At 34.1% G+C, this 72089-nt stretch overlaps 1 non-coding gene across 1 annotated transcript; it reads right to left on the bottom strand.

Annotated features, from left to right (window-relative positions):
- Positions 1–28797: 28797 nt before the first annotated feature.
- On the bottom strand, positions 28798–28899 carry LOC126944824 (U6 spliceosomal RNA). Its single transcript, XR_007722203.1, has one exon. It is a non-coding gene; the product is annotated as a U6 spliceosomal RNA (small nuclear RNA).
- Between the last annotated feature and the right edge of the window lie 43190 nt (positions 28900–72089).

Below are 72089 nucleotides of genomic sequence, written 5' to 3'. Positions count from 1 at the left end.
GTAATACAAAAAATTACATAGTACACATATATCATATAAAGAAGAGAACAAAAAGAAACAGATAATCACATTAATTTAAAATTTACCAAGGAAACAACTGAAAGAAAATACAGTGAAATGTAAACAATGATATTATCTTGGGAATGAGGATTAAAAAAATCCTCATTTGATTGTTATTCTGAATGCTATTATTTTACAAATTTCGAAAATGACTCTTTACCTTTTATAGGAGATATGAGGAAGATAAGTTTTCCTACACAAATTTCCACTTTCGCTTTTCAGATTTCAGCTTCAGAGATCAATGTTCAGATATTTCATTTCTTCTTCAGTCTTCTTCCCCTACACGGAATAAATACAAACTTGAAACCATGAATTCTATACTGAAGCAAAGGTCCTAAATGTCACTAGGGATGTTGATTTCCTAGGACAGTTTTATTATTATTATTATTTTAAACAATGGCAGTTGTATTTTTAAGGGAATTTGCCTGTCACTGGTTGTCGGAGCATGGAGTGAAGAGTCCTGTGATGTATGTTGGGGGTGCACAGCAATTCTAGCTAAGCAGTTTTATTTTACTCAAATGACATGGTGATGTGATGCAAGAGTAGATTCATGCCCATGATATACTCCCCACTTCAATTACAAAACTCGTTTAAAATCACTTTAAAGTGTCAACTGACACTTTGATGGAATCTAACTGAATCTGTAAATGAATAGACAAAATATTCTGGGGAATACTGAAGTCAATTGGTGAAATTTAAGCTTCATTTAAATTAGTCTCAGAGGTGAGAGTCTTCTCATTTTGTCTATTCTGGAGAGTGATAATGTTGATTACTACATATTTTATAAACCTAAGGCTGACATTCCATGGAAATCTTAAAAGGATGCTGTTAAATGCTATTGGACCCTAAGGACTTAAGGTCATTATCAGCATTTCCTTTAAATTATAATATATGCTGTAATTTATACAAATAAGTGTTAGCAAAAGATAAAACTGTAGATATGATTTTTAGCACATAAATCAATATGAATAAAATTATATTTTAATTTTATAAAAGTGTGTACTTATTCCAAAATAGAAAACTGATTATTTAGATCTGAAGACTTTAGTAGTCTTCACTTTAAATATTAAATTTATGATGAAATCATTATTGGCATGGTGATAGTTTCTGAATTCAGTCTTCTAGTGTAAATAACATTTTCTCTAACCATGACTAGGTAATAGTGTCATATATTTCACTAAGACAATCTAATAGACACTTTTAAATGGATTATGAAGAGAAAGGTAAAAATGCAAGTTCCCTCTTGTAGCTTATAAGTAAATGGGTAAAAATATTAAAATCTAAAAGCTCATGTGGTTTATCTATGCTTACAAAATTAAAAATTTTTATCCTTATGATCCATTTAGTTAACTTCATATCTTCAGATTACTTAATTAAGCAAAATTCCTTTTGGGATATTTTTAAAAAATTGTTGTAAGTATAGTAGGTGTATATATTTAGGGGGTATGTGACATGTTTAGATACATGCCTGCAATGTGAAATAAACATATCACAGAGAATGGGGTATCTATGCCCTCAAGCATTTGGGATTAGTTTTTAAGTACATTGAAGATGTACAAGCAGATTACAAAACCAGGGTATTTTGAAACTATCAGAGTGCTAAGGATCCTAAGATCTCATCACAATCCCTTCCTATGAAGAAAGAGATCATGGCTGTTTTCATCCCTGGTAGAATGAAGAAAAAAACGGGCATAAAGAGAAATAAGAAAATATAAGTCGATTTTAATGAACTTTAAATGGTAACATGCATACACAATGTTAAATAAGCCCCTCAGTACTTCCCCACATTTACTGCAGTGATCTTTCTATGCCTGGGGCATGGCCAACTTGTTCAGAGAAATACATCCTTGCAAGACACTCTGGACCTTTACTTAGGTATTTGCAGTAGCTCCCCAAAGGCTAGAGTCAGAGTACCCAGATGAAGGGGTGAGCTCCTGAAGTGTAGAATGGCAGGGGCAGGACTGGAGAAAAAAAGAACACACAGAGGCACCAAAATATGAAAATAAAACTGCAAAATAGAAATAATCACCCAAAGGATTAAAAAGCTGGTGGCTTGGTTGTAAATCATAAAGAGATCTCTCAGAGGTTCACCAGTGTTCAGACGAGAAGCCTTGCTGAAGGAAAAGTTCTCTCACCCTTTGAAAGAGTGAGATCATTGAAACAGATGATGAATTGAATCTGATACTGCAAAAAAGCCTGGAGACTTCTCAGCTACAGACTAGATTCACCAGCTATAGTGACTCAATGTGCAACATTCTGCGCAAAAATGTCGTTTACTTCTATTTCTATGGTTTTTTCACACACAATGTGTGATATGCAATAAAAATAATGTATGAGAAATGCAAAGAAGCAAGGATACCCATGGACAAGAGTGGAAACCATTCATAGAAACATACATAGAGACAACTGAGAATTTGGAATTATTCTAAAGGACTTTAAAGTAAGCATTAAAATTGTTCAGGAGTCAATGGAAAATGTAGACAGCATGCATGAATAAATAGATCATTTTATGACTTGATAGTGTTTGAAAAAACAAATAGAAAGTCTAGCAATACATGGTAACAGAAATAAAGTGTTTAGTGTGCAATCAGGAAACGCCCAGAAGAGGAAAGAATCAGTAAGCTAGAGGACAAAAGTTAATAAAAATTATTCAAAGTGGAACACAGAAAAACAGATACAAAAAAAACCCAGAGCAGAGCATCTGAGATTTGACTATCAAATAGTTTAACACTGAAGAGTCTCCATTGAAGTAGGGTCTCATAATTTATTAAAAAATTGATCATTTCATCTATTTTTGTCATTTTTTATATAATACTGTCAGGTCATCAGATTGATGATTTGGAACTGTAGTTATAATATAATAGGCATTTATAATCTACTAACAATTTGCAATGTCCTTTAAGTGTGGGTTGAGTGCCACAAAATTATCAGACCAAGAATAAAAGGGCAGAGACAGACATATATCAAACCATATTTTTTTCTAATACCTTGAATACAGATTTAAAGAAACATAATCAGATCTATTTCATTTAACAAGGATTTATTGAATCTTTTCTCTCATGCATATTTTTATGTGTATTTGAACAAGATTTACTTTGTGGTTTATCATATTCAATATATAGAATTGCAATCGCTTATTTATTTTAAGTTGGGAGAACATCAGCTTGACCCTGAAATTTTCTGTTTGCTGTTTTCTTCATTTACCTATATTTTATTTACATCAACCTTATTTCAGTGCTCTTAAAATATACTTGTGGCAGCAACTGGATAATTCATCAAGCCTGCTAACTTTGCTATTCTGGTTAAGACGTGCACCAATTCCAGGCCTGACCCCCAAATGCCTGGTACTGCTTCTTCCATTGCTCTCATCTCCCACCTAGTGCCTACACAGTATCAGAGCATCCCCTTCTCTGGGTACAGTGTGTATCAATTTCCTGACCTTATTCTCACTGCAGCACTCACAATCACTACCAAGTAGAATTTATGTGAATGAGAAATAATAATCTCCCAAATAAAACCATTGAACCTCCATGTACATCTATACAGATTGTGCTAATCTAACTGGTATAATGCTTCATATTTTTTGTTGAGTTTTATAATTAAAAAATGGTAATAGATAAGTCAAGAAGAAAAGGTTAAACATGGTGTTCCTTCTTATTGCTAAGCTTTTTGTGGAATTGTGTCATATTTTTATTATTATTCTGAGGTAGCTGTACTTTATGTTTAAAGTTGTATCTCTACTCAACCCACAAAAGTACTCTCCCATTACAGTAGAAATTTTCTTTGTATCTTCTGTGATACTTGATAGTTTCATGTGTATAGCTCTTGGTAAACAAATGCTATTTTTAATGAACAAATGAAATGAGTAAATATTTGAATATACTATTTAGTCAACTGAGTTAATATATTTTATTTTTATAGTAAACTAAGATAACATATTTTTATATATACATTGTTTTAATTTACAGAAAATCGCCAAAATATACATGTAGGTTTAAAGCAAAACAAAAATAAGAAGAAAGGCAGTAGTATTGTTCATTACTTTTTGACTGAGTAATTGAAACCAAACATTTATTAAACACTTTCCTTAGTTAAGGTGTTTGGTTAAGTGGTGATTATATAAATATATAGTCATGTCTTTGCTAATTATACAGTCTAGTTAGAAAATCAGACAAGTAAAAATTACACACAGAGAAAGTGACATTAATAGAAAAGCACTATTACAAAGAAAATTACATATTAATAATGGAGTACTAGGCTCAGAAATTAAACTGTTCATAGGATGAAGACAGTTTAAGAGTTCTCAGAGGGAATGAATTTTAGCTGAATCTGAGAGATGATGGTCAAGAAAAGAGAATACAGGGTTTTCCCAAGCTAAACACCCAGCAGCATGTGAACAGGCAGGAAGCTTTAAGAGAAAGCAGTAGCTCTTTCAGTAAGGACAATATTTCCAGAAGAGTAAGTGGAGAATTGTGGTAGGCATAGTCCAAACTCTGAAGTTCTAAGGATGTCATTCCAAGTATTTAGGGGTGTTAGTGGGAAAACCACTGGATGCTAACAACATACCTTAGTCCGGAATGGGACATGGTCACTTTTACCAACTTCTCACTGTGTTTTCCAACACTGGTGCCAACCATGACAATCTCATCAGAAAAATCAAAAGCTTCCTAGCAGTTGTCTCATTTTTACTTTCATTCTACAGTCTATTTTTTATATTGTAGCCAGAGTGTTTCACTCTAATCTAAGTCTGATAATATTTCTTCCATGCTTAAAAAACTCCAGTAGATCACACTGAAGTTGGAATGAAAAAATAAAATTCAATTTGTTACCGTAACCCACATAAACGGAACACTGTCTATCTCTCTGAAGTCATATCCTACTTCTTTCCCTCATATTTACTATTTCATTGCTAAACTGGCACTTTTTCTTTATTAAAACAAATTGTATCTTACTGATTTTGTTTCCTTAGGCATCAGACACACAAACTGAGACAATTTGTTCATAGCACCTTTTAATCACCAGAGTCTATGCAAGGTCTGTGTTTGATTTTTAATATTTAGTTGATTGATTCATTCATTCATTGATTCCACTCAATTTTGTAGCTGTCTCCCACTATCCTCTCCCCATATAAAAGTAACAAATTTTAAGTATTTAATATGTATTTTATAAGACTATACTCTTACAAAAGGATAATATTTATTGTTGTGCATATTTTTGTTGCTGTTCCGGTAACGTTAGTTTTGTTATATATCTCATACCTCGTTCAGCAAGAATTTTCTTAAGATCTATCCATGTTGCTAATTCTACATCTAATCTATTATTTCAAAGCAATGAATGTTTTCTTTCTTTCTTTAAGGTAAGTATTATTTTTAGTTGCTGTCATACATATTGGCTACTCATTGGTGGTAGTGGATAGATCAACATCAGTGAGGCAAAATTCACTGCTAAGCAAGGACACCTGTTACATAGTACTTGTTGAAAGGATGTAACTGCATTAAAACTGTAGTGGTTTCCTCTATGCCTTTTTTTTCAGACCTGACTCAAGCTCAATAGAAAACATGACCTCCCATAGAGAGACTGAACACCATTGGATATACCGAATCACAAAACAGGAAAAAAATGGTGATACTGCATGTTAAAACATCAAAGTGAACACACACCCTTCCAAGAGACCATGTCTCTGGGTTGAGGAAAGGATAGCAGTTGGCATTATTAAGCATTTTGGAAGTGTGAACAAACTGTTCATGTAACTTTCTTGGATTTTGCACATTCTTACACTAGGTGTACATTGACCAGAACTACTTGATGAGGAAATGATGCCAGGAATATCTTACTTTATAGCTTTGTGGATTAGATTATTCCCAATTCCTAATGAGCCGTTGGGGTTCATTGTCACATGTCTCCTCATGATAGACATATAGTCTCCATCAGTGTCTGGCAGCAAGCCAAGAGTATTTTCCATCATATAAATGCATCTTACTAAGGATAGTTAGCAAATATGTGTCATTCTCTTCTCTGAGAGCTCCATAAGGATAATTCCATTAAGGTGGTGAACCATTGTGATGTCCTCTGGGATGCTGGTGAGATATCAATGTTCCAGCAGACTAAGTTGTAGCCAGAATTGAAGAACCGATATAAATCTCAAGCAATATGGTTATGCTATATTGCAATACCCACTATTTTCCCCACTCACTCGACCTGATTTCTAATGCAATGCACATATCAAAAGTTGCATATAGACTGCCAGAGACTCTATAATATACTCAAGTAAGAACAGCACATTCAAAAAATCAATTTTGTTGTCATAGTTGACATCTGATTATGATAATAATTTATCAACACCCAGTCTCTTTGATAGTGCCTAAAATGGAGACGTTATTCATTCGGTTAATAAATATTTATTGAGACTCTACAGACTCAGGACTGGGAATGGAGGAGTAACCTCCCAAAACTGGGAAACTATGAATAAACAAAGGACATAAATAAGTTTCATTTTCAAGCTTGAATTTCCTAGGCTACCCATTTCATCTATGACTGTCCGCAAACACAGCAAGGTTTTCTGATAGAACTGAAAATAAACTGGCCCCTTCCCCTTTGGACTCAACTCTGGGATGTGAAACGTAGAGTTTTTTGTCTTAGATACCTCAGCATGTCAACTGTGCTTACACACTCCTTAGCACTCAACTTCCCCCTCCCACTGCCACCAACCTCAACTAAAAAATGAGGAAAGGAAAATAAATGTAGTTACGATTACATACTATTGTATTACATTCTAAAAAATTCATAGAACACAAGAAAAGGCAAAAAAAAAAAAATACAACTTTCTTTATCCTCGTGTCCATTTTAGAGTTATTTGGTATCTGCTTAATTTACTTATGAGTTATCTTCATGTCAAATTATATTTGATCGAGGCCTGTGTCCTGGTCCTATGTCCAAACTTTTACTGCTTTCTAAAGTTAGAAGGTGTACAGAAAAAAAACAAGTATGATAATGACATAAGTATTAAGATTATTTGACTTTAATATACTTACGATTTTTGGATAATCACAAAATATGAATTCTGGAGAGGAACACACATGAAGTGACTTGTAGTTTTATGAAATCAGTTTCCAAATAGACAATTTTAAAAAGAAAAGTAATAGATGCATAGTTCATGTAGTTTATAGACTGTTACTTGATAATAAAATCTTAGTAAAAGACTTTTGTTACAATTTTCAATAAAAACAATGTTTGAGATCATCAGAAAATAAACTATAAAATTAAGCTGAATAAATATTTCATAATATTTGAATGGCTTAAAGTCAACGATATTTTAGAATGCCCTTTAGAAGTACAAATTGGATAAAACAGCAATTTCTGTTGGAAAGAAAATCAAATTCTGCCATTCTAATATAAATGAGCAGAGGATTTCTCTGAAAGCTTTTAATCCACTCCAACAGTCAATCTTCTTACAGAGGGAGCTGTTTTATTATTTAGACCTTCTAAGAAAATTTTTACCTGGATTAATAGTGATTGCATTGCAATAAGAAAATAAGAGCTGGCTTATATGTATAAGTTCTGCTCTTTTAATTGTGGAAGGATTACATGCTAAAGTCTGTGACACAACTAAAAAAGTTCATACTGTTGGCAGGTTACTTCTGATCAGAGTATATAAATAGTTTTTTCTGGTTTAAGTTTTCTAGTCCAACCTATTTAGGGTCAATGGGTGAGAATTGAGAGTGATTTCTGTCTTTCCTTCAACTCATGTTAAACAATTTATTGGTGAAGTACACTCTAATGTAGACTATGGGTCCTACATGCCCTTCTACCCTACATGGTCTCACTAAACTTTACTTCTAGAGTGTGCAACAGCCTCTGCCTTCTTGAATATTGTTTCCTTTTCCTCATTATCTTATAGCCCCAATCAAATCACTCTATTTCCCTCACCCAACCTCAGTGCCTGGCATCAGGCAAAATAGTCATTTACTTTCCTGTAATTATGTTGCTTGAAGTATTGAGAGTAGTCTCATATTTTATGGGTGAGGGATAAGAGGGGGGAAAATAGGCCTCTACTCTGGTTCAATTACAGGTGATTTATCCACACCACAAAAATACATATTATGTTTCTAAGTTTAACTTCCTGATATACATTCAGTTGTATGGCTTTATTCTAAACATATCCCTGTTGGGTTTGCCTCCGGCCCCAAGTACATTACCAAAAGTCTTTTATTTTTATCCATTTTTTCAAGAGAAAGAAGTTTGTAAACAGCTGTGTTACCATATGTTTTACATAAACTACATTAAAACAAAACAACACTATGTTTCCAAGTTAGGCTGAATTTCTAATACATCAGAAAATATATTTTCCCCAAAGTTCTTATTTTTATTATGGCTTAAGAATTTGTTATGGCAGCAATAGGAATCTAATATACACATTAACTTTTAAGCAGCTAAGTTATCCGTTTAAGTACGGTTGTTTAAAAAAATTGTGTTTTTTTTTACAATCAATTGAAAGGTAGAAACATGATAAAGGATTATAACTAAAAGCTAAAAACTGTGAAAAATTTATTTTTTCCTGATCATTGCCTAGGGTTACAAAATGTATTCTGTTGTTGAGTATTATCTAAAATTGTGTGTAAGCACTTCTTTAAATTTCTGATAGAGTAACAGATGAAAATTCAGTGATATTAATCAGGAATACAAAGCATTTGAAAGTCACCTACGGGGTGACTAAAGTTTTCATCCTGAGAAATGTCTGTCCTTGAACGCTTCACCATGAGCACTTATAGGGATTTTCTGAACCCAGGAGATCTGCATGTAACATATCTGACAGTGAAAGTAAAATATATGAGATTATAGGAAGATGGTAAGTGCACAGAAAATTGAGGTAGAAAGTCAGTGGTATTAGAATTGAACATCAATGTGTCTGATAAAATATGTTCCTAAAGTTAAATCTGTAGATGTTTATATTGATTAGCATCTAGATAGCCTATTTGTTTTATTGCCCCAGCCCAGAAGAGCCATAACACTTCTTGCCACATTCAGTTCTCCCAACTCTGACCTTATCTCCATTTTCACATTTTAGTCTTCTTTATAAAAAAATGGCCTAAGCAGGAAGATGGTGATTAATGGTGCTGAAGCATTTGGATGAGGCAGCTTGCCTATCTGTGTGTAACCATCTTTAAAATGTTGGGTACAACTTTAGACCCTACTGGCCACAGAAAGAGTTCCACTCAGCATTATAATATAAAAAGTAGTTTAGAAGTCTAGAAGACTGAATAGATTTGAAATTAAAATGTTTGTCTCTGTAGAATTAGAATGGTAAAAAGAATACTTTTTACCATTAATTAAATAACTGTTAAAACTTTTGTGACTATAATATTTCAAAATTCAGTAATAATGGATAAAATACATTTATTTCTAACTTTTAAAAAATATAAATTAAAATTTTGATATTCTACTGTATCATAGTCTCTTCACTTTATGTCTATGTACATATGTATGTACGTATGTATGTGTGTATTATCTATCACCTCTCTTCTATTTACAAATCTCTAGGTAATATCTCAAATTCTGGACAAAAATCACAATGAAATTAAGTGTGGATATATATTCACAAGTTCCATTGAAATAGGAGAATTTCCCCATATAAAATAAGAAGAGAGAAGTGAGCATACAAAGGTGAAGCACAAAGTTAAAATTGTAATATCTTGGGAAGAGCTGGATCCAGATATATACCTCAGTATTTAGGGACGTAAGTTTTGTTGTGTTTTTTTTTTTTTTTTAATTATACTTTAAGTTCAAGGGTACATGTGCACAACGTGCAGGTTTGTTACATATGTATACTTGTGCCATGTTGGTGTGTTGCACCCATCAACTCGTCAGCACCCATCAACTTGTCATTTACATCAGGTGTAACTCCCAATGCAATCCCTCCCCCCTCCGCCCTCCCCATGATAGGCCCCAGTGTGTGATGTTCCCCTTCCCGAGTGCAAGTGATCTCATTGTTCAGTTCCCACCTATGAGTTACAACACGCGGTGTTTCGTTTTCTGTTCTTGCAATAGTTTGCTGAGAATGATGGTTTCTAGCTGCATCCATGTCCCTACAAAGGACACAAACTCATCCTTTTTTATGGCTGCATAGTATTCCATGGTGTATATGTGCCACATTTTCTTAATCCAGTCTGTCACTGATGGACATTTGGGTTGATTCCAAGTCTTTGCTATTGTGAATGGTGCCACAATAAACATACGTGTGCATGTGTCTTTATAGCAGCATGATTTATAATCCTTTGGGTATATACCCAGTAATGGGATGGCTGGGTCATATGGTACATCTAGTTCTAGATCCTTGAGGAATCGCCATAATGTTTTCCATAATGGTTGAACTAGTTTACAATCCCATCAACAGTGTAAAAGTGTTCCTATTTCTCCATATCCTCTCCAGCACCTGTTGTTTCCTGACTTTTTAATGATTGCCATTCTAACAGGTGTGAGATGGTATCTCATTGTGGTTTTGATTTGCATTTCTCTGATGGCCAGTGATGATGAGCATTTTTTCATGTGTCTGATGGCTGTATGAATGTGTCTTTTTGAGAAGTGTCTGTTCATATCCCTTGCCCACTTTTTGATGGGGTTGTTTGTTTTTTTCTTGTAAGTTTGTTTGAGTTCCTTGTAGGTTCTGGATATTAGCCCTTTGTCAGATGAGTAGATTGCAAAAATTTTCTCCCATTCTGTAGGTTGCCTGTTCACTCTGATGGTAGTTTCTTTTGCTGTGCAGAAGCTCTTTAGTTTAATTAGATCCCATTTGTCAATTTTGGCTTTTGTTGCCGTTGCTTTTGGTGTTTTAGACATGAAGTCCTTGCCCATACCTATGTCCTGAATGGTATTACCTAGGTTTTCTTCTAGAGTTTTTATGGTATTAGGTCTAACATTTAAGTCTCTAATCCATCTTGAATTAATTTTCATATAAGGAGTAAGGACAGGATCCAGTTTCAGCTTTCTACTTATGGCTAGCCAATTTTCCCAGCACCATTTATTAAATAAGGAATCCTTTCCCCATTTCTTGTTTTTGTCAGGTTTGTCAAAGATCAGATGGCTGTAGATGTGTGGTATTATTTCTGAGGACTCTGTTCTGTTCCATTGGTCTATATCTCTGTTTTGGTACCAGTACCATGCTGTTTTGGTTACTGTAGCCTTGTAGTATAGTTTGAAGTCAGGTAGCGTGATGCCTCCAGCTTTGTTCTTTTGACTTAGGATTGTCTTGGAGATGCGGGCTCTTTTTTGGTTCCATATGAACTTTAAAGCAGTTTTTTCCAATTCTGTGAAGAAACTCATTGGTAGCTTGATGGGGATGGCATTGAATCTATAAATTACCTTGGGCAGTATGGCCATCTTCACGATATTGACTCCATCAATACCGAATTTATTGAGCATTTTTAGCATGAAAGGCTGTTGAATTTTGTCAAAGGCCTTTTCTGCATCTATTGAGATAATCATGTTATTTTTTTCTTTGGTTCTGTTTATATGCTGGATTATGTTTATTGATTTGCATATGTTGAACCAGCCTTGCATCCCAGGGATGAAGCCCACTTGATCATGGTGGATAAGCTTTTTGATGTGCTGCTGGATTCGGTTTGCCAGTATTTTATTGTGGATTTTTGCATCGATGTTCATCAGGGATATTGGTCTAAAATTCTCTTTTTTTGTTGTGTCTCTGTCAGGCTTTGGTATCAGGATGATGTTGGCCTCATAAAATGAGTTAGGGAGGAATCCCTCTTTTTCTATTGATTGGAATAGTTCCAGAAGGAATGGTACCAGCTCCTCCTTGTACCTCTGGTAGAACTCAGCTGTGAATCCATCTGGTCCTGGACTTTTTTGGTTGGTAGGCTATTAATTATTACCTCAATTTCAGAGCCTGCTATTGGTCTATTCAGGAATTCAGCTTCTTCCTGGTTTACTCTTGGGAGAGTGTAAGTGTCCAGGAAATTATCCATTTCTTCTACATTTTCCAGTTTATTTGCGTAGAGGTGTTTATAGTATTCTCTGATGGTAGTTTGTATTTCTGTGGTGTCGGTGGTGATATCCCCTTTATCATTTTTTATTGCATCTATTTGATTCTTCTCTCTTTTCTTCTTTATTAGTTTTCCTATCGGTCTATCAATTTTGTTGATCTTTTCAAAAAACCAACTCCTGGATTCATTGATTTTTTGGAGGGTTTTTTGTGTCTCTATCTCCTTCAGTTCTGCTCTGATCTTAGTTATTTCTTGCCTTCTGCTAGCTTTTGAATGTGTTTGTTCTTGCTTCTCTAGTTCTTTTAATTGTGATGTTAGCGTGCCAATTTCAGAACTTTCCAGCTTTCTCTTGTGGGCATGTAGTGCTATAAATTTCCCTCTACACACTGCTTTAAATGTGTCCCAGAGATTCTGGTATGTTGTATCTTTGTTCTCATTGGTTTCAAAGAACATCTTTATTTCTGTCTTCATTCCGTTATGTACCCAGTAGTCATTCAGGAGCAGGTTATTCAGTTTCCATGTAGTTGAGTGGTTTTGATTGAGTTTCTTAGTCCTGAGTTCTAGTTTGATTGCACTGTGGTCTGAGAGACAGTTTGTTATAATTTCTGTTCTTGTACATTTGCTGAGGAGTGCTTTACTTCCTATTATGTGATCAATTTTGGAATAAGTGTGATGTGGTGCTGAGAAGAATGTATATTCTGTTGATTTGGGGTGGAGAGTTCTGTAGATGTCTATTAGATCTGCTTGCTGCAGAGATGAGTTCAATTCCTGGATATCCTTGTTAACTTTCTGTCTCGTTGATCTGTCTAATGTTGACAATGGGGTGTTGAAGTCTCCCATTATTATTGTATGGGAGTCTAAGTCTCTTTGTAAGTCTCTAAGGACTTGCTTTATGAATCTGGGTGCTCCTGTATTGGGTGCATATATATTTAGGATAGTTAGCTCTTCCTGTTGAATTGATCCCTTTACCATTATGTAATGGCCTTCTTTGTCTCTTTTGATCTTTGATGGGTTAAAGTCTGTTTTATCAGAGACTAGTATTCCAACCCCTCCTTTTTTTTGTTCTCCATTTGCTTGGTAGATCTTCCTCCATCCCTTTATTTTGAGCCTATATATGTCTGTGCATATGAGATGGGTCTCCTGAATACAGCAAACTGATGGGTCTTGACTCTTTATCCAGTTTGCCAGTCTGTGTCTTTTACTTGGAGCATTTAGTCCATTTACATTTAAGGTTAATATTGTTATGTGTGAACTTGATCCTCCTGCCATTATGATATTAACTGGTTATTTTGCTCGTTAGTTGATACAGTTTCTTTCTAGCCTCGATGGTCTTTACATTTTGGCATGTTTTTGCGATGGCTGGTACCGGTTGTTCCTTTCCATGTTTAGTGCTTCCTTCAGGGTGTCTTGTAAGGCAGGCCTGGTGGTGACAAAATCTCTAAGCATTTGCTTATCTGTAAAGGATTTTATTTCTCCTTCACTTATGAAACTTAGTTTGGCTGGATATGAAATTCTGGGTTTAAAATTCTTTTCTTTAAGAATGTTGAATATTGGCCCCCACTCTCTTCTGGCTTGGAGAGTTTCTGCCGAGAGATCTGCTGTTAGTCTGATGGGCTTCCCTTTGTGGGTAACCCAACCTTTCTCTCTGGCTGCCCTTAAGATTTTTTCCTTCATTTCAACTTTGGTGAATCTGGCAATTATGTGTCTTGGAGTTGTTCTTCTCGAGGAGTATCTTTGTGGCGTTCTCTGTATTTCCTGAATTTGAATGTTGGCCTGCCCTATTAGGTTGGGGAAGTTCTCCTGGATGATATCCTAAAGAGTGTTTTCCAACTTGGTTCCATTTTCCCCCTCACTTTTAGGCACCCCAATCAGATGTAGATTTGGTCTTTTTACATAATCCCATACTTTTTGCAGGCTTTGTTCATTTCTTTTTCTTCTTTTTTCTTTAAATTTCTCTTCTCGGTTCCTTTCATTCATTTGAAACTCAATCGCTGATACTCTTCCAGTTGAACGAGTCAGTTACTGAAGCTTGTGCATTTGTCATGTATTTCTCGTGTCATGGTTTTCATCTCTTTCATTTCGTTTATGACCTTCTCTGCATTAATTATTCTAGTTATCAATTCTTCCACTCTTTTTTCAAGATTTTTAGTTTTTTTGCGCTGGGTACGTAATTCCTCCTTTAGCTCTGAGAAGTTTGATGGACTGAAGCCTTCTTCTCTCATCTCGTCAAAGTCATTCTCTGTCCAGCTTTGATCTGTTGCTGGCGATGAGCTGCATTCCTTTGCAGGGAGAGATGTGCTTTTATTTTTTGAATTTCCAGCTTTTCTGCCCTGTGTTTTCCCCATCTTTGTGGTTTTATCTGCCTCTGGTCTTTGATAATGGTGACATACTGATGGGATTTTGGTGTGGGTGTCTTTCCTGTTTGTTAGTTTTCCTTCTAATAGTCAGGACCCTCAGCTGTAGGTCTGTTGGAGATTGCTTGAGGTCCACTCCAGACCCTGTTTGCCTGGGTATCAACAGCAGAGGCTGCAGAAGATAGAATATTGCTGAACAGTGAGTGCACCTGTCTGATTCTTGCTTTGGAAGCTTCCTCTCAGGGGTGTACTCCACCGTGTGAGGTGTAGGGTGTAGGTCTGTCCCTAGTGGGGGATGTCTCCCAGTTAGGCTACTCAGGGGTCAGGGACCCACTTGAGCAGGCAGTCTGTCCCTTCTCAGATCTCAACCTCTGTGTTGGGAGATCCACTGCTCTCTTCAAAGCTGTCAGACAGAGTCGTTTGCATCTGCAGAGGTTTCAGCTGCTTTTGTTGTTGTTGTTGTTGTTGTTGTTAACTGTGCTCTGTCCCCAGAGGTGGAGTCTACAGAGACAAGCAGGACTCCTTGAGCTGCTGTGAGCTTCACCGAGTTCGAGATTCCCAGTGGCTTTGTTTGCCTACTTAAGCCCCAGCAATGGCGGGTGCCCCACCCCCAGCCTCACTGCTGCCTTGCTGTTAGATTGCAGACTGTTTTGCTAGCAATGAGGGAGGCTCTGTGGGCGTGGGACCCTCCCGGCCAGGTGTGGGATATAATCTCCTGGTGTGCCCATTTGCTAAGATCCTTGGTAAATCATGATATTGGGGTGGGAGTTACCCAATTTCCAGGTGTTGTGTGTCTCAGTTCCCCTGGCTAGGAAAAGGGATTCCTTTCCCCCTTGCACTTCCCAGGTGAGGTGATGCCTCGTCCTGCTTCAGCTCTCACTGGTTGGGCTGCAGCAGCTGACCAGCACCAATTGTCCCGCACTCCCTAGTGAGATGAACCCAGTACCTCAGTTGAAAATGCAGAAATCACCTGTCTTCTGTGTCGCTCACGCTGGGAGTTGGAGACTGGAGCTGTTCCTATTCAGCCATCCTGCTCCACCCCCAGGGACGTAAGTTTTAATTAGCACAGTGGGGATAGAGAGAAGAAAAGGAGAAGGAAAAGAAGTATAGAAAAAAGAAAAAATAATAAGTTGCAGAAGAAAAAGATGTCATGTTAACACTTATTCAAACACAACAAGTCTTTTAATAAAAATAAAATGAGTCAATTTACTGGTTTAAAGAAAATAAAACCAAAAGTTAGACAATAAAAAATAGAAAAGGCATACTGGTGTATGAGTAGCCATCTAAGATAGAATAGACTTAACCAAAAGAGCATTAATGGTTTAATGAAAACATACCTTAACAATTTGACATATAGATAACAATTCTAATTGATTTTAATTCATCAAAGAAGATAGTCATGAATCTCTATGTATCTAATAATGTAGCCTCAAAATATGTATACAAAGAATTTGAAAAATGAGAACATAAACAAACCTACAATCACAGTCAAAGATTAAGCATATAATTCTCAGGATAAAGAGACTAAGCCAACAAAAAATTTAAGTCAGAACTTCCAATGATAACATAACTATAAAAATCATCACTTTCCCTTTTTCCTCCGGAAAGCCACCGGAAAGCAAAAAGGAAAACGAAACATTAAACAGAGAGTCTATTTTGAGTAAGACTAAGAAAAATATATAACCTGACAACTATGAAATAAATCTAAGGATTGACAATAGCAGCTGAGAAAGGGGTAGAGCAGACGGAAGAGAAAGAGTCATCTTTGGAAAGTCCAGCAGCACATTTTGGCAAGTGTTCACGAAATGTATATTTCCTAACAGTGACGGACACATTTTCAGATCAAAAATGGTATATTTTGTTTACAGTAGGCATAGAGCCTCGGGTGACTATACAGGGGGCAAAAGTTCTTTTGTACAGTTTGCTTGTGCAAGATGCATGAGGGCAGGCTACAAGACTCACGCAAATAACCATATTGTAGGACAGCCAGAAGAGAACATTTGGAGTGTGAAAGTCATCTATCCTTGACCTCTCCCTTACCCTTCTAGTCTCGCACACACCTTGTGAAAACTGCTGTTCATTGAAAATCTTTCTCCATGATGAAGAATAAATAAGGACCTACTGAAGCATCATTGCAGAAGTGCTAAAACTGAAAGGAACAAGAGTAGGGGGGAGAAAGCAGCAAAACTTCACATTGTTGCCACAGAAGAGATAACAATTGTGATCATTATTTTTAGATGAATTAAAATTTAACCTAATGAGATTGTTTTCTTTGTGAAAGAAGACTATAAAAGAGAAATGGAAAAAAAAAAAAAAAAAAAAAAAAAAAAAAAAAAAAAAAAAAACTTTAAAAAGCCAGAGTAAAATTAGAAGAATCCCAAGGGAGACTAGACAATATGATAAACATAGTAAGCTGTTAAAGGGACAGATGGAGTATGTGAAGCTGGAGAATCAGGGCTGTTCCTAAAGCTGTACTTTCCAAAGCCTCTATCCCTTCCCCTTCCTTCTCAAACACTCACTGAATATTACATTGGTCATTGCACAGTCTTCCTTTGACACTTAAAACACAAATGCCTCTGGTAACAACCATGCTCCATGTCCATGATGGCTGGAGGATTACTCTGAAGCTTTCCTCCACTCCTTAACCTTGCTCTATACTTGTCGTTTCAGAAAAGTGAATTACTCATGCTCATTGTGCTCAATATCTGTTCTAACTCAAGCAATTTGCCATCAGACCGGATTGCAAACTATCCTCCCAGCAGGGAGCTCTAGATGAAAATGCAGACGATTGGTATAGGGCTTTTGGCAAATCCTCCAGGGCTAAGTAATTGAAGATGTCGACCCTTTGTAATCTGTCACCAAATTATCTTTTGAGATTCCTACTCAGATACTGCAGCCTTAGAATAACACACTTGCCTTACAATCCTGACAGTTGGTATTTCTGGAAAGCATTTTTCTGACCTCTCTTTGTTTATGCTGGAGCCTCTGCCCGAGAAATCTGTTTATCACCTAGTTCAGTTAGAAAAAGGAGAGTCCTCTTTGAAGGCCTAACTTTAATTTTTTTTCCTTTCAGTGACCTGCTCAAAACCTTTAAGTTGAATACATTTCTTATATGTTGTCTTATCACTTTATACTAACTAGAGAGATGAAACTTACAAATTGTTTGATAATGCCACAAAGTAATACATTATCTTGGGTAGGATGAGGGTAGTACATTCAGTGCCGCAAACAGAATTTCCTTAGATTAAGCAAAAACCGAAGCATCTGGAAATATATTTTAAAAATTTGGTGAGTTGGGTTTGAGATGTGCATTACAATCCTTTAAAGAGACAATGAGAACACTTAAATAATCAATATTGATTTGTCTGCCCTTTGCTATCAGTGTCACTTCCACTAGATTCTCTCTCTGGTCAAGACCTCAAAATAATCTTGTAAATTACAAAAATTACAAAAAATTACAAAAAGATTTTGTAACATTCTACCCTGCTTAGTAATCCTTTGAGCATCTTTAGTATGATTTTTATGCTAAAAGTGTCTATAGCTCACCTTAATTTGATTTATGCTTGACCCTAGAGAAGGAGTGTAGTGAATTTTTATAATTTTATATTGCCTTGGACTCTATTTGAAATATCAGTTTAATTTTCTCATACAAGGAATGGACTTAGTCACCCTTAAAATGGTTTTCATGTTTGCAGCACACCCTAATGGCTCAAGTCAGTGGCCAGAGATAAGAATTTAGAAGCACCTTTCCCACTAGCAGACTTGATTTCCTGCTTTCCTAACCCTTCCTTTAAATGGACATTTTAAGTGTTTGCTCTTGCCATTTAAAGTGTCCAACACTATATATATATATATGTAAATATGTGTATACACATGTATGTTGCTAGTTGCTACATGCTTCTCTCACCGTCTGCTCATTCTTCATTCTTGCCTCTTATGACCCAAGATGGGGACTGACCTCATGACTATCTCATGACTATGTCCTACTTGCCCAGGGTTTGAAAGTAAAAATCTTTTAACTTGCTTCCTACTGTGGTGATGTGTTGAATTTGTACCCTTTATTGAATGAACAAGGGACTGCTCCAGGCCGCTGTTTTCCAGAATGCTGGAGATGGGGACCACAGAGTCAGGATCCCAGCACCAGAGCGGTAATCAAGCATGTGTAAACCGACATGGGTCAGGCAAGAGCCACAAGGGCATTTACCAGTATCAACTTTCCCTGATGAAAGATGCCATGGTCATAGGTCGGACAAACAGACATGAATCCATTTGCCAGGTAAAAGAAGTATTCTATGAAAGGCATACCAGAAAACACCATGTCCAGTTCCCCTTCATTTCTCGTTAGGACAGGGTTGCTAGCCACTCTTGTACTTTTGCACTGGAACCTCAATTTAGTTGGGGACCCTCAAAACAGGGAGGAAGTGGGAAGCAGAAAAGTCTCATTTAATCTCAGCATACTAATTAGGAAAATTTCACCTACCGAATTGAGATTCTGGAAGACAAGTAGTCCATTCTATTCATCTTTATTCCCCATGTCTAGTAAGATGTGAAAAACATTAAGGACTTCCATATGTTTTCCAGAATTCAAGTACGCATTTAATACTTACATGTAAAATACATTTAATCAGTTCAAAAAAGGTTTGGTTTACATTAACAAATAATAATATCTGTAGAACTTATAGTATAGAAATTGGAATTATCTACTCAGATCAAGCCTTAAATATTCATTAGAATACTCTGGAGTTTGTCAAAGACTGTGTGTTTTACTTTGTAAATTCTTTTCATAACTGGAATGAAGACCTTCTTTTAAGAATAATAGAAACGTGACACCACTTGAATGACTCAGCCAAATAGTATTTTGAGTGCTCAGAGAAAAGTTACAACAATAAAGTTGCTAAAATAAAATTTGCCTTTTTCTCTGAAGCATGCTTGCATGTCACTATGCCATTGTTCAAGTACTTTTCAAAAGGAACTATCTGATTGTGATGACATGTGCTGAGAAAAATCTATGCTTTCAAGCTATAAGAAAATTAATCAAAACATTACAGTCTCCTATTTTATGGCAGTAGCTTCAGTGCTCTTCAGGAAGAAATATACACCACTAATCTATACAATATTGCCTAACGATCTTGTCCCTTAAAGTGTTTAGCTGATTATTAAAATGTGTATCTAACATGCAAAAAAGTATAAGACAGAAAAAAGGCACTAGTGTGTTTATTCTTAGGCATATAGTTAGAATTTTTAATTGGTCATTTGTAGAGAGTCACTGAGAACTTACTATGCAGTGTGAAAATTACTAGTTTACACTGCAAGTTTTGGTCTCTCAGTTTGATTTCCCTGGGAACTCTAAAATGGAATTCTCAGTTAAAGCTTCCACCAACCCTACAAGGGACTCTGGAGCAGGAATGACTCTTCAAAGTTGTCCCAAATAGGGAAAAATCAAGACATTTTCACCTCACATAGATCAGCTACTGGATAAAGGCCAATCTGAGAAAGGAACATGCCCTTTAATGAGGACGTTCTTTCCAACAGAGGCAATTCCCAAAGGATTTTGAGAAGTAAGGGGTATCTGCCATAAGCTGGGAAAATGGAATAGATGATAGATAAGTCGATAAATCAATCGATAGCTAGCTAGCTAGCTAGATAGTTAGCAAATTATTATTGCATGTAGCTATCTATTTTAAGGATAAAATTACATTACAAAATTTCATTCTTATTAGTAAAATGGAAAGATCTGGTTTATCCCTCAGTGGGTTATACTATTCATGTAGTTCATTAAAACTTTTTAAAGGTATAGACAAATTCTGCCTTGGTAGTTTTTATGTGAATGGTTCTGTGATAGTTGGCCAAATTAATAAATTTGACCATTCTTGCTAAAGGTAATGGACTTATATCAAACCTTAAGTAGAAATGAAATGTAAATGTATATGTGAAGTACAGATTTCAGTATCCAGTTGGTGATAATATCACTGTAAGTTAAAATTAGTTTCAGTTCCTCAAAATGGATGATTTTGACCTTCCTCAGAGTTCTCTTAAGCAATTCATTTTATCTTTAAAGAAAGAAGAATGTTAGACAGTTTTAACCCTCAGGAATCACAGATTTTGTCTTCTACATATTTTATTTTGTGGCTTTCCCCAACTAGGCAAAATGATTAAGTGATTAATTATTTCTATAATTCTATACTGTACAATTATTGTCTATGACTTTTTAATCAAGTATTTTTGTGAATAACCTTATGTAACATAGTTGTTAATTAATAATCATTTGAATTTTTAAAAATGTATTCAGAATCAGTGGAGCACATTGGGCGTAACAAGCCAATATTACTGTCAAAAGTTAACAATAATTTCTATTTTATTCATTAGTAATTTCAGCACGAGAGCTGCTTTTCATGCCATTTCTACCATACAACCTGCTTTTAAAACGTACAATATTTTAAACACAGGGATTCATTGAATATATGACTTGAAAAAATTATAATATTAACAAATAATATTAACTTTCAAGTAAGTTTTCAGAAAGAGAACAACTTTGAAAATGATACTGAAATTCAAATAAATATAACTTTTTTTTTTTACTTAACCTAAAGTTAAGTTTTCTTGAAGCTGTTACTGCTGAAACCTAAAGTTAAGTTTTTGCTTGAAATCGTTATTGCTGAAATTGTTATTGCTGAATTCAAATGTATAGAAGTAGACCAAATTTTATTCTTTAAAACTTTCTTCATGCCCATGCCAAGAATACAGAACATGGTAGATTTCCTTTCCAAATTCCTGCAAACATGTCTGGCAGGCCTCGCAGCTCAAATTTTGGAAAGCATACAAACTCTGTCACACACAATGGTAGTTAAAAAATGATTGCATTCTGCAGCTCTTTTTTATCACTCTTTGCCAATTTTCAAATGGCCCCTTTTTATAGATATTTGAAATTATTTTTTCATGAACAGTTTAAACATTTTTAGAGGATGCATGGCTTTTAATGATATTTCTATGGAATATTATAATTAGAGCCTTAATTATATGGTGAAAAGTATAGGTAAATACCTCATATCATCCGTTATTGAAAAAATATACCCACAGCCATATAATTAACATTACTTAAAGGATCAGTCTAGGATATTTTAGATGACTTGCTTTGAAGAGCATGCTTATGATAATACACTGAAACTATTTTATAAAATAAGAGATATGAAGAATTATTGGACATTGCATTTTTTACTATTATGCCATTGATAAGAATAACTGAAAGTTCTATAAGACAGTTGTTATTGTTTTACTTATTTAGATAATACTACTGAATTTACAAGTATACAAATTTTAGCTAATGTTCTAATATATTCACAGAAGCCTAGCCGGGCGAGGTGGCAGGCGTCTGTAGTCCCAGCTACTCGGGAGGCTGAGGCAGGAGAATGGCCTGAACCCGGGAGGCGGAGCTTGCAGTGAGCTGAGATCCGGCCACTGCACTCCAGTCTGGGCGACAAAGCGAGACTCTGTCTCAAAAAAAAAAAAAAAAAAAAAAAAAAAAAAGAAGCCAAGTACATATCATTTTTAAACCAAAGGGTGGTATATTCAATTTTAAAGAAGGACCTATTTATCATTGTAAAAATTTAGAAAATGTTACATGCTATTGGTTTTAAACACTGATCTTTATTTTACATACACTCTTAAGTGTCTTTTTACTTTTAAGGATTAAAAAAGGAAAAACTTTCTTCATACATATAACCATTGTTTGACATTTTACATTTAATTCATGAGTTATTTTCCAAGAATTTTTTGTTTACAATCAATTGATGTTTGCCCCAAGACTACAAATTAAAATATTCTCCATCACTGACTTATTTATTTTTTTACAGAGTTTTCAATTAACTTTCAGAGATGATTAACCAAAATAAATTGCTGCTATTGAAAGTCAATTTAATAGATGTGTTTTTTTCATTTTCCAGTAAACAATAAACCAGGTATTTGAAATATAGATCAATGTGTATGTAAGATTGTCAAAAATACAGTACAGTAGCCCCCCATCTCCCTTATTTCCTCCTTCACTTTCTGTGGTTTTGGTCACCTGCAGTAAACCACGGTCTAAAACTTTTAAATGGAAACTTCCAGAAATAATTCATAAGTTTCAAATTGTGCGTTTTTGAGTAGTACAACAGAATCCCACACCATCCCACTCAGTTCTGCCCACTAGTCAATTATCTCTTTGTTTATTGTCCATGCTGTATGCTACCTGACCTTTTAGTACACAGTTATCTTTTAGTCTTAGTTATCAGATCGACCCACCACAACAAGGGTGAGTAAACTACGATAAAATATTTTGTAGAGGTAGAGACCACATTCATAAAGTTGTTATAAATGTTCCATTGGTTATTATTATTGTTAATCTCTTGCTGTGTATAATTTATAAAGTAAACTATATGTAGGAATATATGTACATGTAAGAGAAAATATAGTTTATATAGGATTCAGTTCTATCCATGGTTTCAGGCATCCACTGAAGGTCTTGGACCATATTCCCTGTAGATAAGAAGGGACTACTGTATAACTCAGAGAACAAATGTTCACAGTCTTAATAATCATAAAACTCTGAAAGAATAGCATTTCAATTCTAAATTAATTCTTTTGGACAGTTATTACTGTAACATTTGATTTATATTCTAAAATGTAAAGTAGTAGCCAAATAATAGGAAAGTCCGTATTTTTCACAGAAAATTGTTGTCAAAAAAATTGTAGTCGCATATATTTAAATGCCACAGAAAGAAAATGGTAAAGTTTTTGTTTTCTTAATAAAAAAGCCATGTTTTCTTAATTTTAATATTTGGTTTCAGAAATTTTACAAATAGGCTCTGAAAGTGTGATTTTGTATGTTTTTGTGTTTAAATTTTCTTCTGTTTTGACTTCACAAGATTTCTTGAGTCTATGGTTTGTTGTTTTAATGAAATCTTTGAAAATTTCTCAGATGTTCTGTCTTTGAACATTGTTATCTACAACATTATTTTTCTCCTACTGTGAGACAACATACACTTCTATGAAAAGCTTATGCTGCTTGCTTGATAAATATTTGGCTCTTTTAATCAAATATTTTTATAATTTTTGCTCTCTGTGTCTTAGGATTGTTATTTTTTTATTTATCTGCTTTGTAGTTGGCCTATTATCTTTTCTTCCATGAAAAACCTTCTGTTATGTCCATCTATTGAATTCTTAATTCCAAATATTGCACTTGTCAGTTCTAGAATTATGTGTGTGTGTATATATATGTATATACACATATATATACATATACATATATGTGCATATATATGTATATACGTATGTATATACACACATATGTGTGTATATATACTATATATGTGTGTGTGTATATATATATTTAAGGTCTAATTATCACCTAAATATCTGCATGCTTCTTTTTATTTCCTTTAATACATTAATTACAGCTACTCTCCATCTTTTGCAACATAAATAATGGATAATCTGTCTCTTCCTATTGTCTGTTTTTACCCTTGATCCTGTTTCTTGGTAACTTGCAATTTATCACTTGAAATCAGACATTATGAGTGAATAACTGTTAAGTTTATCTATGACATTATTTTCCTCAACAGAAATGTTGCTTCTTTAGAAATATAAAGTGTTACTGTATCATCTCCATTCAATCAGAAAACTGATTTGAGGCTTGGTAGCATGTTTTAAAGATTTATCTGGCTGTCTCTATTTCTCCTAAGTAACCCTCCTGAATTTAGAGCTAATATGGCATTTGGTAAGGTTTATATCCTGGCGGAGTCTGAACTCAAATGTCACTCCTCAGTATCATTAAGATTGCGGAGAACTTGTTTTTTTCTTTCAGTGTCTTACAGTTTTGATTCTTATCCTTAATAATTACCTTGTATAAGAGTTAACCAAATGTCTCATGGGGAAAACTCATAAAGTATTTGACTTACTTTCCCAGACTTCTATTATCCCTAAGATCGTTTGCTTCTCCCCCACCCCAAGTGCTGACTGCCTTGTCATTTCTTAACTCAAAATTTTATTTCTCCAGGATGTGGAAGAGCTAAAACTTCTGCTGATTCATTTGTTGCTTATAACAAACTGCTTAGGACTTCTGCATAGATTCTCAGAATCTTTCCATATTATAATCAACAAACACACTTAGGGAAAAATCACCTTCAGAACATTAGCACCTCATTATATGGATTTCTTCACTACAGTGTGTTTTCTTGCTCAGGCCTTATTTGCCACTGGATTTCTCTGAAACATATACACCTATTATTTCATCTAGCTTTTCTACATGTGTGCACCAAGATCATTGCTCTAATTAAAGGTGCTCTATCATTGCTAAACAGAAAATATTCTTCATAGTGTTTACCAGATAACAGAAGGAAGAAAGAAACAAAGAGAATTTGTTGCACCTATGTAGTGACTCCTTTTTGACTACGAAATTGGACTTAGTTTTATTTTAGAAGATTTCATTGTCTTTCTGGCTATTTTTACAATATCTAACCTGAAATTGTGTGTCTGTGTGCATGAGAGAAAGAGAGAGAGAGAGAGAGAGAGAGAGAGAGAGAGAGAGAGAGAATCAGGATTTAGCTTTTGGAATCTACATAGCACAACATTTCAAGTAGAAATTAGGGTGCTGAAGACATTCTAATTTTTCTGTCTCTGGGCACATAATATGCTTTAACTTAACCACTTTCTAGGCAAGGTAATATGTTTTCATTAATAAAATATCTACGGAAATATATTTTAATTTCCAGGAAGAATTTTTAAGAGCCAGTATGTAATTTGTCAGAGTCTTTTTCTTGGAACTATAACAATCAACAAGTTTCTAAATAGTAGCTGATTGGCTAGTCTGGGTCTAGGAATGAAAATTAAAAAAGATTAGAATCCCATTTATCTGATAATATGCATGTAGCATGAGTGAAAAATAACTTTTGCTCTTTTTAGTGATTTATACCTTACAGCTTATTGCTACAGTACAACCTAGTTTATCCTGAATGAAATAGAAGTTGACTCCAGTGGTGAAGAGCTGTGATTGCTAATAACATATCACATATAGTATTGGAGTATGATCAAAGTGGACTGTGGTCAGAAAACTGTTTCTGTAGTTTACCAAAATGAACTTCCAGGTTAGGCAGTGGCAAAAAGCTGATAAAATTTTGCCAGCAATAAATTAGGAATTTACTGTAGCATATTATGTAAATGCAGCATCCATGTAAATAGTAAATGTGTAACTGTAGGGGAAAATACTGAAAACACAGTTTTAGAAGCAATATTTTAAAATAACTGCACTAAATACTTCAAAAAAATAAGTGACACTTTTGAAAAATCTCATGCGTAGCTGAAATCTCACTAAAGAAAGAATCAAACAAACATTTTGGAACCTAAAACTATTAGTTCCGTAAGAATTTTTGAAGTTTGAGTTGGTATCAAATTATACACAGCTAAAAATCCTATCTAGTATACCAGAAAAGAGATCTTAAAGAAATATTCTGGTTAAAGCACAGAAAGACAAAAAGTTGGAAAACGTAAGCAGTTATATGAGAGATATATGGGAGAAACTGAAAAAATCTAGTTATGTGATTAGAATCCTAGAGGAATAATTCCAATTGATGCAGAAGCGTTATATTAAAAGATATGACAAATAGACATAGTATATATTGAAGGTATATAAAGTGATATTTTGATATACACATACATTGCAAAATGATACCCCATCAAGTTAATTAACCTATACATCATTTCACTATTAACATTTTTCTTTTTGTTGAGAACTCTTAAAATCTAATCTTAGAAAATTTCAATTATGAAATACATTATTGTCAACTATAGTCAATATGCTACACATTAGATTGTCAGAACATATTCATTTTATAAATGAAAGTTTGCACTCTTTGACCCAAATCCTCATATTTCCCTCATACACCTAACCCCTGACAACCACTGTGCAAACATTTAATTTGGCTGTTTTAAATTCTACGTACCAGTAAGATCACGCAGCACTGTCTTTCTGTGTCCAGGTTATTTCACTTAGCCTAATGTCTTCCAGGTTCATCCATGTTGTCACAACTGACAGGATTTTTTAAAGGCTAAATAATATTTCTGTGTAATAATTTCAAAATAATATTCCTGTTTCCATATCTTGACCATTGTGAATAATACGGCAATGAAAATGTGACCCCAGATATGTCTTCAACATGCTACTTTCATTTTCATTGTATACACGTCCAAAAGTGGGATTGCTGGATAATATGGTGGTTATATTTTTTAATTTTTTTAAGGAATCTTCATACTATTTTTCATAATGGCATAATGGCTATACCAATTTACATTTACACCAACAGTGTATAAAAGTTCATTTTTCTCCACATCCTCAACAACACTTGTTATCTTTTGTCTTTTTTCTAAAAGCCATCTTAATTGTTGTGAGTTTGTATTTCTTTGTGATTTTGATTTGCATTTTTTCGATGATTTCTGATGTTCAGTAAATTTTTATATTCCTGTCAGACCTTTGTATGTCTTCTTTGGGAAAATGTCTCTTCAGGTCTTTTCCTCATTTTTAGATCAGGTCATTATTATTAAATTTTGCTATTGAGTTTTGTGTGTGTACATAAATACACATACAACTTTATTATATATTTTAGATATTAGGCTTTTATTAGATATATAATTTGCAAATGTTTTCTCCCATTCCATAGGTTTTCTTTCCATTTTACTGATTGTTACCTCCATTACTGTGTGGAAACTTTTTGGTTTGATGTAGTCACACATATTTTTGCTTCAGTTGCCTGTGCTTTTGGTTTATATCCAAAAAAATGTTTTTTCCAAATAACTTTTTATCTATGTTTTCTTTCAATTTTTACAGTTTCAGGTTTTACATTGAAGTCCAATCCACTATGCATTGATTTTTGTGTATGATATAAGGGAACAATTTCATTACTTGGCATCTGAACATCCAGCTATCCCAATGACATTTAATGAAGACACTGTTCTTTCACCATTTTGTATTCTTGGCCCTTTTGTTGAATATTAGTTGAATGAATATATATGGGTTTGTTTCTGTGATCTTTGCTGTGTTCTGTTGCATCTTTTTTTATGCCAGTACCACACTGTTTTGATTACTATAGCTTTGTGACATTATTTGAAATGAGGTGATGTTTGCCTTCAGCTTTGTTCTTGTTGCTTAAATTTCTTTGACTATTTGTGATCTTTTTGATTGCACATAAGTTTTAGGATTGTTTTCTGTTTCTCTGAAAAATGCTAATAGAATTTTGATAGGAATTGCCTTGAATCTGTGAAATCTGTAGTGTGGACATTTTAACAACATTAATTCTTTCAATCCATAAGTATGTGATATCTTTACATTTGTTTGTGTCTCCTTTAATTTTTGTATCAATGTATTATAGTGCTCAGTATACACATCATTCACCTCCTTTGTTAAGTTTATTCCTAAATACAGATAATCCTGATTTAGAAGGGCTCAACTTATAATGTTCTTGACTAATACGATGGATTTATCAATATGTAACCTTTTGTAGGTCTAGAGGAATCTGTATACCTTCTTTGTTTTTCATTATAGTACATGGGATTGTTTTCTTGATTTCTTTTTTAGGTATTTTGATATCTCTTCCTCTGACATGTAAATGGCAGTTTCTGTCGTTGTTATTGTGTTTCTGTTCCTCTCATGGGTGTGTATTGTGGGGTGTGTGTGTGTACAACATAATTTGTCATTTTAACTCACAGAAATCTGCATCAAAACAAGCCACATCTGAGTTTAATGAAGAGATTTTCTTAAATCAAAACTGCCACATATTACACAAAAGTCCATGACATTGAGCTTAATACTCTCACTATAAGAAACTTTTTCTTTTTGTTTTTCTTCTTCCTCTTTGGAGATGAGTGTATTTTGAATGAGGAAAAGAGGATGAACCAAATGGTGTTTGATGAGCTGAAGGGTGGATGATGGTAAGAATTATTAAGTGCAAAAATTGTATTTTTCTTTATTTCTAGGCATGAGGTAAGATTGTACCTCCTAACTCACTAGACGTAAGGTTTAGCTAAGTTGTTTATTTTTTCTAGTAAAATGCAATTGGAAGCTCCATCAGTTACTTCTGGTAGGACCTTCAAGTGTCAGTGCACTGGTGGCCATGGTCTTCCTTCCCTCCCTCTATGATTACTGATCATGTTTCTAGAAGGAGTTCTTTCAAGAGTCTGATTATCAGAAAAAGGGCATCATAAAACATATAATTAGTTGAACTGTGCAGCAGTGAGAGCCAGAAAATTTAGAAATAAATATTTTTTTGTAAATGATGAAAAAATTAATCTTTTTCTTTTTGCTTTTATTATTACTTTTAATTGACACATAATAATTGTACCTATTTTGTGGTACAGTGTGATATTTCAAAAATATATGAAATATTTCACAAATATGTGTCATCCTTCTTCAAGGGCCATGCTAATATTCTCTGTACATTCACATTTTTGTATATACCACCAAAGTAAGCACTCTTTACTGTTTTAAAACCCTAAGATTTGGAGTTAATAATTACCCCAGACAAATATAATCCATCTTTACTGATATATGAGCATACGTTGTTGTATTGTGCTTTGCTTTATAGTACTATGAAATCACTACATTTTTTTAAAAATTAAAATTTTGTGGCAACCCTGCATGGAGCAAGACCATATGAACTTTTTTTTTTTTCAATAGCGTGTGCTCGCTTTGTGTCCCTCTGTCACATTTTGGCAATTCTGACAACATTTCAAATTTTTTCATTAGTTTTATATTTGTTATGGTGATCTGTGACTGATCATAGATGTTGTCGTTTGTAGTTGTGTTGAGGCACTATGAACCATGCCCATATAAGATGGTGAACTTAATTCATAATGTTGTATGCATACTGAATGCTCCACCAATCAACCAGTTTCACATCACTCTCCCTCTTTCTGGGCTGCCCTATTCCCTAAGACATGACAATATTTCAGTCATGCCAATTAGTCCTACAATGGCCTCAGTGTTTTCCAGTAAAAGGGTAAGTCTCTCAATGTAAATAAAAAGCTAGAAATGATTAAGTGTTGTGAGGAAGGTATATTAAAAGCCAAGGTACCCTTAAAGTGAGGCCTCATCTCCAAAAATGTTAGCCAAGCTGTGAATGCAAAGGAAAAGATCTTGAAGGAAATTAAAGTTGCTATTCCAATAAACAAAGGAATGGTAAGAGAATGAAACAGTCTTATTGGTGATATGCAGAAATTTTGAGTGCTCTAGATAAAAGATCAAACAAGCCACAACATTCTCTTAAGCCAAAGCCTAATACAAAGCAAAGTCCTAATGCTCTTAAATTCCATGAAGGTTGAAAGAGGTGACTAAGCTGTAGAAGGAACACTGGAAGCGAGCAAAAGTTGTTTCATGAGGTTTAAGGGGAGAAGCTGTATCCATAACATAAAAGTGCAAGGAGAAGCAGCAAGTCTTAATGCAGAATTTCAGCAAATTATGCAGAAGATCTAGTTGAGGTAATTTATGATGGTGGCTACAATAAACAACAGATTTGCAATGTAGAAACAACAGCCTTATACTGGAAAAATCTACGTTCCATAACTTTTGTAACTGGAAAGGAGAAGCCAGTGCCTGGCTTCAAAGCTTCAAAAAACAGGCTGACTCTCTTGTTAGGAGCTAATGTACTTGGTGACTTTAAGTGGAAGCCAATTCTCATTTATCATTACGAAAATCCTAGAGCCCTTAGGAATCCACTCTGCCTGTGCTGTAGAAATGAGACACAACAAAGCCTTGATGACAGTATATCTGTTTACAGCATGGTTTACTGAATATTTTAAACCTGCTGTTGAGAACTACTGCTCAGAAGAAAAGATACCTTTCAAAACGTTACTGCTCATTGTCAAAGCACCGGGTCACCCAAGAATTCTTATGAAACAGTGTAAGGTGATTAATGTGTTTATACCTGTTAACAAAGCATCCATTCTTCAGCCCATGGATGAAGGGGTAATTTTACTTTCAACTTTTATTATTTTAGAAATACATTTCATAAGGCCATAGCTGTCATAGGCAATGATTCCTCTGATGGACTTGTGCAAAGTAAATTGAAACCTGGAAAAGATTCACCATTCTAGATGTCAATAGCAACATTTATGATTCACGGAAGGACGTCAAAATATCAATATTAACTGAAGTTTGAAAGAAGTTGATGCCAATTGTCATGGATTATTTTGAGGGTATTCAATACATCATTGGAGGGTGTAACTGCAGACCAAAAGAGCCAGAATTAGAAGTGGAACCTAAAGAAGAAACTGGAGTGCTGCGAACTAATGATAAACCTTGAACAAATGAGCAGTTGCTTCTTGTAAATGAGGAAAACAGTGGTTTCTTGAGATGGAATCTACCCCTAGTGAGGATTTTGTGAACATTGTTGAAATGAAAACAAAGTATTTGTATTATTAATATGTAAATATAGTTGATAAAGCAGCAGCAGAATTTGAGAGGATAGACAGCAATAGTGCAAGAAGTTATACTGTAGGTAAAAAGCTATCAAACAGCATTGCTTGCTAAAGAAAAATCTTTAATGAAAGGAAGAATCAATTGATGCAGCGTATTTCATTGCTGTCTTATTTTGAGAAATTGTCCCAGCAAACCCCACCTTCAGAAACACCCACACTGATTAGGAGGCAACCATCAATTTTGAGGCACTGCTCTCTACTAGCAAACAGGTTATAATTTGGCTGAAGACTCAGATAACCATTAGCATTTTTTTAGCAATACCATATTTTTAAATTAAGGTATTTTCACTGTTCATTTGTAGTTGTGTTGGGGCACTATGAACCATACCCATATAAGATGGTGAACTTAATTCATAATGTTGTATGCAAACTGAATGTTTTTAAACACTTAGCAGACTGAGTAGCATAAACATAACTTTGATATGTATTTAGAAACAAAAAAAAAAAAAGAAAGAAATTAGGTGAACGTCTGTATTGAATATTTGAATATTTGCTTTATTTGAATATTTGCTTTATTGTGCTGGTCTGGAACCATGTGGAGCAACGTGCCTGAGGTATACCTATAACTATCTTTTTTGGTTGATACTCAATTTTCCCTAAAATTAAAAATTTCTGAAGTATTGGAATATATTGTGATGCGATTCCTTTAGAATGGAGATTTTTTTATAAACACATTAGTTATATGATTGCAAACATATACACAATTACATGTATGTGCATGCACACACACACAACACACCCCTATAATATTGAAATACATACCAAAATGGTTAAAAAACCACAGCTGTGTATTTTTAAAATGTATGTTTTTAAAATAAACATTTCCATTATTAGATGTCTTAGAATATGTTTATGTTTAAACTTAAGCTTGATATTTTTAACAAGTTTTCTCCAAAAGTTTTAATTTCTAACTTGTGTTTTCTGCAAATACAATGAGTCTGTTTTTCACTTTTGTTTTACTTCATGTTTAAATTTTTAAAAGATAAGGTCAACAAGGGTATTTGGGGAATATATTGGACTAAACCTGGGTTCATTATTCTGTGTTTCTTTCAGTTGCCCACTGTGTCATCTCCACAAATGAAATAATGTGACCTTAGAACCAATTTCTCAGAAGCATAAGAAAGGTTTGTCCCAGACAGAGCTTGGAGAACTGACCATCATTTTCTATTCAAGTTAAGAAGTCTTAATAGCTGACATGAGAGCATCTTAGCGCTATAGATAAGTGACTGTCCTTAACAGATCCCTGGAATTCATCTTTGGACTGGCTATCTAATACTGATTTGACAGGTAGACATAATGGATGACTATTCCACATGGCTGAGAGGATGATTGACTTGCCCAGGTTTCATATGTAATCTCCTGACAAGAAGTAACCTCTCTACCTGGACTGGTAAACGTCTCAGTTGACTTTTCAGGAAATACTCACTTGCCATCACTTGAACAGAAATGCCTTCCTTAGATATACAAAAGCCCAACAAATATATGAAAATAGTATTCAACATGATTAATTATCAAGGAAATGCAAATTAAAACCACAGTAAAACACCACCTTACTGCTGCAAGAATGGCCATTACTAAAAAGTCAAAAAACAATAGATGTTAGTGTGGATGTGGTGAAAAGGGAAACACTTATATGCTATGGGTGGGAATAGAAATTAGTACAACCTCTGTGGAAAACAATATGAAGATTCTTTAAAGAACTAAAAGTAAATGCTTCCATTTAATCCAGCAATCCTACTATTAAATATCTACCCAAAGGGAAATAAGTCATTATATGCAAAAGACACATGGACACATATTTTTTTGCAGTCCAACTCACAGTTGCAAAGATATGGAACCAACTTGAGTGCCCATTAGCTAATGAATGGATAAAGAATTTGATACATATATATGATATATACAAATAGTATTCCATGATATACATATACATACATACATATATGTATGTATATGTATATGCATGTGCATATATGTATATGTATGTGCATATATGTATAAACACACTTGTATGTATACATGTATGTATGTGTATATACGCAAATATACACCTATGTGCATGCATGTATATATAATATGCATATATGTATATGTATGTGCATATATATGTGTGTATATCATGGAATACTATTCAGCCATAAAAATAAATAATGTACTTTGTAGCAACTTGAATAGAGCTGGAGGCTACTATTCTAAATGAAGTAATTCAACAATGGAAAACCAAAAAGATTGTATGTTCTCATTTACAAGTGGAAACTAAGCTATGGGTATGCAAAGGCATACAGAGTGGTATAATGGACTTTGTAGACTCAGAAGGGGGAGGTTAGTAGGGGACTTTGTGATAAAACACTACATATTTGACACAACATTCAACTACTCAAGCAACAGGTGCACTAAAATCTCATATTTCACCACTATGTAATTCACCTATGTAACCAAAACCCACTTGTACCAGAAAAGTTATTGAAATTTGGAAAAATTCAAAAAGAAATAACTTGTGTATCATCTATTGTATTCTGATTTACTACCACATGAAGCCAATGGAATTATTTACCACTAAGACAAATAAAGGAGGATCACCATAATTATAAAGCTTTGTTTCAAATATCCTAGTCAATTTTTAAGGAACAAAAATTAATGTAAATATTCAGAAAGGACAAAATTAATTTTTTAGAACATAATAAAGGCCAAATAAAATATTTTACAAAATATTAAGATGATTTGATATTGATTTTGATGAAGTTTTTATTTCTTATACTTGGGTTTAATAGTTACAAATGGAAATGAAAATATATCATTAAAATTCAAGCTACATATATACATATATATATAAACTCTATATGTAAAATAAAAAAGTATGATTCTGAATGAAATCCAAAATTTTAAAAAAGACATAAATAAGGCCTAAAATATCAGACATATTACTGGTTGGGAAAAATATAATAAAAATGTCATTTCTCATAAAATTAATATGTACTTGTTGCAATTTAAGACAGAAATATCAACAGAGAGTTTTCTTAAATACAGCAGTGCATGAAAACCTGACTCAAAAAACTCTAATGCAGTTTGAAAACTGTGTGCAAAATGAATCAGGATAGAGAGAGAGAGACAGCGAAGAGGAAAATGCAATACAGCGGTAAGCCAGCAGATCTCATGAGAACTCATTCACTATCATGAGAAGAGTGAGAGAAATCCAGCCTCATGATTCAATCACCTCCCACCAGGTTCCTCGCCCAACATTAGGAATTATAATTCAACATATTTGGGTGGGGACACAGAGTGAAACCATATTATTTCACTCCTTCCCATATCTCATGTCCTTCTCACATTTTAAAATACAATTATGCCTTCTCAACAGTCCCTTAATGTCTGAACTCATTCTAACATTAACTCAAAAGTGTAACTTCAAAGTCTCATTGGAGACAAGGCAAGTTCCTTCCCCCTGTGAGCCTATAAAATAAAAAAAAAAAAAGATAGTTACTTTCTATATGTTAATACAATGGGGGTAGAGGCATTGGGTAAATGTTCGCGTTTGAAACATGAGAAATTGGCAAAAACAAAGGGGATTATAGGCCCTATGCAAGTCAGAAACCTGGCAGGGCAGTCATTAAATCTTAAAGCTCCAAAATAATCTCCTTTGACTCTATGTCTCACCCCTAGAACATGCTGATGCAAGGGGTGGCACCCACAGCCTTGGGGCATTCTGTCTCTGTGTCTCTGAAGGGTAAAGCACCTGTAGCTTCTTTCACAGGCTCACACTGAGTGACTGAGGCTTTTACAGGTGCAAAGTGCATGCTGCAACTGGATCTACCTTTCTGAGGTCTGAAGGAGAGTGGCCCTCTTCCCACAGCTCCACTAAGCAATGACCCAGTGAGGACTCTGTGTGGGGACTCCCACCCCACATTTTCCCCACACACTGCACTTGTAGAGGTTCTCCATGAGGGTTCAGCCCCTGCAGCAGACTTCTGCCTGGACATAAAGGTGTTTATTTCACAGAGCAGCAGGAAACCATTATTTCCTCCTAGGTCTCCAGGCCTGTGATGGGAAGGGCTACCTAAAAAAATCTCTGAAACAGAGAGGGAGCAAAGGAGGAAATGCCATACACTTTTAAACAACCAGATAGCATGAGAACTCACTCATTATCATGAGAAGAGCAAGGGGGAAATCCACCACCATGATCCAATCATCTCCCATCAGGTTTCTCCCCCAATATTGGGAATTATAATTCAACATGAGATTTGGGTGGGGACACGGAGCCAAACTATATGAATGTAGAACTGTGAAATCATTGCTGCTATCAAGGTAATAACCATATCCATCTGTTCTTCATTCTGCCCCTTCCTACATATGCCTACTCGTGTTCAGGCAACCTCTGATCTGCATTTTATCACCATAGATCAATTTGCAGTTTCTGGAATTTTTGATACATTAAATTGTATGGTATTATTTTTTCTGACTTCTTTTACTTAGCTGTTATTTTTAAAGAATAAGTTTCCCTTTTTAAATTGTTTTATGAAGCAAACATTCTGTTTATATTTTAAATGATGCACATAACATATATTGATAGTATAAGTGTAAAAACAGAAGTGTTATTTTGTGGCTGTGATTTTCAGTTGGTAAAAATGTAGTTCTAATACAACGATATTATAGAGTCAATTTTCTATGCATTTTTTTCATGTGAATGTGGCAATAGGTTTACATGAGATGTTTACACCAAATCGTCATATATATCTCAAAAATGCATGGCTTTCATTTTAAAGCAAAATAGAAAAGGAGATTTTGAGTAAAAGTCAAAAAGTACTGCTGCCAGTAAGATAAATTAGAATGTGTGCTCTCTTAATTTGTCAGTAGTAAAGTCATCTTTCCCAATTATTTGGATAATAATAAGAAAAAAAGGAAATAAGAATAGCAAGGACGATTACAGATTGGAGTTTTTGAATATGAATGAGTATTATGTACTAGATATGATTCTAAATGACAAACTTGTAATTTATTGCTCATTTTTATAATTCTGTGACATTTATTATGAATACCATTATTTAACAGGTGAAGACACTGAGACACAGAGAGGGTAACTATTTTTCTTAGGCCCATACTGGTAGTCACTGAATTGGTTTTGGCTCTTGGTAGTCTGGCTGCTGGGTTCAGGCTCCCAACCAGTATGTAATAGTGTTGGTTAGCATGTTAATAAATATTTCTGAATTAACAATTAAAATGATTTTTGCAAAATAAAATTTGGTCTTAAGGCTTCATCATCACTGACATCAGTGTTTACACACCAGATATCCTCATTTCATTAAGTGTATAATAGATTATAAAGAAAAAGATATTTTTCTCATGCCCTTAGTTTTTCATTACTCTGAGGAAACAGTCATGTGGATCATGGTCATGGATTTCTCCCTTGTCTGTCTCATGATCGTGAGTGAGTTCTTATGCTCCCTTTGTCTGCCTTGACAGATGTTTCCAACCTTTCACTCAAGTCTTTGCTCTGCTCTTCCCTGCACACACCTGTCCAGCTAGAGACTACATGCTCAGCCTGTATTCCACTCAGGCATGGCTGGGTCACTATTTGCCTACCATGTGGACATGGGCAGAAGTTCAGCAACTTCTATCTTATGTTTTAAAATAATATTTGCACATGTCATTCCCTTCTCTGTTTCTCCACCTGCATGCATCTGGGCATGATTGGAGCCCTCTTACTTTTAGGTGTGTAAGGTAGAGCTGCCCTGCTGGCCCAGATCCCTGGGTCTTTGTGTAACAGAGATTCCCTATCCATATTGATTGGCCACATTAGAGAGAAATAAATTATGTCCTGTCTGAGGCACCATGCTTAGGTGCAGTTTGTGACTATGCAAAAATAAGCAAATTTAGTAATTATCCTGACTAATGTGTAGGAAATCATGAATCTCCTCAGAGATTTCTACACATTTGAATACTTCCTCTTGCCCTTGAAATCAAAAGAAATGGCAGCTCTAGAACACCAATAAATCACGGCTTCTCAAGAGGTAGAAATATGTAAATTTTCAAGGGGCCTTCTAAGAGGAGTTCTTTTATTGCTTCACTATTGTGAGGCTCCATTTCAATTATTCAATGTAACATCTGCAATTTTCTTAATTTATATTAATGTTGTGTAAAGATGTAAGACAAGTTTTCGAAGTTTACCTTTTGTGAGGATATTCACATTCATGATTTAAAAACAAAACAAAACAGAGTCTTGCTCTGTCGCCCAGGCTGGAGTGCAATGGCATGATCTCGGCTCACTGCAATTCCACCTTCCAGGTTCAAGTGATTCTCCTGCCTCAGCCTCCCGAGTAGCTGGAATTACAGGCATGTGCCACCATGCCTGGCTAATTTTTGTAATTTTTAGTAGAGACAGGGCTTCCCTATGTTGGTCAGGCTGGTCTCAAACCCCTAACCTCAGGTCATCCACCCACCTCGGCCCCCAAAAGTGCTGGGATTACAGGTGTGAGCCACTGTGCCTAGCCACATTGATAAATTTAAACTTAGCATTTCTTTTTTGTTTATTTTTTGCTACATAGTATTGAATTTTTTAAATAAAGAATAGGTTTTATTTAAGCAAATCATGTCTGTCTTGAATAAGACAAGTTATGTTGATCAAATCAAAATATATTCTATACACTTCTTATTGAAACCAACTGTATTTCCTGTACTCAGAATTTTATATAATAATGTTTCATAATATATGAGTTACATTATTAAACTGTAATGTGTTTCTTCTAGGACTATCATTTTTATATTTATACAGCTGTGCAGAAAGCTACAAAATGTTTTTGGGTTTTACAAATTGGTATTAAAGTATATACTCATTGAAATATAAAACAAGGTACAGAATATAATAATTTTATTTTCATTACATTTACCAATTATCTAGTACAGCATTTATCTGTTGAATAGTAGGGTTGTAGAATATGTGCTATAGTTTTACTACCAAATAAGACTTGTGGTAAGGAATTGATGTCTAGGCTTACACTTATCAGAATTTTGTCACATCCATTACTGATATTAAAATTGAATAAGTCAAAATTGCTGAAAGTAAATTAGAATCGTTATACTTGTTATGAAAGTACATAATAAGCATGAATAACAGTAAGCTAAGAGGTTCATGTTTTTAGACTTCACAAAAATATTTCATATAATTTTAGAAATTATTTTAGTTGCCTTTGATTTTCCACCCTTACGTTCTATGTCAGGATCAGCAAGACTTTAATTAAGATAATTCATGCAATATGGTACTTATGATATAGACATGGAGTATTTATTTTTATATTTATTTATTTATTTATTGAGATGGAGTTTGCTCTGTTGCTCTGGCTGGAGTGCAGTGGCAAGATCTCTGCTCACTGCAACCTCCGGATCCCGGGTTCAAGAAATTCTCCTGCCTCAGCTTCCTGATTAACAGGGATTACAAGCATGTGCCGCCACGCCAAGCTAATTTTTCCTATTTTTAGTAGAGACAGGTTTTTGCCATGTTGTCCAGGCTGGTCTCAAACTCCTGACCTCAGGTGATCCATCCGCCTCAGCCTCTCAGTGCTGGGATTACATGCCTGACCACTGTGCCAGGTCAGCATGGTGCATTTAAACAACAAGGCTCTGAGATCTTCCTTAGATACTGCTTCTGAGAGACACGTAATGGCATGGCACAGGAAGTCCTTGGCATGGCAAAATCTGTTTTATGTTCATTCTCCATTTTTGAAAGATTTTAAACTTTGTACCCACAATGTATCATAAAAAGGAAAGTGATCCCACAGAACAAACATGTAGCTACCCCAGCAAAGGATCAAAGAGAATACAGATGTGAAAGATTCAATTTAGTTAAACTGAGAATAGTGACAATACATTATAGCCATAGAGAACATGTGGCATTACATACTGAAAGCATGGGCTTCTGAATAAATCAACTAAAAATCAACTAAAAATCAACTAGTATTTCTGTAGAAATTAAAAGGCAATGGTATAAAGCATATAACTAAGGGTTACAGAACTGGAAAATACTATGGAACCAAATCAGTGAAGGATAGAAAAACTTAATTCACTCAAGAACACAAATATTTTCATAGCTGCACTGATTAAACATCTTGGACGTTCCCTTACTGAGGAACCAGAGCCCAACATCATACCCATTGCAGATTTTTTACACTGTCATTCATGAACATATTTTATAAGTTGTATATAATTCTTTCAACAAGTAGAGGTTCAATCATTTTAATAAATTCTTGTGTGTTTATAAAGATGTATGTTTATACTTTGTCTTCTTTAAGACTCAAGTTTTAAAAATCCCTCTAAGAGCAATTAAACACAGGAACGGCTAGACTGTGCAGATTTCTTGATTTTCAAAATAAGACTTATTATGTCAAAACGATACAATTTAAATACATTCCTTTTTTATCTTTTTTAATGGAACACTTTATGAATTGTACTGTAGGGATATTTAAAAGTGATAATTCTTATCTTCAAGGTGCTTTCAATTTAATTAAGAGTATGGGGTAATATTTAGTATATAATTAGAACTTTTTTTTTAAAGTGCTAGTAGTATTCAGAAAAAAAATACAGAAATTGGGCATTTTCCATGGAGAAAAATAAGATAATAGATTAGGTAACAACTGATTAAAACCTGAAAGAAATTTTGAGAATTAAATAATCAATAAGAAGAAAATTGTGAGAGTTAGAAAATGTGGTTTATCTGATCTTTCACAAAGTTTATTTTTTATTTTACTTTTGCTAGGACCTAAATTACTGAATTTTTATCATGCTGTAAACCTAAACAATTCTATTAATTACTAATAAGAAGAAGGTCTAAGAATCATGCCATTTACAAGAATATAAATCATGGAATGTACATACTCGCTTACAAGTACAGATATTTAACCATAATGTCTTAAACCTGAAAGGATTTTTTGTCTTGTGAATGAAAATACTAGTCCATGCTTGGCATAGGGCTGTGTGAAATTGTCAGAACCCAGGCTCCTTTTGTCTATTACTTGTGATTTTCTTAAGCGTGGTTACCACAGGTCCTACTATTATGTACACTCCAGACAGTAAGAAGGAGGAAGAAAAGAAAGAAAGCTCAGTTTTATCTCCTAAAAGGTGCATTCCTGAGATTCCCACATGAATCTTTTACTTAGAGTGTATTAGCTAGGATTGAACTTTATGTCTATTTTCATCACACAGGAGTTTTAATTGTGGGCAGCAAAGCGTAATTCCTTTTTAAGTATCAATGTGTTAAGTGGGATATTGGGGTTCTTATACAAACAAAGATGAGGGGAATGAGCATTGGAAAGCTACTTGCCATTTCTGTCTGCAATAAGCCAATATCAAAGAAAATAGTTGTATCCATTTCAAGCCTATTAGCAAGAACCAAAGCCTCAAAGCCTTCAGATGGTTGACGATCAACTTGTAAGTATCATTCATGTGCAAAACTGAGGCTTGAGTGGGTCTAAAAGAAAATCCTTTTAACCCAAGTTCAGAAACAATGTAAATTTAGAGAAAGAAGCTAAATATATGGAATTCAAAAATGAACCTCAATACGGATGAAAACTATGTTGCAGAAAGGCATGAGTGTAAAATTAAATGCCTTCTATCTCTCCTGCAACTTGAGACCTTGATACTGTTTTTTTGGAGCCAGTGGTTTGTTTCACAGGACAAATATACTTTTCCTTAATTGTCACCTATTATTGGAAAGGTTGGAGTTAAAAAAAAAAACAACTCCAATTTTTACAAATCTAGGCTAAATGAGAGCTATGTAAAAGAAGAATGTGGACAAATTACTGCAATGTGTCTATTGGTAAACCTTTTAGTATAACATTCATACAGAAAACTGCATGTATATGATTCAATTAATTATCACGAAGTGGGCAGATCCGGGTCTAGAAATAGAAGATAGAAAACACTTTGTAAGTTTTCTACCTCATGTCTCTCCCTCCTCACTACCCACTTCCTCCCGAATCCTATTTATGTTCCTGTTGATAATTTTTGCCACTTTTTAACTTTATAAGAATGAAATCATTCAGTACGTATTATTTTCTGTTTTGCCATTTTCACACAATATTTTCTTTGTAAGATTCATTTATGTTGCTTAAAGCAGTAGTTTATTTGCATTGTAGTGTGCTGTTATGATGTATAACTATACCACAATATTTTAAAAATCAATTTTCTGGTTGTTTTCAAATTTTGCTATTGAAAATTACACCCTTTTGCAATTCTTATACATTTTTGTATACATATATACACATTTCTGTGTCTCTATGACTAGTTTTGGAATTAATGAATCATTGTGTACATGTATATTCAGGTTTGAACCTGGCAAACAATTTTCTAAAGCATCCTATCCATTTATACTCCCCATACACACTTGTGTATGTATACACCTCACAGATGCTGTCACTATTTTACTGACATTTTCAGTGTCTCTTGCAAACTTCAGATTGCTTGTATCTGAATTTTTATGTCTGAAGGATTTTTAAAATGTGGAGATGGGGATGGTTAGTTGAGGGTTAGGTGGGTATTATTACCCTCCACAGCCACCTTTCACCTAATGGTTCAGAGGAGTTGGTCTATAACTCCAGTTCACTGGTCCCTTAGAGGAGTTAAAAAATTTTCAGATATGTGTTGTACCATTTTTCAGAGTTTCTTCACTAAATCAAAAGAGAAAGTAAAACATATCTGAGACTAAAAAATTACCTCTTTTAGTGACTACTTGTTTCTTACCAATGACAAGCCAGCACCCAATTTACTCTCATCTATAGTCACTACTTAATTCCTGCTTTGAAAATGGCAACCATTTCCGAACTGGTTGATCTCTGCTTCTTTTAGATGTTACTCAGAATCCTTCAGTAGAACCCAAATCTTACATAAGATGCTTCAGTGCCCCTCTTCTTTAACAGTTCTTCTTGGTTCCTCCCAAGTTCCTTCTTTTACTGCATAGACTCAATAATGTCATTTTGTCACATTACCGATTGTCCCTGTGGTCTTTGACTGATTAAATTTTACCAGGATTGAACTTCAGTTACCTATTATGGTGGCTGTCTAAGTTTATGTGCCGTCTATCAGATGTTTCCCTTCTCTAAATCACTTTCACATTCTCCTACTGACAATTCTCACCTAAAAGCACAAACATCTTTTTCTAGAATCTTTGTCTCAGGATGTGCATCTGGGAACCCAAATGAAGAAACCATGTGTTTAGATAAGAAAAGAAGAGACTGTATACCTGTCCCAATGACCTATTGAGAAGTATCCTCTTAAAACAGTAGACAGGGAGTGGATAATAAAAATCATTATGTATCTGTGCCCATGGGACTAAGATAAAAAAGAACAGCAGCTACTTACATTTTGGATACATAGGAATAGAATACTGAAATATGTATAGCATGGAATAAATAATGTATGATTAAGTGAGGTAGAATTTACATGGTTCAGTTTAGGTAAGGGAGGTTGTACATATTGCCTGTCATTTGAGAGATTCTTAGGGAAACCCCAGAGAAAACAAAACATTTAGAGGAAAGTCAGACAGAGCTTTAAGGCCAAAATTAACAGCATGTAATCATAATATAATTATCTATTATATGATATTATAAAATCAAAATATAAGCCTATACGATTTTTTCTTCAGTTATAATAATGCAATGTAATATATAGATGGAATTACAGTTGTTTAATCAAACAAAGTGCATAAGGCATGGATTTCCTTTAGTAAATGTGTATGTATTCATTAATAGCTACATTTTTACAGCTTTGGGGAATAATCACTATCTCAATAAAAACCGTATCTCATATTCAATATTTCACATATTTTACTGAAATTAAATATATAATGCTAATCACTAAATTGTCCTGCAGCTACGACTTAATTATATTGTTTGTTAATAGTAAATAAAAATTATTAAACAACTTAAAGATACAATTTTAAAATGTGGTAAGTGTATTGTTTTTCCAAGTTATTTACTGCTGTCCCCATAAAGGTTATCTATTCCTGCCTGCTGATTTGTGACTTTCTGTGCTTTCCTATGCCGTTACTATTGAACTTGGGCTGTGAATTTTGCTTGGACTGATGAAAAGTCAACAGCACAAGGTAAGCCATGGCAAAACAGAAGTTTTAAGGGTCATTGAAATGTTTCATACACTCTCTTGGTTTTTCCCCCCCTCTGGCATAGTAATGACATATATGAATTGTAAGAATTTATTCAGTCTCGATCTGGACTAAAGAAGGGATGTAATGTGTAGCTGCACCTGCAGCAAGTCAATCAACAGGCCAAGAAAGAGAGAGAGAGAGTAAAAGAGAGACACACACACATGCTATTGAAGCCAACAGAGAGCTGGTGTTTACGTGATATAATAGCATAACCTGGAGTAAACTCAATAAGTAAATGATGTATTGGGATGAATATTTAATGATGCTAATGCACACAGATATGAAAGACATCAAATACAATTTTTTTATGCACATTTCATCTAGTCAATCTTGAGGCATTTGATTTTCTTTGATATATGTGACATATAAAACACAAACAAAAAATAGCTTTACTAACCATTATTAGCTTAGCTTCATTTTATTTTCAAAAGGAAACATGTAATAGGTTGGTGCAAAAGTAATTGGCATAAAATGCAATTACTTTTGCACCAATCTAATATATAAGAAAAGTTTTGGGTTTCCTGAGTTAACATTAAAGGAAACTTCTCTGAAAACCATCTTTCCATTGTCACTTTGTTTGGTGCTTGGCAACGCACCATGGTAAGATGGCAGGTGGATAAGGAATGTGTCTTTCTTTTCTAAATGGAAAACTGTCTATTGTCAAAGGGCAAATTGTAAATATAAAAGGGAAGAGAAAATATAAAACAAGTGTCACAGAGAAAATAATCTTGACTCTTTCTCAGGCTGATAGATTTTAGAACTGAATTATGCAGGAAAGTTGAATTTCTGTCAATATGTATCAATGTGTTTGTGTATGCATGTGTATGTACTTCAGCCTGGCTACATTTTGGAGTGTCTTCTCACAATCTCAGGGGCATAAACACCAATTTAAGACTTCTATTCTACCTTATATATGCTTAAAAATGGAGTCTTTGGGTCAAAGAAGTACAGATCAAATAATATCCATCTACTAGTTATGTCAAACTATTTTCCACAATGATAGTCATCAGAGTAGCAATTCATGAACATACCTTTTTCTCCTAGAGGAAATTGGTTTTCTCAGTCTCCTAAGAATTTCAAAGCTCTTGTTTTTAAATCAATATTTTGGTTATAATGCTGTTTTATTTTCTCCAGTACTCAAATAATGAATCTTCTTAGGAATATGGTTTATATTGAGGATCTCCTGCCAATTGTTTGTCCTGGTTTAATTGATATGTTTTCTCAATTAATGTTATTTTTAAGTCAAGAGTTCTCAAGTTCTTTTCTGTATTATCTGGATTTGGGGGATTCATTTATATAATTCAGAGATACAGAACTAAAATATTTATAATGCTTCTATTTTCACACCATAATTCGTTGCAGCATGGTCATCTTTAATGATATGTAGTAATAATATAAGTAGTCATTAACCAATCCATGATGCAACTTGAAACATAGAACAGTGACAATGACTTTAACCTATCTGTGTTTGTAGCCCATCTTATCATCCTACTTTCTTTCACTGAAAAAATAATTATTACTTAATTATCCTGAATTTTTTATCATGACCTTGCTGTATAAATGTGTTTTTCTCATTAACACATATACACACATTTTCATAAATATATATACACATTATGAATATATATTATTTATTACTAGTTATTTTAAACTCAAAATAAATAAAATTATAATTATTAAACTGTTCTTTCCCATTCAATATTATAAAGATTCATGCAATAGCATGTTGTTACATTTCACTCATTTTCAATGCAGTGTTATGTCCCAATGTATTCATATATATCTCTGTTTCTGGATGATATTATTGTTTCCAGATTTTTGCTATTACAGGAAACAGCAATGTGCTCCTAAATACATATTTAAATAAACAAAAACCAAAAGAGATTGCCATTAACACTAAGATACCTTCTTGAAGCAAAATTTAAAATTTATAATGTGTTTTTGGATCTAAACATTGACATAAAATAGTAACATATTTTGTGAGTATAAAAATTCAATAGAAATCACAACTCTAGAAAAATAGTATATCAATTACAAAATTGGATGCCACATTTCAAGCATATTCTGATTAAGTAATAATAGTGATTAAAATTAGGCTTAATTAAACATTTTATAATTTCTAGGATAATAATGAAATAAATTATAGTATAACCAGATTTCCAAATAAATGTTTTATATGATCTCCTCATAATTTATTAAATTCAGTATACTGTCGAACTTGCTCAGAATACAGATACATTCTTTGAGCTATGGGTAATATCTAGACCTCAATATAGCAGGTTTGGTCCAGGTAAGAGCCTAGTAGGGAGTAATATAATACACATTGATTTATAATCAAAATCTGTGTTATGATTTACAAAGAGAAATGCATTTTATTGGACAGCATGACTTCTCCAAAGTTTTGATCTATAATGTTTCTAGTGATAAAATGCATGCATATTCATCATATTCTAAACAATGCAAACATAGCACCTTCTATGCAAGCAACACAAGTATTGATCATACCCAGACTGAAGAAAAGGTCATATGACCATAAATGTCTTGAATTATTTTTCAAAGCAGGCTGTAAATTCATTCAAGCTTAATAGCAACTTGTTGATTTTTCCTTCAGAATTACTGAAGGAAACGTGCAAATAATAAACTTAAAATTAAAGATTGGGTGCTTGGGTTACATTTACATAATTTTAGACACATGAATTAAGCTGTGAAACTCTTCATCTAGAAACAAAGATGAATACTTTTTACACATTTTCAAAGGCAGTATAATCATATTTTGATATATTTGAATGATTCTTGGACGTTTATTAGCCACAATGGAACTCTATATATTTGTAAGCTCTTTTGACTTGATTATTTATGACTCTGCTAGAAAATTTGTAACAAGGTTATAGAACTTTCCTCTTTCAAACTCATTATTTTATTGAATTATGTGTTCTCACATATTGTTTTTCCTCAAAATGAGAATGTCAGCAGTTTGTTTCATTTTCATAATGAACTGCAATTATCCTACATTAGAAAAAGAAGATTTTTACTTTGAGATGTCAGGTTATTTTTTAAAAAATGGTTTCCAACTGAACACTAAAGGATATAATTTAGTTTTTGCTGACATCATAAACTATATAAGTTGAGCATAAGTAGTTTGTGAATAACAGGAAAACAATTAATTTAAATTATATCCTAATGATTTATTTCAACAGAATAAAAGGTTTTTACAAAAGTGTCTTCCACTGAACTTCAAATAATTGATTTTCTTCATAACGGCAGTAAAGCAGAGTATCTTCCCTACTCAGTCATTTTTTTAAGTAAGAATTAGATAGTGTTAAAGATATTTACGGCTTGGCATAGTGGCTTAGGCCTGTAATCCCAGCATTTTGGGAGGCCGAGGCAGATGGATCACTTGAGGTCAGGAGTTGGAGACCAGCCCAGCCAATGTGGTGAAATCCTGTCTCTGCAAAAAATACAAAATTTAGGCGGGTGTGGTGGTGCATGCCTGTAATCCAGCTATTCAGGAGGCTGAGGCAGGAGAATTGCTTGAACCCGGGAGGCGGAGGTTGCAGTGAGCTGAGTTCATGCCACTACACTCCAGCCTGAGCTATAGAGAAAGACTCAGTCCCCCACAGCGCCCCCCCAAAAAATATTTATGGCATAATGTGAAGAATTAATTATCACATAATTATTATGTGGTTACAGTTTCTATTTTAAATATGTATTGCCCTTTTATTAATTTTTACTATTCAAAGTCTTCCTAGAATCACAAAATGTATTATATAGTGTTCTTTTTCATACTGTTAATTACAAAACAAAAACATCATAACACTCATACTGTTTAACCTTGACATTATAGTAGATGGTAAGTAGATTACATAAGATCAAGGAAAAATTAAATCAAATGATCATGTTCTAAATAAGGAAGGCACCTTGGCTTCTTTGGGGATTATGTTAAATCTATTTGTTCTTAACTAGCAATGAACACTTTTCCATATGGATTGCATTAATTTCTCAATGTACTTACAACAATATTTTCTTTGAATGTAACAATTCAGCTCTTGCATCAAACTAGAAATCTCACTGTGCCAATGTCTTCTTATAAAAATCTTTCAATTTTACATCCTCCTCTTGATTTCAATTTCTACTACTTTAGTTTGATCCGTGACACACCTTTCCTAGGCAAATCGTATCTACTTTGTCCTTCATTGTTGTCATTTCTCTTCCTAATACACATTATCAGGTTTGCTTAATATTCATCAATGTGCCCTTTTTTCCCATGTATAAATCTAACACTTGTTAGTGGGATATATAATATAATTGAAAATATGTTTCTAATACTTATTACAAGTCTAGTCTTCAGTAGCTCCATGGAAGGGGGAAAATGCATGCTAATTACAAGACAGTCAATATTATGAGTCCTGATAACCTCTAATCAGTCAACTAGTGGGTGCTGAGTACCTTCTCTCTTCTTCTCAGGCCTGAATTAATCATGGGCATTGAAGAATGAAAGGAGTGGCCAGATAAAAGCAGTATGCATTATATCCCCTATTCTTTCATTAGGCCCTGATATGGTTTGAGTCTGTGTCCCCACCCAAATCTCACCTTGAGTTATAATCCCTATGTTTCAAGGGAGGGACCTGGTGTGAGGTGATTGGAACAGGGAGGCCATATCTCCCATGCCATCCTTGTGATAGTGAGATTGTTGTCACGTGACCTGATAGTTTGAAAGTGACAGATTCCCCCCCCAAAAAATGTGACAGTTTCCCCTGTGCTCCCTCTCTCACCTGCTGGCTTGCTTCCCCTTTGCCTTCTGCCATGATTGTAAGTTTCCTGAGGTTGCCCCAGCCATTTGGAACTATGAGTCAATTAAAAACCTCTTTCTTCATAAATTACCCAGTCTCAGGTAGCATATAGCAGTGTGAAAATTGACTAACACAGAGAATTGATACCAGGAGAGTGGGGTAGTACTATAAAGATAACCTGAAAAATGTGAAAGCAACTTTGGAACTGGGTAACAGACAGACGTTGGAATAGTTTGGAGGGCTCAGAAGTAGAAAGGTAGATATGGTAAAGTTTGGAACTTCCTAGAGACTTATTAAATGGTTTTGACCAAAATGCTGGTAGTGATATGAACAATGAAGTCCAGGTTGAGGTGTTCTCAGATGGAGATAAGGAACTTACTGGGAACTGGAGTAAAGGTTACTCAAGCTATGCTTTAACAAAGAGACTGGTGGCATTTGGCTTCTGCCCTGGAGATCTGTGGGACTTTGAACTTGATACAAATGATTTTGCGTATCTGGTGGAAGAAATTATTAAGAAGCAAAGCATTCAAGATGTGACCTGGCTTCTACTAGAAGCATAGAGTTATATGCATTCACAAAGAGATGGCTTAAATTTGGAACTTATGTTCAAAGGGGAAGCAGAGTGTAAAAATTTGGAAAACTTGCAGTTGATCATGTAGTAGAAAAGAAAAACAAATTTTCAGGGGAGGAATTCAAGCCAGCTGCAGAAATTTGCATAAGTAATGAGGAAGCAAATGTTAAATCACCAAGACAATGGGGACAATGTCTCCATGGAATTTTAGAGATCTTCAAGGCAGTCCCTCAAATAACAGGCCTGGAGACCTAGGAGCGAAAAATGCTTTAGTGGGTTAGGGCCAAGGCCCAGCTACTCTGTGCAGCCTTGGGACTTGGTGCCGGTATCCCAGCCATTCCAACTCCAGCCATGGCTAAAAACAGCCAAAGTACAGCTCAGGCCACTGCTTCAGAGGGTGGAAGCCCCAAACTTGGTGGTTTCCATGAGGTGTTGGGCTGGCAGGTGCTCAGACAAGATTGAGCCTTGGGAATCTCTGCCTAGATTTCAGTGGATCTATGGAAATAACTGGATGTTCAGTCAGAAGTCTGTGCATGGGTGGAACCCTCATGGAGGACCTCTGCTAGGGCAGTGCAGAGGGGAAATGCATGTTGGGGTCCTGCCTAGTGGAGCTGTGAGAAGAGGACCACTGTTCTTCAGACCCTAGAATGGTAGATCCACTGGCAGCTTGCACGTGTGCTTTGAAATGTTGCAGGAATTCAACACCAGCCTGTGAAAGCAGCTGCAGGAGCTGTACACTGCAGATCCACAGTGGTAGAACTACCCAAGACCATGGGAGCCCACTCCTTCCATCAGTGTGCCCTGAATGTGAGAGACAAGTTAAAGGAGATTATTTTGGAGCTTTGAGATTTAATGAGTGCCCTGCCAGGTTTCAAACTTGCATGGGACCTGTAGCACCTTTGCTTTTGCCTATATCTCCCATTTGGAATGGGAGCATTTAACCAATCCCTATACCCACATTGTTTCTTGGAAGTAGCTAACTTGTTTTTTATTTTACAGGCTCATATGCAGAAGAGACAAGTCTTGTCTCAGATAAGACTTTGGGCATTGACTTTTAAATTAATGCTGAAATGGGTTAAGACTGAGGGAGGAACCATTGGGAAGGCATTATTTGCTTTTAAATGTAAAAAGGACATGAGATTTGGGAGGGCTCAGGGACAGAATAATATGATTGGGCTCTGTATCCCCACTCAAATCTCATCTTGACTTGTAATACTCATGTGTCAAGACCCTGGTGGGAGGTGATTGAATCGGGGGTTGAGGATATTGCTGTTCTTGTAATAGTGATGGAGTTCTTATGAGATCTGATTGTTTAAATGTAGCAGCTTACTCTGGTGCTCTCTCTTTCCCCTGTCGCCATACAATGCGCTTTACTTCCCCCTTGCCTTCCGCCATGATTGTATGTTTCCAGAGGCTTCCCCAGCCATTCAGAACTATGAGTCAATTAAATCTCTTTTCTTCATAAATTACCCAGGTTCAAGTATTAGTAGTATCTTTATAGCAGCATGGAAACATACTAATACAGGTTCTAAGGTTAAAAATGTCAGATGTGCTAAGCATTTTCACATTATATCATTAATCCTGCCTTTATATTCTACATGATTAATGCAGAAGGTGTTGCAATAACATAATAAAATAAGCAGCTTTGTTTCTAATCTACATATTTGCTGTTCTAAATACTACAGATTTAGCTTCTAACCCATCCTATACTCTCTGAGGTGCACATCTGGAGCAATCTCTGCTATCTTTGTCACAACTCTCATTATTCCTTGTGATCACTTCCTATTTAATTTTTTATCTCTCTTGCTAGTGCATAAGCTTCCTGAGGCCTAAAACCTTTCATGTTTTGTCCATTGTTTTATCTCTACCACTGGACTGTGCCCGGTCTATGATAAACATCTAATAAATATTGGTTGAATAAATAAAGAAGCTAAGTACTAATTATACACTGCCAAACACACTGAGCGTTTTAAATCCTGAATAAAAGATCACAAGGTCATGGTTCTGCATTCTAACAACTCATATTGTATATCAAGTATCTAAAATTTTGTATGTTTTTCCTATGTTGTAGTCTATCATTTAAGTGTTGACTGGTAATTTGGGGTGCCATACTGAGTGATGTACTCCTACCACTTGTCTAGGTATCAACTCTATTATCTCAACTGTGCTTTAGCTTATAGAATTAGCAGAAAAACATCTTGCTTAAAAATCTAAAATACAATGATACTCCCTCATATGATTTTATAAGTAGGTGATCATGTGTGTTACAAATACTCTCTTTATAAAAGCTGCATTCTAATACAATGGTTAAATATACTCATAATTATAGCTGTTCTAAATTTGTAAAAATCATTTAAACATTTAACTGACATCAGCCACATTGTGAGTAATCAGTTATTTTAATGTTAAAGAAGAGAGCAGAAAGAAAAAGTAATTTAGAAATGTGCTTCTGTCACAGAGAGAAAAGTAATGCCTGAGAAATCAAAGGGATGATTTTGAATAGTTGGAGTGAAGACCTCTTGCTTCATTCTTTCTGATTTATGTATAAATCTTATTCCTCAGTTATTCCTAAAGTTTCCCTAATTATACGCCAAATTTCATGTAAGGTATATGAACTTAAACAATACATAAGATTATCTTTTTTCCAGGGACAATACAAAATCAACTGGAAGAAGTAGACATATATAATAGTGATTAAAATAAAGTGATAAACAGAATAATAAAATGTACATTATATGATATTAAAGAATGGAAAAAAACATGACAACTCCTGTGGATATGTGGGCAAAGTTAGAGAGGGCTTTCTGAAAGAGCTGGCATTGTAGAATAACCTAAATGACACTTGACTAAGAGAAGGCAAGACATAAAACACTGGTGGCAGAGTGGAGAGGTGCATTGAGCACTCCCAGCTGCTTTACTCATCTCGTCTCTCTTCTTTCCAGGATGTGACAGAAGCCAGGGAAGAATCCCTGAGTTATGTCTAACCTTAGTGCCTGCAATTGCTGGGATGTGGATGAGTGTGTGCATAAGGGTTTGTATGTGTGTGCATGCACGTTTGCTAAGGAGTTGTGGTTGTTCCATGTTCTGACTTACGGCAATTGATTGCACTTGGGGCCTGTCTGTAAGTTACTTACATCATTGTAGTGATTTCATTCTTAACTGTGACATTTTAATCAAACGTGTGAATAAATACATAAAGATTTTTTTTTTTTTAAAAGGCTGTTCCTTTCTTTGACAAATTCTCTGATGTATAAACTGACTTTAATATTCTGAAGCATGTCTGTGATCAATCCAATGACTGCTCAGAATGTTCTGTGTTCTTGTCTTCACTTTGCCTACATGTCACAGTTTTTGGTGGACTGCCTCTGCAGTTTTTTCACCATGACTTCATATGTCCCATCACTCACCTTTGTAAAACTTCCACTTACTGCAAAACGAAATACTCACTATTTCTCAATATTCTATGCTTTCCTTTCCTTATTGTGTTCATGCTTTTAATTTTCTCCTCAAAATGATCTTTAAATTTTTTTTACATGAAAAATCTTGATCATTCCTGATGGTCCATCCCAAAACACATTTTGTATACAATTTAATCTGATCCAATCCATTTAAAGCACTATTTCTGAGTTATTAAATGACAGCATTTGTAAATTCTTACTTCTGTAGTGTTCTCTAGTATATATGTAGATCCATTACCTCAGCTAATAGCTGTTTAATTCTTTGAGGAAAGTCATAAATTTGTTTTTTGATTTGCTATAAGAAAATTACCAGTGAGTCTCAAGTCAAGAGATATTTCTTTGTGTATCTCATCCTCTTCTACTTGTATGCGTTTTCAAAAGAACTTTGTAAGGGAATATGTGTTATTTTATGCCTCAATCATCATTATTGTAGATTTCTCATGATTATCACCTTCATACATAACATGTTTTTATGAGTGTACAATGTACTTTACTAAGTGCTTTACCTGTAGCATAACTTACAACTGCTGATTTGTTTTCATGTACTCTTTCTTTCTTCTCTTAACGAACTCGTATTTAAGCCAATAATGCTTCCTCCAGGTTTTACTCAGGTCTTGTTTGACTTTTTAGGGTAGTTTGGGGTTTAGTCAAGAGGTATTTCTAGGCATTAAGTGTTAATACTATGTTTTGATTGTTGATCTTAACTTTAAAAATGAAAAGCACATCACAAATTTTTATAAATATTTATTTTACCTATATGTTCTCTGGATTTGTCTGTTTACTATATATTAGACTTTATCTCTCTTGACAGACAATGACATAGATATGTATGTAGAGATAGACTCCATATCTATCTATATTTGCATGTATATCAATTCCTTTTTCTTGGCTGAAAGAAATAGAAATAGATGTTTCGATATTTTTTTCTTTCACATCCACTAGATTACATTTGCAATACTGTGCTTTGCAGACCGTTGAGTAAATATGGCCATTTAACAAATATGGATATCTTAAGCTTCATTTTTATACAGAATCCAAAGAAGATTCAAGAGAATTTTAAAAAGAGGAGAAATAAAGTGAAATTTTAAGTGAGTCACTTAAGGCTAAGAATGTGCTGTTCCAAGCCCCTATAATCTTCTTCTAGCTTTTACTCAGGGTTCACTTGACCCAAAGGCCCAGGCAAGAGCTGCCTCTATATTGGACCCTAACGACATTCTTCATATGGCATAAAGGGGAGTATAATGTAAACCTCACGAAATAAGAAGAACTTTGTTTTAATTAGCATTAAACAATATACTTTAAGCTCAAATAAATCGGTGAGGTGAATGGATATGTTACTGAGCTTCATTGAATCTTTCTATATTACATAGATAGATCAAAACATTGCACTGTGCCCCATAAATATATACAACTATTATTTATCAGTTGAAAATAAATTTTAGGTGGGCGTAGTGGCTTATACCTGTAATCCCAGTACTTTGAGAGGCCAAGGTGGGAGGATTGCTTGAGCCCAGCAGTGCAAGACCAGCCTGAGAAGCATGGTGAGACCCTGTCTCTACAAAACGTTCAAAATTTTTTAAAAAAATTAGCTGGACATGATGGTGCGTGTCTATGTTCTCAGCCACTCAGGTGGCTAAGATGAGCAGATCACTTGAGCCTGGGGGGTCCAGGCTGCAGTGAGCCATGATTATACCACTGCACTTCAGCCTAGGCAACAGAGCAAAAACCTGTCTCAAAAATAAAAATAAATAAATAAATATTTTTTAAACTCAGAATTCATCTAAGTAGTCTTTTTTTGTCTACAGTATTTTTTTGTGAACTAGTTGAGTTCTAACTTTATGTTTGTTAATTATGTTAAAGACATGTTTAAATTAATCACACCCAAATAATTATAAATTGCCAGTTTCAATAGGAATCTGGGGACACCTATCACTTACATAGTACATTTCTACAGAAGAATTGCTCAAAAATGTAAAGCTTAAAAATTACGGACTGCTTATGCTGAAGTATGAACAGTAAATGTGAGTATGGTTACCTAACAAAAAATGTATATTAAACAGGAAGAGGTTTGAAAATTTGATCTGACTTTTGTGTTTAAGTTAATAGAAAAAGTTTATTTCATGGGAAACAAAAACATGAATTTAAAATATAGCAAATAAACTTATATTTATGAAATAAGAAGGATAAAATCACAAGTTACTACATAAATGATGTGTACTTTGTAAATTTCCTAATCAGACTAACATTATTTCTTGGTCTTGACCCACTTTGTTGTGGCAAGATAGATCTGATGCAGATTAAATATTTATTGTTATTTTAAAAATACTTTCTTGTATTATTCATCTTTAGAATGCAAATTCACTTGTGGTGATCACAGAAACTCTTTTTCTTAAACTCCTAAACTCTATCACACATATACAAACACCATGAATTCCAATATCGTGTTGTAGTAGAAAAGGAGTGATACAGCTTTTCAAAAACTGGAAATTCTTGTGTAAACAGAATCCTTTATCTCTGCTTAGTCTATAGGGAAGTGTTACAATGATGAATGACTTTCAATTCTCCTACTTTTTTCTTGTTAGCATTACAAATTTTCATTCAGTACCCAACTTTCCTGTCTGACATATTGTACCTCTCAGATTGAAAAGTCCCATTATGGGAATATTTGAAACTTCCTGTCAGTAGTAAATCAGAGGAAGTTTAGTCTATTTATAATTTCTGTCATTTTTTGACTTGTACATCACATTAATGTAACTAATGCTCTGACTTAAATAAATAATGTTCATATGTTCACTGTCGAAAAGTTATCTCACATTAAATGACTAATACCTCATTATGAACATAGAAAATTGCCTTTTGTGAAGTTATGAGCCCTCAAGGACTAGGAACTAAGAATCTAGAATCCTGAATTTCACTACCTAAGCTTTAATTTAAATTCAGAGTGGCGATTCTTTAGCCAATAGCATAAGAATCCCGGACAAGGCACACTTATTTTGTCAAGCTAAAACATAGATACAACAAATTTTGTCCCTTCTCTCATTTTCCAAGAAATTCAACAAGTGAAGGAGAAGAGATATTTTTTTCTTTCACTTAAAACAAGCAAAAACTAAAGATAATGATTTTTAAGACATAAATAAAAATGTGTGCTAATAATTTTAAACTATATTTTAAATTATATATTGATTTATTTGATCTCCAGCCTCTTCCTCCAAAATTAATGAGATATATTTGTTGAGTCAATGGGGATCCTGAAAACCCAAAGTGCTTCTTGATATACCAGAAACAGAAGTTTAGGAAGTAGTCTAGTATATTTCCGTTTTGGAAAATCACTTGCGTAGAAACGAAGAAACTAGCAACTCTTAAGTGCACCGTTTCTCGCATCCTGAGAAAACGAGATTTAAAATCTTACTTACTACTTGGGAAAGGAAAGGAACTGTAAACAGCTCAGGAAATCCATGTAAGGGTAATGGTCGTACATCTCCAGCAAGACTATCACAGTGAAATTTCCTGCAATGCTGGCTTTAGCTCACAGAAACCAGAAAAAGCTCAGAAAACACACATGCACATGTAGAGAATAAATTGTCTCATGAACCAACAAAAGTGTAAAGAAAACTCATTCCTGTGATCAAGATTGTGTTATCTTCTTGGACCATGCCTAGTTTGAGCAGAATTTTCTCCATCCCGTAACTTTTTTCTCCACCTACTTGCTTCTGAAATAAATTGAAAACAACCACATGCAGAATATTCAAGAAGAAAGCAGATTATTTTGGAGCAGAAACTCATGAAGTCAGTTAGAGGTACATCAAAACTGGCAGAAAAGATGGTAATTATGATATAAACCTTTCTTTATGTGTTAACCAGAGAGATAAAATTGTTGTGACAAGACATAATAACTGTGGGGCTCATAAAAATGCATGGCTGGGTGTGGTGGCTCACACCTGTAATCCCAGCCCTTTAAGAGGTCAAGGAAAGAGAATTGTTTATGATCAGAAATTTGAGGCTAGCCTGGGCAATATAGTAACATCCTGTCTCTACAAAAAAAATAAAAAATAGAATTAACTGGGCATGGTGGCAGACAACTGTAGTCTCAGCTCCTCAGGAAGCTGAGGTGGGAGGATCTCTTGAGCCCAGGAGGTTGAGGATGCAGTGAGCCACGATTCTGCCACTGAACTCTAGCCTAGGCAACAGAGGAAGGCCCTGTCTCAAAAGATAAAAAAAAATAATAATAAATGCATGGATATCCTAGTGAAACATGCCTACATCTCAGATATCACTGTTCGAGAACAGGCCAAAAGTAGTAGCCTCTGCAACACAGCTTAACAGTGTCATAACGTACAACTTGATTCCTTGTCTTGATCACTGTGATAGCAAAAGGTAAGGGAGAATGTTAACCTTCTTTTGCAGGTGGTAAGTCCTTCTGGAACAGGATTTATCAGACCAAGAGTTGGATGTATTTTTGTGCAGTTGATTAATGTAGTTGCAACTATAACCTGCCCTGAGGAGCTGGATCTGTGAATATCGTTCTACTTATAGCACAAGAAACAGAATTTGTAAAATAAAACAAAACCAAAACCAAAACAAAATAAAACAAAAAAATTCCCTTTAAGAACTCAGAAATGACCATTTATGTATAAGACAGTTTCAGTTTGTATGAGAAAGGCTTGCAATGGGTGATAGTTTCAGACATTTATAACTAAACAATTGATGATAATAAACACATTCTTTACAAGCGAATACTAAAAACATTTACATATTAACCTAATATAATATTTTCTCTTTTACCCAGAAAGTGTTTATTTATTATTACGCACACACAAATTGAACAATTACCACAGCTCAGGCTGTGGACAAGGTTCAAACCCAGGCTTGGCCATTAATCTGGGGAAATTACTTACTGTATCTATCCTCCTTGCTTTTCTCATCTGTAAGTGCAATTCATAATAATTCCTCACTCACACGTTTGTTGAGGGGATTAATTTGTTTGTTAATGCATGTAGGCCATTCAATAAATGTTAACAATTAACATTGCTATTATGAACAACGTTTTGTAAAAATTATAATGTCCTCAAAATGCTCGACACAGAATACTATGTAAAAACAAACAAAATAAATGATGAAAAGCCTACCTATAATATCCATAGTATGATTTAATTATTTTAAATATGCAAAAGCATAGAATATCATGATGTTAGCAGTAATCCTGTCACTAACATGTAGTTAAATTAAATTAAAAGTTTTTTATGTGTACATAGTGTACTTGTTCCTTGTTATTCTTATAATTATGTAACAATAAAAATTAATTAAAAACCATTAAAATCAAAGACATATACTTTAGTATGTATATGTTTAGAGGTGCAAAAATACAAGAAAATCCTAGAAACTACTCAAATGCGCTATTATCATAAAAGCAGTCATAGAAAAAACCTATAGGCATGTCTTTTGGAAAAAAAGAAGAAAAACTCATTTACAAAACCAAATGTCACACTGATGTGGCCTATGGGCCAGAATTTGCTGAGTTTTAGGATACAACATGTAATGGGAATGCAGTGATAAGAGAAACATATGGAGAGGAAATCACTGAACTAGCCACTAGCATAGAAAGCCAGGGAGAACTATCCTCTCCAAGAGGTATTGAGATCTGAAGTATCAGGAGTTAGAAATGTGCTGAGGGAGGAGGGGCATTTCAGGCAGAGTAGAACATGCAGACAATGTGCTACAGTTGGCCATTTTGATTCGAAAAATGGACAGAGCACCAATGAGACTAGAGTTGAAGTCAAGAGATACAAACAAGGGAAAATCCATGTCATGAAGAGCACTGTAAACCATATTGATGGATTCTATTTCTGTTTTTACTTAAAACAATAGACACATTTGATGGCTTTCAATATTTTAAAATGAGGGTGTGTTATAATGGCTTTCTAGGAAAACATACATAGATGGAGGATAAAAGAAGAAAGTTTTTTTGTGGTGTACTCTAAGGAAAGAAGAAGGCAGGATTAGGCACAGAGAGAAGTTGAATTACCATGCAATTCCAACTGAGTCACAGCCTATTTTACAAGAAACCTTCAGTCTGGCATGGCCCTTCAGCGTTGTACTACATTCTGGCAAGAGAAAAGAGTCTTTCAGGATTGTATCAATCAGTCACTAGTCAGGGCTTTCTTTCTGGGAGAGGGCTTGTTTCCTGGGAGGTGCTGCCAAGGTTAGGGAGGCACTTCACTTAGACCAAGAGTAACTTCCTAGGTGGGACCCAGCTCTGTGCTGAAAGCAGAAGCTATTCTGTGATTGGGAATATCTCCTAGCTGTTTCATCTAACTAGAAGGTATTTGGGAAGATTATCACCAAATAGATTTATTAGCATTTTGATGAAATTATTTTGGTTGTGTTGTAGAAGATGGATTCGTAGTAATCAAAGATGGAAACAAACAAACAACAACAACAACAACAAAAACAGAGGAGGAAATACAGTGGTTCAGATCAAAGCTAATTGAAGTTTGAATTAGGATAATGTTAGTAATGGGAATGGCTAATAACATCTCCTTGAGAGATTAATTTGAAGATTCAATTGTTGGGTTTGGGAATATATTAGGTATAGAGAATGAAAGAGAAAGGAAGATCAAAGAAAATCTTGGTTTCTGGCCTGCAGAATGCTGGAGTGACTGGGCCATTCCTTGAGATTTTGAATACTGGAAGAGAGACAGGTTTGGTGGAAAAATCATGAGAGTATCTGGGCATGCTGAGATTGGAGTAACTTTTGCACATTCAGAGGGTTATTATAAGTAGTATGTAAGATTTAATGAGTTCGAGTTCAGGGCTTAGGATAAAACTTAGAAATCATTGGTTTAGTCAATGACAACTGCAGTGATGTATATGAATATGGATTGCCTTTGTGAGTCATAGAGATAAGAAGAAAAACTTGGGAGATGTCTCCATTAAATGTTATGAATATTTAATAACTAAGTAGAGGGTATAAGAATAAACCAGAATAAACCAGTCTAGTTTAATGGAAGTAAATTTCAGAGAGTTTTTAAAAAATGAAGGAATAGTCAACAATACTGGATTATTACCCAGTTAATACTGAGGCAGACATCAACTGAAATATGATAGCAACATTTCAGTTGGACTTAGCAACAGGTTTCAAATACAGGCTAGAATGTATTGAAAAATTGGAGTGTATAAAAAGCTAAAAAAAGAGGGAAAACATTTGAAGAATTTGGTTTTGATGGGGGTGGAAGAACACTATCTCCATTATAGATGTACAGTACAAAACTTTTCATATATTAAACAAACCTGTTCATCAACCAGAACATGAATCAACATACTAACAACAAATGAGAAATCTTCTCTTCTCTCTTTCAGTCACTGCTCCTACTGATAATCACTATCCTTATTTCTAAAAGTGTAGATTAGTTTTTACTATGTACTTTGTATGAAGGAAATTATATAGAACATACTGTGGTGTCTGGATTTTATTTTTCACTCAACGTTATATTTGTTAGAAATATCCCTCAGATGATACGTGTAAGTCATTCATCCCTAATGCTCTATAGTACCCTAAACTATATATATTTTTTCATTTTACCATTGATGGATATTAGGTTAGTTTGCAGTTTGGGGCTATTTTGAAAATCACTGCATGGGACAAGCAAACATTAATCTTTAAATGAATATGTATATATTTCTGTAGGCTATACATTGAAAAAGAAAGGAAGTCTGTGTCATAACTTACACTAATGTTAAGCTTTAGTAGATATGGTCAGTTTTCAAAAGTGGTTTTACAAATTTAAATTCCCTTCAGGAGTGAATGGAAGTTTCAGTTGTTTCCTATTCTTATCCACACTTGGTAGTTTATTTATTTGGTCAGTTAGCTATTGCCATTCTGGCAGAGTGGAGTGAAAACACATTGTGGTCATTCCATTACCTGGAAAAGCACCTAGTCATATGTTTGCTAGCAACTTGAATATCTTTTTTTTGTGAAGACCTTTTTAAGTATTTTGTCAATTGTTTAAAGATGTTACCTGTCTTTTTCATATGGAAATGTAGAAATTCATTATATTTTTGAGATTCTTTTTTTTTTTTTAGTAAATGTCCTGGGAATTTTTGTCTCATACAACTTTAGTTGCATGTTTTTTTCTCTCTAAGCAGTGTCTTCTTGATAAATTATTGCTTTAATATAGTTGTATTTATTTTAATATAATTATATGTATTTTAATATAATTTAATTTGTAATATTTTTATAATATGGACTTTTGTGTTCATTTAATGTTGCATACTCCAAAGTCAAAAGATATTTTCCTGCACATTATACTAAAAGCTATATTTTTGCTTTTCATTTTCAGATATGCAAGCTATCTAGACTAGACATTGGGTAAACTAGGGGTCATATACATTTTTTTCATATGTTTATCAAATTCACTCAGTACTATTTATTTTAGAGGATATTATTCTCCACCCCATCCTCTACTCTCCTACCCTGACTGAGCTTGCACTTGTCGTTACTCAGGTGATATGTATGTGTGGCTCTGTTTTCATTCTCTATTCTATTCCATTGATCAATTTCTATATCTTTGTGCCAGTACGACTTTGCCTTGTTACCAATGCTTTATAATAGGGCTTCGTTTTGGTACTTTAAGTTTTGTACCTTATTTTGTTTGTTTTGTTTTTTTTTTGTTTGTTTTGTTTTGTTTTGTTTGTTTTTGCCTTCAGTGTTACCTGTTTTTAACTTCATGTAAATTTTAGATTCAGCTTGCAATTTTGGACAAAACCCCCCACCCCCACAAACCCTACTTATATCTGGATTTGAACTGGGTTGAATCTGAAGGTGAATTTGGGGAAAACTATCTTTTTAAAATTATTTGGAAAGGAGTGTTTTATTTTTCATAAAGGGTTGCAGCCTGCAGGGTGTCCATTCTCATGGGCTGGGAAGCATAGCATCTCCTGGAAACAGACACTTCAAGGGAGAGGCAAAGGGATCAGGAGTTTACCTTGAACATGGTGGCTAAATACACATATTTAATAAGCTGTAGGAGTCATCATGACTATTTATGAAAGGGGAAATATGCACATGCACGATGGAGCTTCATGCCCCTTCATGGATCTCATGTATAAAATGGCAGCATCAGCACCATCCAGGGTGGAGTCTTAGGTGCTCTGATGTCAAAAGGTGAAGCAGAGGACACAAAAACTCTTACTGCACATTCTCCATAGGCTGGCCAGAACCACCTCATGGTTAGTGGCCTCTTACCCGGCAAAAAAGGAGGGGCAGCATCAGACAGTTGTTTCATGTCAGTGGTGCAGTGTTTTGAAAGGGCTTGTTTCTATTTAGCTCTTAGAGCAGAAAGCCTAAAGGTGGTTAGTGAGGGAGGGGTATAATGAGGTATGGTTGACCTCCTATCCCATAATGACTGAGAATGCAGCTTTCAAGGTTACTCTGGTGTCCCCTCGGCCAAGAGATGGTCTGTTCAGTCATTTGGGGGGCTGAGAATTTTACCTTTAGTTTACGTTCTTCCCCTTTTAGTCAAGATGTGCCAGAGGCAGCATCCATGGTCAGACTTATTTTGTTGCATATCATTGTGGAGATGATGTGACGACCTGCCCTGAGTTAACCTTGTCCCTCAGTGGGATCCCTATAGCCAAGGGACTTAGAGCTGAACAACTTATACAACCAGTTAAACATTCTAGGCCAGATAGGAATAGAGGTGGGTGGGCACTCATCAACCCTTAAAATTTAAAGCAACATCAGATCCAAAACACCAAAGCCAAAAATCAAGGTTACAAAATTGACTTATCTGTAAGTTCTACACATGAGCTACTGCGGTCTTGGTCTTTGTTACAGACTTATAGCCGTTAGCTATATAAAAATAAGCATTTTTCTAAAACCATTTAGGCTGAGAAATTTAGATAATTTTCTTATGCAACAATGCTCTTTGTAGTCTCTTTAGTAGTTTGTCCTAAGTTGGCCAAAATTTTTTTATTGTATCTTTATTTGCATAAACTCCATAACTGGGAGCAATTCTACCAGAAGGCTCTGTCACCAGGTATCTTGATATCTTGTCAGCAATTCTCCTACAATATTTTCTATAGGGAGCAGAAAAATTCTTATAGTTGAGATGAATGGAAAGGGGCCACACAATGGTCCAGGAGGCAAAGTTCCTCAGTTTGCCAGCTGTTCCATTATCTGTGTACCCATTCTTGATTTGGAGTGTCTAAACGAATGCTATCCCTGAAAATTGGCCCTTACAGTCTCATATGCCGACTCCTTTCATCATAGTCCCTGGGCCCAGAGGGAAGGTGTTTGTATAGTTTTAGCAGTATGGCATTGACAATTTAAAACAGATCAGACACAGTGGGATTACAAATGAGGGAGATTCACAGGCTTCATCAAATCACATCTAGTCTTCACAATACCATGATTCTGGTTTTCTGAGAAGTAAAATAATAAATGGTAAATGAAGCTAACAATTTTATCACCAGAAAAATTTGAAAAACAAAGATTTGTATGTCATAACACAAAAATAAACCTATTCCATTGGGGCGCAAACTACAAACATCATGAAGAAAATTATAATCCAGTTCTTCTTTAGAGACTTATTGTAACCAAGAAACAATGCACGATTCAATCAGAACACAAACAGAAAGATCAGGGCTGGAATCCAGTAACAAGTGTGTTATAGTTTTCCTTTGAAACAATTTCTCTCACTAGCCCTCCTTTGCTAGCAAGAAAATACTATATTACAACCAATTTCTGTACAAAATAAGTTTTAGGCATATCGTACTTGGTCTGATTATTTGCATAAAATGCAGTAAGATTTCATTGGCCGTATAAGTTCTTTTTAAGCTGGCTAGGCTGGAATTTTACCTGAACATATGTTCTTCTAGCAAAAGCCTTGATAAAATAAAGACTGTCTCCAAGTGTGTCCTGTTTCAAAAGAAAACAGATTCTTACTGAATATATATAAATAACTATATTACCATAAAATAAGCAATTGCAAAGATATGGCATCAGTTTAAGTGTACATCACCTGATGAATAAATAAAATGTTATACACACATACACAGAGACACACACACACACACCATAGAATACTACTCAGCTATTAAAAAGTACAAAATCATGTGTTTTGTAGCAACTTCACTGGAACTGGAAGCCATTATTCTACATGAAGTAACCCAGGAATGGAATACCAAATACTTTATGTTCTCACTTATTAAGTGGGAGCTAAGCTATGGATACGCAAAGGCTGACAGAGTGATATAATAGACATCAGAGATTCAGAAGTGGGGAGAGGGGGTGGCAGTTAGAGATAACTGACTACTTATTGGGGTACAATGTAGACAACTCTGATAACGGGTGCACTAAAATTCCAGACTTCACTACTATTCAGTTTATCCGCATAACCAATAACCACTTGTACCTCTAAAGCTATTGAAATTTTTAAAAATTTCAAAGAAGAATACTTATGAATATTTTCCAAATTTTAGAGACCTCAGCCAGAGAGAAAGATAAATTCTGCTCCAAGAGTATACTTTGCAATCAGAGTAGCAGCCTTCCAAACAGAATGCTGTTCTTTCACCTTGGAACAGCCATTCACAAATCAAACAACTCTTTGTTGGTCAGCTGAGTGCTTGTTTTTAGGCACTATAGAAACCAGCAAATCCTAACACAGTTCCAGAGTCAGTCCCAGCCAAAAAGTGGCTCCCTGTATGTGAATGTTGGCTTCTTGTTTTCGTCTGGTAGCATGATCCTACATAAACTAATTCAAATTAATCATGGAACTATGGGTACTTCTGGGCACTACTATCTCCATTAGAATGTTTCTCTGACATCACCCCAGACAGCATGGGCATTTCAGGTGACAAGACTATTTTCCATCCTTCGTTCGTAGAGGTAGCTTCAGTTAGTGTCCCATAACAAGGCAGTAAATGCCATTTAAGTGGAAATTATCCAGCCTAATGTCCCGGTAGTCATCCTTGGAAGGTGTTCATAGGCTTTCGCATAAGCTGAATTTGGGGAAAACTAAACTCAGTTTTCCAATCATAAACATCATCTATATCTCCCCATTTAAGTTTTATAATTTTGGATATAGTGGTCTTACATATTGTTAAAATTATTTCTAGGCCTTCAATATTTTTTCATCCTATCATAAATAGTAACATTTTAAGACATTTTGTTTGTTTATTGATAGCATTTATACATTTTTTTCCCTATTGGCTTTATATCCACGGATATCATTAAGTAATATATTTACTTAGTTAAGTTTATTTATAACTTCTTTCTTATTATTTCTTGTTATCCAATTATGTTTTATGGTAATATTTTTTCCTTTCAAACTTCCATGATATTTATTTCTTTTCTCGGCACTATAATTATAGTGGCTAGGCCTTCCATTGTAATGTTAAATGGAAGGGAAGATAGTGGGCATTCTTGTTTCATTTTCTGTTAACATTTTCAATAATTCAGTATTTCACCATGAGTTCAAGGATTACAATAGATTTTTATACATAGTCTTAGTTAGATAAAGGAATTTCACTCTACTTTCAGTATGGTTAAAATGTGTACTTATTTAAATTATGATTTGCATGTTGTATTGAGTCAAATTTATTTTCTTCATTTATTAAGAAAATATTTTTTTCTTTTTTTTCTGTTAATGTGGAGACTTACATAGAGTGGTTTCCAGGTGTTAATCCAACAAAGCATAATTAGAATTAAACCCCTTTCTATGTTGTAATATATATCTAATATATACTACATGTGATATCTATTATATAAATATAATATCTAATATATTAATATATCTAAGATATTGCATATAATATGTGATATTAATACATATAATGTTAATATATTAGATATATTAAATAAATATATTAGACATTAGAAAATTATATTAGAAAATTATATTAGATATATAAATATATTAAATAAATATATTAATTTATCTTATGCAATACATAATTATACCATATATTACATATTTTAATAATATTTAATCTAGTATATATTACAATGTATATTATATAATATGTATCTACATAATATATAATATATATCTACATAAAATCTAATATATATTATATACATAAAATATTTGATAGTATTTATTAAAATTCTCCAGATATGTTCATTAGAGAGGTTTTTATTACCAGAACATAATTAATAGGGCAATTATGTTCTTGGTGATTTAGAAATCCAGGTTTCTTACCAAGATTATTCCATCATCTGAACACATGACTTACAATGTCACTGTGACAGGAAAAGAGATAAACCGAGGACACACACAATTTTTAACTGATTCCAAGCAAAAGTGGCATATGTTTATCATAATACCATTCTTAATAGCAAAGATATAGACCAACCTCAGTGTCCACCAATGAAGGATTGGATAAGGAGAGTGTTATATGTGTATACACGCATGCATGCACACACACACACACACACCATGAAATAGTGCTCAACCATAAAAAGAATGAATTATGTCTTTTTCAGCAACATAGATTGAACTGGAGGCTTTTATTCTAAGTGAAAAATATCAGAAAAACAAAGTCAAACACACGTTCTCACTTATCAGTGGGAGCTAAACAGTGGATACACGTGGACATACACAGTGGAATAATGAACATTGGAGACTACGGACGGTGGGAGGATGGGGGGTGCAAACACTGCAAAATTATCTGTTGGGTACAGTGTTCACCATTTGGGTGATAGGTACACTAAAATCTATGCATGTAAGAAATCTGAACCTGTACTCCTTAAATATACAAAAAATTTAAAAAATGTTAAAAGCGACATATCTCAGAAGTAGGAGAGGCTATTAACCAGAAACAGTTCCAATGACCCAAACCCACCTGCAAAGAAGGATAGTAATCTAAACAGGCATCTAGTACTCAGTGAGCATTGTCTCTGTCTGAATCTTCCCACTCCCTATACTCACCCCAAACTCTGGTCAAAACACCCATTTTACATATTTCATCAGTATTACTAAATTTGCTCAGCATTTATATTTAAATTGTCTGTATCTAAAGATATAATTTTCTTTAGTAGCATAATCAAACTCATTTTAGGTGGCTAGATATTTCTTAACATCTTTACAATAACTTTCACTATATATGTAAGAAATGAGTAAAGCATTGGATGAATCTTGAACTTAAATCCTTATTTAATATGTCTTCCCTATATTACCTAGTTTAAAATCACTTTTCTTGGGCATATAAAAATGCAACATATATCTCTCTAAATAGCTCTTAATTTTCAAAATATCATACAAATTTTAAAATATTAAAAGGTAAGAGGTTGGGTGCAGTGATACACACGTGAAGTCCTAGCTATTCAAGTGATTGAGGCAGGAGGATCACTTGAGCCAAGGAGCTTGAGGCAAGCCTGAATGCAAGGCCCTGCTTGTAAATACGTAAATACAAATTTAAAAATAAAATTTAAGAGAATTATGCTCAAGCTACGAATGGCAATGCATTGATTTCATGAAATTCATCTTCAAAGGTTATTGGGGCCATGTACTACTAATAACCTTTATTTTTTCTTTATCTTAAACATTGTAATTTTTGCCTCTTTTGAATTATATTAGGGGATATTGGCTTCCTTCTGTTAATCCTAATTAGCAATATATTAGCTTCTTTAATATGAGTGTATACCATTAAAATATTCTGTTTAATGAGCTTGCTGAATTAAAAGTTTCAATACTTTTGTAAATCATGCTTTCCTGAAGAAAATATTCCTCTTGAATTTATTTAAGTATCAAAATATGACTTAAATTAATTTACAGTATTCTGTTATGGGTATAGCAACAACTAAACAAACCAACAAACAAGAATATACAGATGTCTTGTAGATAAATGAAACTCTTTAAAAATGTAATTTTAGAAATGAGCTCTTAAGAATAGCTATTCTGCTGCTTCTTGCATTCTCACACATGCATTCTGTAAAACTTTATTCAACATCTTTTAAATTCTAGGTGCTACAATGGACACTAGGGTAAATATATATAAAATATACAATCTCTCTCCTTAACCAGGTATTGGTCAGGAGAAAAATATTCAGGTTTTTCACAGAGACACTAATTCAAAGCTGCACTGAATATAGAGAGTCCATTAAAGTAAGAGCTTGGAAGAACCAAAAAGATAAACAAGAAAACACATTTCTTTTTATGACTGGTTGCATTTTTCTTTTTCTCCCTCTCTCTCTCTTTTTTTTTTTTTTTTTTTTTTTAACATTTGGTGTCTTTATGAACTTTTCCATCACTTCAAAGAACCTGAAGTTTCAGGGCAATTCTTATGATCACTTTGTAATTCCTCCCATGTACTCTACTTTTATTGCTATTGTCTGCCACTAAGTGATTAATGATTGTTCATTAAGTATAGTTACTGTGGGTAGACTTTTCATGCATAATCAGCAAAGGGGAAAACACATATTACTGTTTAAAAAATTAATTGGTTCTTCTTTTTACTATATATATGTTTTATATGTTACACAAGTTACTTAGTTTCAGTTTCTATATAGACTATGTAAATGTATATTATAAATGTTAAAAAGTAGCAAACAATTCTCAGATCAAATTGTGTACCTCGCCACTAATTTATACAGGGATCAATTTCTTCTCTATGCACTTAAATTTATCTTTCTTTAATCTGCATGCTTCCCCACAACATGTGTTGGGTTTGTTTCTATTTTTCTCTGTTATTTTTCTGCCCATTTCCAGTGGTTAGTTCATAATTCACCGTTTAGTTATTCAAAATTAAAAACTAATCTGCAGTGTATGACATTGTTCTTTCTGTTTGAGTCTCTGAATATTAGTCTTTATTATTTCCTATGTATATTCATCCAGAAAATTTTATCGTGGTATTAGGAAAATTGTTAAACTCTTTTACTCTGAAAGATTAAAAATTTACACCAGGCCTTAATTTTAAAAAGAGTCAGGTTGTAAGGTCTAACAAAAATAAAGAATCTCAACAATTTTAAGTATTTTAATAATTTCACATATACAAGTGATTGCAAGACGCGGGAAAAGCGGAGTCTAGGATATTGATTTCTTCTCTCAGATCCTTTCTTGCAATGTTTTAATGGTTTCTGGCCCAGATTTAACATATGGAGTTCCTGACTGAGACATGCAACGCTCACTTACACAAAAGGGAGCTATTTCACTAATGAAACACCTCATATTTTCACTCCAATAATTGCATTGCTTACGTGAAAATTTCAGGGAGCTTTGTTCCATAAATCCACAGACTCTGAGTTAGTTTAATGTAATCTAAACTAGATAGACCAGATAAGGACACTCTATAGTAAATAATATTACGTGTTTTTCAAGAGATGTATCATTAGCATCTAATAAAAGGTTGTGACTAGATCATCTTTCTTACTTTCCCTGGTTGTCCCTGATAAACACAGAGAATGGATTGCAGAGCCTTAATCCTTTTGCTCCCAAGTGTAAGGTAAGATGAAAGAATACTAACTGATCTTTAAAAACAGGTAATTACTATATTAATTAAACTAGTCAAGATTAGAGATATTGAAGGAACGCTTACTAATTGACTTTATGAGGTGGTCTTTTATGTGATACTAACTGCTGACAAGAATATTACACAGATGAGAATACCAAATATATACATATGTGTTTATACAACATTCTAGTTGGCATAAATATTGATTAAATCATTTTATGGTTATCTTTCTTTGAGAGATAAAGAGATACAGAGAAAGTTATCAATCTGCATTCAGAGATTTTCCTATTGAAGATATATTCTAAGTATATGTAGCCTAAAAAAAGACAGGATTCTGAATAATACTAATTCCATCTGGTTTAGGTATAAATTGTTTTGTTTTAAATGGATTTGTTATTAAGTATATGGTTTTATTCCTGGTATTCATTTTTAACCAAAATAATTTACAGAACTTAAGAAAATTGAAACTTCTACATTTTTAGTAGATCATGACATGAAATAAGTTAATGAGAAATGAATCTACTTTTAAAATTGTAAATAGAGCCTTTCAAGAAGTTGATCACTGTGTCAAATGCTGCATTAAGATAAGTTAAGATGAGGACTAAGAAGTAATTGTTGAATTCAGCAACATATTGCTGACTGAGACAAAACAGTTTCAGTAGAAGTGGGAGTCCAGGGAAAATATATGTATCTGTAAACCCAAGCATCCAGAGGAAGTCATTGCCCTTAGTTTAGTAAAGACTTCCCAAGAGTTTTGCTGTAAAGAGAATCAGGGCAGTAAATGGAAGAACATGCAAATTTATAGAATTTTATTTGAAAACAGGAGATGTAGGCCACATGTGATTGCTCAACCCTGTAATTCCAGCCCTTTGGAAGGCTGGGGCAGGAGGATCTCTTGAAGCCAAGTTTAAGACCATCCTGTTCAACAAAATGAGACCCCCATATCTGTTTTGTTTATTTGTTTGTTTTGTTTTTTGAGGAGATGTAGGATATTTATTTCTATTCTGAGAGAAAACATCCTGTAGAAAAAAAATCATAATCTAGGAAAAGAGTATAATTAATCAGAGGAGCATAATCTTGGAATTGGTGCAAAGAATGAGATCTGCAACAGAATTAAAGGAGAAAAGAGTAGTAGAAAGAATTAATCCATTTAGCTGGAGGAAAGACAGAACAAAAGGGTAGAGCTTGTATGAATGGGTAAATTATGTGATAAAATGATACTGCATATGCCTTCTCATGCTTTTGTTTTATTCAATGTAGAAGGAAGCAAGATTGTCAGCTTAATGTTGGGCCCGCGAGTTTAGAGAGTTGAGGGAAGAAAAGAAGGTGCAAATAGACTGAGTCTGAAAGTCAATTGCTCAGTGAAACAGGATAATCAGGCAGCATTTTTCATGGAAGGGGGAGAAATCTATGTATCATATTGATAGATACTCATAGAAATTTTAAAATTTTATTCTAATAAAAGGAAATAAAAATATTGAGATTTCTGGTCACCAGTTATTTGAACAACCACCCTTCCCATGAATGAGAATGAACTTTTTCTTGGTCAGCAAATAGAGTCCTTTGAAAGTGATATGATCTGGCTTTTGTGGGTAGGTAATTAAAGGTAATAAAAGTTTCCACATGCTGTCTGTAATATTTGCCCTTGAAGCTTTCAGGTGACAAATAAACAATGTAAATGTCCTAAGGATGCTCTTTCTCTAGGAAAACAAACTTGTTAATGTAGACACACCATATGGACAGTATAAGAAGACAGAGAAATCTGCCCAGGCTCCAGATAAATGCTCTTCACTGCCACCACCACTCTTGCTTCTATGAGCCAACACCGACTGCAATTAGTGCTCTAATGCACTGAGCACTAATGCATTAGAGCTCTCAAGCCAGAAACATCTACACAAAGCTTTCTTAGATTTCTGACCCATAGAGATTGGGAAAAATAATAAAATAATTTGTATAACTTTGAACCACTAGGTTTTGGGCAATTTTTTTATGGAACAATGAATAACAAGAACAACATCATAAACTCAGAAATAAGACAGCATTTATTAATCTTATTGTTCTCTCATTTAAACATAAGAAAAGACAACAAATATATGTATATTTATTGTCTTATATATATACATATCTGAATATAGATATATTTATTGTCTTATTTACATACATATCTGAATATAGATATATTTACTATATTATTTATAAATATGTATTTATATGTAATAAATATTTTATATATAAATCTCTCCTCTCTTGCTCTCTCTATATTCACACATATGTATACACACATGTATATATGTGTATATGTATGTGTGTGTATATATATGTCATTGAGTGTGTGTGTGTGTATATATACATATATATGTGTACACACACACACACAAATATCTATAAATATCTGCTTCCATGAGTTTGGCCATTTTAACTATATATGTATAGATAACTCTATATATAGATATATCTATATATACACACACTCCTGTAGATACCACATATGTGCATATATGTGTGTGTGTGTATATACCATATATGTGTGTGTATATATATATGCTCACACACACATACATATATGCATATACACATATATACATGTGCATATAAATATATGTGTCTACAGAGGGAACAAGAGAGAGGAGAGAGCGAGATTAGACATAAATATTTTAATGCTTTCAAAATTTCTAACATTTTTACCTGGAAAATCCAAACAAAAAAACGAGAAAGAAAACTATTAAAATAAAAAAGAAGTTAGTAAGATTGCCAGATATAAGAAATTAAATAAATGTATATTAATCAGTGTCAATTTTCATAATTAAAAAACCTTATCACAGGATACAATGAGAAATTAATACAACAATACAATTGACAGAATATTTCAAAATAAATTAACAACAAATAAATAAGAAATATAGTAAGATAACATATCACTGAAGACATAAAATAAGACCTAAATCAATGGAAAAACAAAACATCTTTCTAAAAGTTAAGCCCCAATAATTTGATGATGTTCATCCTTAACAAATTAATGTAATTCTTCAATGTAAACTTATAATGAGATCATTTCATTCATTTGGGTTAATGAAGGCATGAACATAGTAATATTTTTAAGTAGAATAATGTGGATAGGCTTTCCCTAATAAAATTCAAATCATCCTCCTATATTTTAAAGTAAGAACTGATTCTCAAAAGACTTTATATCTTTTAATAAGTTACTTTTTTATTGTAGTAAAAACAGCATCATATAAATGCTCTTAACAGCCTTTTTAGTGTACAATATAGTATTGTTGACTATATGCATAATGTTCTACAGCAGGATCTAGAACTTATTCATCTTGCATAACAGAACTTTATACTTATTTATTAGAAACTCCCTATTTTCACCTTTGCAATCCCCCTGGAAGCCATCTTCCTTCTGTCTGCTTCTATGAGTTTGGCTGTTTCAGATACCTTAAAAAAGTGAATTCATCTAACCATTAGCCACTGACTTATTTTACTTATATTGTGTTCAAGATTCATCCATGTTGCATATTACAAGATTTCCTTTTTTATGGCTAAATAATATTCTCTAGTATGTATATGCCATATTTTCTTTAGTAATTAGTCTGTCAATTGATATTTATGTTGTTTCGACACCTTAACCATTTTAAATAGTGCTACAATAAACATGGGAGTAATATCTTTTCAAGGTCCTGATTTTAATTTTTTTTGGATAAGTAACCAAAAGTTGGGTTGCTAGATTATATGATAGTCCTATTTTTAGGAATTTTTGGGAAACCTCCATAGT

This window comes from Macaca thibetana, chromosome 1 (genome assembly GCF_024542745.1).
Source record: "Macaca thibetana thibetana isolate TM-01 chromosome 1, ASM2454274v1, whole genome shotgun sequence".
Taxonomy (NCBI): Eukaryota; Metazoa; Chordata; class Mammalia; order Primates; family Cercopithecidae; genus Macaca; species Macaca thibetana.
This window is presented reverse-complemented; position numbering and strand designations above follow the sequence as displayed.